The sequence below is a fragment of the Gossypium hirsutum genome, chromosome A11 (assembly GCF_007990345.1).
Source record: "Gossypium hirsutum isolate 1008001.06 chromosome A11, Gossypium_hirsutum_v2.1, whole genome shotgun sequence".
NCBI classification, from domain to species: domain Eukaryota; kingdom Viridiplantae; phylum Streptophyta; class Magnoliopsida; order Malvales; family Malvaceae; genus Gossypium; species Gossypium hirsutum.
The window spans coordinates 121,612,360-121,684,448 of NC_053434.1; the positions used below are offsets into that span (position 1 = coordinate 121,612,360).

The window sequence follows — 72,089 nt, forward strand, 5'->3', positions numbered from 1 at the left end:
ACCTAAAATCAACCTAGCCCAACATCCAAGCCCAATCCCAAAACCCTAGACTCCCACTTGCCTCTTCCCATTCTCTCATGTTGTCTGCCACCAGCACCACTCCCACTCTCCCATGCTGTCTGCCACCACCATGTCTTTTGCCGCACCTGCAAACAAGCAAAGGAAAAGGACAAAAAATGGAGCAATAAACATTAACAGAATATTGTATTTTTGGCTATAAAAGCCACAAGCAAAATCGGATCAGGGAGGGGGGAAAAAAAGAGAAACAAAAAAAAGAGGGAGACTTTTGTAACAAAAAAAGAGAAGATTCGGCTTTTGAAAAAATTGAAAGAAATAAAAAAGGAGGCTTTAGAAGGTGATTCACCTTGTTTTTTTTTCGTTTTCTTTATTTTCGTTCTATTTCGGTTTTTCTATAGTATTTCTTTCTCTTTTTTATTATCATTCAATCAACACACATATATATAAGATAAAAAAATAAAAGTAAAAAGGAGTTTACCTGTTTCCGGCGGCGGTGGAAAGAGGAAGAACCGAAAGGTCTCTTTCGATTTTGGCCCTTTTCGCCGGGATTTCGGCTTTTCTAACCCCAGATCTGGACCCTATTCGCAAAAAGGAGAAAAAGGGAGCTTTTTTTGGTTTTTCGGCCACCGCGAACGGCGGCGTCGTCGCCAGCGTCCGGCGACCGGTGCGGTGGTCGATGGCCGGCAAAGGGGGCTATTCCTCTCTTTTTACGGACACAAGAACAATAAAAACATAAACTTTGAATCGGAGAAGTAATTTTCGTTTCTTTATTTTTGTGTGTTTTTACATCTAGTTTGATTTCTTTTTATTTCTTTCTACTTACGAAAATAAAAACAAAAGAAATAAGGAGAGGAGAAACTCACCGGAGTTGGCCGTGACCGTGCCGCCGGGGTTTTTCTTCCAAAAATCGGCCGTCGGTCTTGGTGGCGTGGTGGCACTCAAGGTGTTAAGAAACCCAAGTGTTGGGTGTTTGAAAAAATGGTGGTTTGAAAGAAGGCAGAGCCTTTTTCCTCTAGCAAATTCAAAAAGTGAAAGAATAAAAATATAAAACATTTTTGTCTTTTTTTCAATCATGAACGGCGCATTAGTGGGGAATCTTGCACATGCTTGTCCTTAATGGGTAATTTATGCATTTAGTCCCTCCATCTTGCGTTGAAATGCAATCAAACCTTTTATTTTTTTTTGATTTGGGCCGCGAGTTTTGTTTCTGTTTCAATCAGGTCCTTTGACCATGTATGGTCCTTTGCGCTGAAACGTTGCACTCTAGGACTAGGGAATATTTCCCTTTTCAGTCCTTCCCTTTTCGCGCGCCTCACATTTTAATCCTTTACTCTATTTCATTTTTGATTTCAACCCTGAGATTTCGTTTCCGTTTTGATTTAGTCCTATTATTATTATTATTATTATTATTACCTATTTGTTTATATTTATTTTATTTAAATTTTCGGCACATATATACATATACATGCATATATTTTTGTGATATACATACATTGTTTTTATAACATATATACTTATATAGTTTATATATTTTACAACTTATGTACATATCTATATATCTATATATATATTTTCATTTTCCTAAATATATACATATTTATATATAATCTTTATAGTTTAAAATATACTTTTTTTTATAAATCCGTATATACACATATTACTATTAATTTATATACATACATATCCTTTTATTTTATAAGTATATATATTTTTATATGCACGTACATACATATTTTTGTATATCTTAATTTACATAAATATATATATACATTTTCAATATATTTTTTTAACATGTATCAAAATTAACGTATTTATTCTTATACATACGTATATTTTCATTATTTTTAAACTTTAATTTGTACATACATACTTTCTTTTATTTTTCAACATATATATGTACTTACTTTTATATGTATTTTATTATTTTCATATTCCATAGTTTTATACACCCATATATATGTACATATTTTTATATATACACATTTATCGTTTCTTTTATATATTAAAACATACTTTATACATTTTGTTAATTTATATATATACATATTTTAGTTTATGTCTATATATATCTTTTTATATTTAATTGTATTTGTTACTTATTTATTTCATTTTCGTCATTATGAATGTTTTAATTTATTTGTTTATATATATTGTTATTTTATATGATTGTAGGTATGACTTCTATTTATTTTATATTGTTGCTATTGCTCGTTTTATTTTTTATTTTTATGTGCATTATGATTTTACCACATATAACAACAATGTAATTTGCTTTCACATTTTTTACTACGATTTTCGTGTTTTATTTTACTCGATATAACAAAATTTGTTTTAAAAATATTTCGTGTTTAGATTCGAAAGGATCGTACTCTAACTTACTGGGTTTCGATTTTCATAATAAATCTAAATACACGAATCTTTTCAAACTCAAGTTTTTAAACGATCTCGGGAATTAAGAAAAGATCGTGCCCTAACTTACTGGGCCTGATTTATTTCTAAAACCAAGATAATAAAATATCTTTTAAATAAGCATTTTTCATCCGCGTATCGGGAATTTGAGACATTGTGTCCTAACTTACTGGATATGATTCTCTTTCTCGAATAACGTGAAATATCCCCTTTTTCCTGAAAATTTTCAACGTTTTAATACAAGGGTCGTATTTTTAAAATTCTTCAAGGTTCTCAATTTTTGACATTAAGACATTAAGTAATCAACTAGGTACCAATTTTGGGCGTATCGAGGGTGCTAATCCTTCCTCGTACGTAACCGACTCCCGAACCCGTTTTTCTGAATTTCGTGGACCAAACTTGTTGTTTTAATAAAATCAAACCGTTTATTAAAAACAACCCCTCTTCGAGGTGATCCAATCGCACCTCATAAAAAAAAGAGGATTGGTGGCGACTCCCGTTTCTTTTTTTCAAAACCCAAGTCAACCCCATTTTTCATCCTAAAAAATGGTGTCAACACATATAATGAGGAAAATAGATTTTGGCATGGAAAATGTCCACTTCTTTAACAAATTTGATGCATTGATGATTAAATTCAATAATATTTTATCATTATTAAGGTGCTAAAAGTGGCCATCGACATAGCTGAGAAAGCTAGAACAAAGGTGCTAAGATAATCCTATAGGACAAGGACTTTATAATAAAAAGGGAAACATACAAAAGATCAATGGTAAAGTAACCTTTTTTATTTTATTTGAAAGACCAATGTTTGTATTTCTAGGCTGCAGTTGGAGTGTCCAAATAAAATGTTCCATTAAATGCATTTGGTTGAGAGGAAGTATTAGATTATTCAAGTAAAAACACATGAACTATCTTTAAATAAAGGGTGAAGAAGGGTCATATACCTTTCCAATGAAGAATAGAGGTAGTAGATGAGGCATTATCAGATTAGTTTAATGGCTGATGCTTTTGGAGGGAGCATGTTTTCCATGAAGTTGTGATATCCTTTGAGCGCATTGTTCCATATGTTCACCGGGTCCTCATCACGGCCTTCGAGCATCCACTCATTGCGCGCCTTCCAAATACCCCAACACGTCCAAGCAATCCAACTCATTGCTGTATTCGCTCCCGAGTTCTGAAGAAGTTGCTTGATTTTCAGCCACCAATCGGATAAGGATTGGAAATCATTAGGGGAAGGAGTGTAGTTGAACATCGAGGCTCTCCAAGTTGCTTGAGCTGGTGGGCAAAAAAGGAGGATGTGTTCGATGGTTTGCTTTCCTTCTTCACACATTGGACAATTCGAATTCTCTACGATATGTCTCCTGGCTAAATTCTCTGTGGAAGCTATGGCATTACAGCATGCGTCCCGAATAAAAATTTTGATCTTGGGGGTAGCTTTAAGATTCCAAAGATCCTCCCAATCACAATTTTTTCCACAGCTGAGATCCGCAGCAACCTGCATTAATAGAATGGGTTATGGAGGCCGGGAGGATTTTGTAAAGATCTTTCATAGGCCACGTTGTGCTGTGCATTTCTAGGTAGAAACATAAGAGTTTTGGTAGATTCCAAAGAATAAGGTAGGAAAACTGATTAAATTTAAACCAAATTTTGTGTTCTACTCCTTCCACATTCTTTGGAACACTCTCCTGCACTCCAGAGCTATCAACATTTAAGCTCTCAAGATGCTGAAGATCTTTGGCTATTTGAAAACGAAAAAAAGTTTTCAGACATTCAACGTTATGTAATTACAAGGTGTCACATATCACAAAATGAGGCTTCCATTTATACTTTTGCATATAAATTCAACATTAGATGTATTTATAAGGCTACAATTAAAATAAAATTTAGCAAGAGAACATTAAAAATATATAATTCTCTGTACCTTCTGTGTTTAACTGTTCAATGGTGGCATTAAGGTCACCGGCCCAACGTCCTTCAAAATCCGTTTGTGTTAACAGCACTTTATGAAGTTTTGGTGTGCTTAGTGCTCCTTGATAGAAGTTCTTTATTCTGGGACACTGGCTTAAAATAACTTGTTCCAAGGATGGAAACCTTAAAGTGTAATTGCCTGAACAAAAGCTTGTAAGGCTTTGTAAACAATGAAGCTCCAAATGTTTCAGCGCTTTGAAAACAATCTCATATGATGTTTCATCCTCGTTGCTTGAAATTATTTCTCTCATCATTTCACATTCTCTTATCCTCATTGTCACAAGGCACATCGAACTTTGGGCTTTCAAGATGTAATCAACTCTGTCATCTTTTCGCATTTCCAAATATCTAAAGTTGTGAGATTTTCGAAAAATGAATGATCCAATCCTAAACTAATCAAATTGCCACACTGCCAAACTTCAAGACATTCAAGACTTGCACAAATATGGTCAAGCGGGGAGTCTTGCTTCCATAGATGTCTTATGTTGTTAAGCGCATCTAATCTCAACTCCTTGATTTTTGGGATCGTGATGATCATGTCTTTATCTTCAGATGCACCGCTTTCGAAAGAAACTAGCTCTTTGAATTTGCAAGAAACCACATGAAGGATTTCAAGATTGTAAAATCTTTTGAGGAAAGAAATCGGGAAAACAGCTGATTCATGAGAGTAGCAAGAAATCCGAAGAAATTTTATATCGCAAAATAAGTCAGCCTCATACTGGCCATCACTTATCATCGGAATATCATCGTGGCTAAATGAAACCTCCTCCAATTGGGGGACAACCTAAGAAGCAACAAACAAGAGCAATGAGTTTCCTAGAGCATTTGAATTAGAATTTCATTTAAACAGAAAGGCCTAACACAAAAGAATAGCCATAATGCATAATATAAGCCCATAAATGAACTATGAAATCAAATGTTTGAAGTGACGAGTATTTTTAGTTTTAATTTCCATATTAAGAATATGCATGTTCGATTTTTTCTTCAAGGGAAGGCAATAGAATTTATTACCAGGTAAAGAGTTACAAAGAATTCGTTACTAAAATAAAATTCAGAATTGTTAGTGATTATCAGTTAGATAGAGAAAAATATGAATTCGGGAATCATTTTAATTATTTTACATTTCTAGATGAATATTTGGATGTATTAGTTGAGATATACAAAATGATTTAAGTACAATTCATAACCTTTACTAAAAAAAAAGGTGTAGCAGTTCATACCTTGTCTACGAGGGAAAGTGAATCTCGGATTTGGGATTCTTCATGCCCAAATATCTTAATCCTCCCACACCCATCTATCCGCAATTTATTTAATGCAGGCCATGTTGTTCTATTCCTTCCGGGATAGAAACATGATAAGTATGGTAAATTCCAAAATTCAAGCAAGGACAACTGATTAAATACAAACCAAATTTCCTGTTGGTCTGATCCTTCAACATTCTTTGAGACAATCTCCTCCAACCCACAACTTTCAAAAATAAGACTTTCAAGTTGCTGAAGATCTTTGGCAATTGAAAATGGAAACAGAGTTTTCAAGCTCCAACATTCTTGAATCCTTACTTGTCGTAGACTTTTAAAAGAAATATTTCTTTTGCGATACTTAGTCCAGACATGCTTCAACTTTGGTAGGCGAAAGAGATTCACTTCTCTTAATTGACTGTCTACCACATACGTTTCTTCAATATTTAACGATTGCGCTTGGAGTTGGAACACTTCTTCTAGTGAAGCACAATCAGTCGGTATTAATTTCTCCAATTTTCGGAAAACCCCCAAAAGAAAAGGTGGAAAGCTGTTCAACAACACATCACATTCCTTAACAGTCAACTCTTTTAGCATAGAAAATGAATTCGTATGAAGTTTGCTGTGCCATATCTTCTTTGCCTTCATCAAATGGGAGATTGTGATTTTCTCCACATTGGGAAAAGCAACCTACATAATGATAGAAAGAGCTAATTACAATTAGAAAGAAATTATATAAAATGTTAGCTCATTGATATTTAGATAAAGGTATCAGTAAATCATATAATTAAGACAATTAGAATCATTGGTCATCTAATAAGAATCTAAATGAGTTTAATATAAAATTGTCTTCGGTTGACTTTTCTACATATACATACACTAATTTCTAATGTTACATGTATTGCACTTAATTTTACATGTTTAATTTTTAATTGATTGTATATAAAGCATTTTGAATTGATTTATCTTACCGTTTTCACATAAACCTTTTCTTCCTAATAACAGGTGGAAACCACCATTCGAAATACAAGAATGGCACCTAGTGTATCACTCATAGACTCCCTCTAATAAAGATAACTTTCATAATGAAATTTGATATAAATGGGATACGTATATATATATAGGTTTAAAGTTACCAATCAAAGTGATAGGTCAAATATATTAAAGCATATATGCAAATATGTTAGCTAGCTTGTTGTCCCAATTTGTTGGTTTAGAAAAAGAAAAATAAATGGAAATGGGGTTGACTTACATTTGGAAAAGAAAAGAGATTAATTTATCAATCTACTCTAACTTAATATTAAACTTCAACTGCACTATACTATTTAAGTTTGTATAATTTGAATTTTATTTATTTAATTGATACTTTCAAAAAAAAAGTTAATCTTTTATTAAATTTTACTATTCAACATCGTTTTTAAACGATTCTAAGACAAAAATAATAATCTTTCAAATATATTATTTTAAAAATAGCAGTTAATCACTACACAAAACCTTTTAGTTAAGAAAATAGATAATAGCAGATGACATTAACGAGGGATAAAGATATACTCATGAGTCTTGACTAGTCATATGACTTAAATGTATAAATGCGGATTCATTATAAGAAAAACTAACATTATCGGAGAAAAATGCAGCAAGTTTATCAACTTCGTCACCAATTATTGCTTCTTTATCTTCATCTCTTGAAAATGTGGAAGCAAAAGTAGTCATGTTTGAACAGTCAGCTACCTTAATTTTAATCAATGATAGACATTCAAGACTTTTACTTCCCATGTAAAAGCTTGTTATACTTGGACAAGACTCCACTGTAATGGATTGTAGACGAGGGAATATGCTAATGATCTTGCTACTATCTGTTATTGCTTCCTCAACCGTTGTAATTGAACCCTCTTCTTTGATGACTTGTTCCAAATTACTGCATCTCTTGATTTCTATTTTTCGAAGTTTCCCTAGGGTGAAGGCCGTTGAGAGGTTAAAAATGGATCTCAAATTGTTGGAATCACAAACCTCCAGAAATTCTAGGGTTGTAAAATCCAACATTTCTTGAGGATTTCTACTCCATATGTTTACCAGCTCCGGAAACTCTGACAACTTCAAATGCTTTAGACCACGGTATCCAACCTAAGAAGCAACATATAAAAAGACGAACTTTCATACCAACATATTTAACATGAGCCTTACAAGGTTAACATGAAAATAAATTATGCAAAACGTAATTAAAAGGTTCATATTTTTCAATGATTTTTCCATTTAGTACCTGCTCTTTGTATAACTTCTCCACGGTGGCATTAAGGTCACCGGCCCAACGTTCCTTAGAATCTGTTTCTGTTGACTGCAACTTATGCAGTTTTGGTGTGCTTAGTGGTCCTTGATAGAACTACTTCATTCTAGGACACTGGCTCAAAATAACTTGTTCCAAGGACGGAAACCTTAAAGTGTAATTGCCTGAACAAAAACTTGTGAGGCTTTGTAAACAATGAAGCTCCAAATGTTTCAGTGCTTTGAAAACAATCTCATATGATGTTTCATCCCCGTTGCTTGAAATTATTTCTCTCATCATTTCACATTCTCTTATCCTTATTGTCTGTTAGGATCGTCCCGATTAAGCAACGAACAAGTAAAAATAGTAGAAGAAATTGAGAAGATGAACACACAAATTTAACGTGGAAAAACCCATCAAAAGAGGATAAAAAACCACGGGCAAAGATAATTTTACTATAATGGCAAAAGAATTAAGAGTACAAAAGATGGAGATAAAAACTAAACCCCGAAAACCCGAAAAACAAAGAACCCTCAAACGTAAACACAAAATTCTCTGAATGTGTTATGAGTTCTAATCTAATAGGTGTCTCTTAATTCTAAGATTGTAAAGGAGCCTATTTATAGGCTAAATTAGTAAGTCAAATAAACTATACTAATAAATGCTAAATATATTATACTAATAAATACTAAATCTTCTAGAAAGAAAATATATTTTTGTTTAACTTGACTTGCAAGCAATCTCTTAGAATTTGGGTCACACAATTCTAACAATCTCCACCTTGACACGAATTCTTTCAATGCCATCTTTGCCAAAACCCGCCACGGGCCTATCTTGAACTATGCAGGGAATTAACTGAGTCGAATCTATGCTTAGAAGCTGAAAGACTTCTAGCCTTCGACTTGTGCACTGCCAAATCAAAACTAACCCGGGTCTGATTTTCACGAATACAGTGCCCTAACTTTTCAAAACCTGCATCCAAAAGAGAACCTCTCTTCAACGAAACGGTCATACCTTTTTCCCTCCTATGACCAAGTTGCCTCCGCTTCAAATGAGTAGACTTTGACTCCGTAACGGACGAGGGACGTCCGATTTCACCGGTCACTGTAGAACCTTCCAGAATATAAAGACTGCCGGTTCTTTTACCTTTTAACAAAATGAGAGCTCCACGAGATACTTTAATGTCGCTCGACTCGATGTTGATTCTGCATCCTTTCAAGTCTAAAATACTCAAGGAGATGAGATTCTTTCGTAAATCAGGTACATACCTGACATCTGAGAGTGTCCTAATCGTCCCATCGTGTATCCTAATTTTAACAGTACCAATACCGATTATTTTACTATATGAATCGTTTCCCATGTGCACAACTCCACCTTCAACTGAACTGTATGTGGAGAACCATTCTCTATTAGGACACATGTGGAAAGAACATCCTGAATCTAGGATCCACTCAGACGTAAGCTTGGAATTATCGCTCGTTGACACTAACAAGAAATCATCATCGCCTTCATCGACCAAATTAGCACCAGCTACATCTTCCTCGTTACTCTCAGCAGCTTTTTTTATTTCGCAGTTTATAACAATCTGCTTTGACGTGACCTAACTTTTTACAATAGCGACACCTTTTGTCTCGTTTCTTTGATGCTACCAAAATGGAAGCTTGCCTATCTGCTTTGCTATTCAAACCAAACTCATTGTCGAGTTTGTCTCTACTCAACAAATGACCCTTCACATCTTCGAACAAGAGTTTGTCTCTGCCATAAATCAGGGTTTCCCTGAAAGACTTGTATGAAGAGGGTAAAGAGCATAATAACAGCATAGCTTGATCTTCATCGTCAATATGAACCTCAACGTTCTTTAAATCATTTAAAAGAGTGATGAATTGACTGATGTGATCTTTAAGAAGCTCACCTTCGTTCATGCGAAACGTAAATAGACGTTGTTTCAACACTAAACGGTTAGCCAGAGACTTAGTCGCATAAAGAGTTTCTAACCTTTTCCACAAGGCGAATGAGGTCTTCTCCATCAATACCTCCTGCAATACTGTATTCGCGAGGCACAACTGGATTGCAGACAAGGCCTTTTCATCAAGCTCTTCCCATTCTGTTTGATTTAGATTCTCAGGCTTTTTCCCTGTAACAACATTTTTCAAGCCATTTTGAACTAGAATTGCCATCATCCGAACTTGCCACAGATTGAAATTTGTCTCACCATCGAACTTCTCAATTTCAAACCTTGTTGCTGCCATCTCTGAACGGGCTGATCTATGAAAGTTAAACTAGCTCTGATACCACTTGTTAGGATCGTCCCGATTAAGCAACGAACAAGTAAAAATAGTAGAAAAAAGTGAGAAGATGAACACACAAATTTAACGTGGAAAAACCCCTCAAAAGAGGATAAAAAACCACGGGCAAAGATAATTTTACTATAATGGCAAAAGAATGAAGAGTACAAAAGATGGAGATAAAAACTAAACCCCGAAAACCCGAAAAACAAAGAACCCTCAAACGTAAACACAAAATTCTCTGAATGTGTTATGAGTTCTAATCTAATGGGTGTCTCTTAATTCTAAGATTGTAAAGGAGCCTATTTATAGGCTAAATTAGTAAGTCAAATAAACTATACTAATAAATGCTAAATATATTATACTAATAAATACTAAATCTTCTAGAAAGAAAATATATTTTTGTTTAACTTGACTTGCAAGCAATCTCTTAGAATTTGGGTCACACAATTCTAACATTGTCACAAGGTACATCGAACTTTGGGCTTTCAAGGATTTAATCAACTCTGTCATTTTTTTGCATTTCCAAATATCTAAAGTTGTAAGATTTTCAAAAAATGAATGATCAAATCCTAAACTAATCAAATTGTCACACTCCCAAACTTCAAGGCATTTAAGACTTGCACAAACATGGTCAAGCGGGGAGTCTTGCTTCCATAGATGTCTTATGTTGTTAAGCATATTTAATCTCAACTCCTTGATTTTTGGGATCGTGATGATCATGTCTTTATCTTCAGATGCTTTGCTTTCGAAAGAAGCTAGCTCTTTGAAATTGCAAAAAACCACATGAAGGATTTCAAGATTGTAAAACCTTTTGAGGAAAGAAATCGGGAAAACAGCTGATTCATCGGAATACCAAGAAATCTCAAGAAATTTTATATTGCAAAATAAGTCAGCCTCATACTGGCCATCACTTATCATCGCAATATCATCCTGGCTAAATGAAACCCTCTCCAATTGGGGGATAACCTAAGAAGCATCAAATAAAAACAATGAGTTCCGTACAGTATTTGAATTAGAATTTCATTTAAGCAGAAAGGCCTAACACAAAAGAATAGCCATAAGGCATAATCTAAGCCGATAAATGAACTATGAAATAAAATATTTGAAGTGATGTGTATTCGTACTTTTAATTTCTATACTAAGAATATGCACGTTAGATTTTCTCTAAAAAAATGCAATAGAATTTATAAATAGGTATAGTATTACAAGGAATTCGTTACTAAAATAAAATATAGAACCGTTAGAGATTATCGGTTAGATAAGGAAAAATATGAATTTCTTGATTATTTTCGTTAATTTACATTTTCAAATGAATAATTGGATGTATTAGTTGAGAGGTATTAAATCATTTAAATACAATTTAAAAATTTTGCTAAAAAAAAGTGAGGCAATCCATACCTTTTCTATGAGGAAAAGTGAATGTTGGATTTGGGATTCTTCATGCCCAAATATCTTAACCCTCTCACAGCGATATATATCCAATTTACTTAATGCAGGCCATGTTGTTCTATGCCTTCCAGGATAGAAACATGATAAGTTTGGTAAATTCCAAAACTCAAGCAAGGACAACTGATTAAATTTAAACCAAATTTCCTGTTGGTCTGATCCTTCAACATTCTTTGAAACAATCTCCTCCAACCCACTTTTATGAATAGTAAGACTTTCAAGTTGCTGAAGATCTTTGGCAATTGAAAATGGAAACAGAGTTGTCAAGCTCGAACATTCCTCAATGCTTACTTGTCGTAGACTTTTAAAAGAAATATTTCCTTTGTGATACTTGGTTCAGACATGCTTCAACTTTGGTAGGCGTAAGAGTTCCACTTCTCTTAATTGACTGTCTACCACATACGTTTCTTCAATATTTAACCCTTGCGCTTGGAGTTGGAACACTTCTTCTAGTGAAGCACAATCAGTCACTAGTAATTTCTCCAACTTTTGGAAAACCCCTAAAACTAAAGGTGGAAAGATGTTCAACAACACATCACATTCCTTAACAGTCAACTCTTTTAACATAGAAAAGGAATTTGCATGAAGTTGGCCGTGCCATATCCTCTTTACGTTCCTCAAATGAGAAATTGTAATTTTCTCTAAATTAGGAAAAGCAACCTACAATGAATTATTAATGGCAATGGAAGCGATGATTAAAAGAGCTAAATATAACAATATATAGAAAAGAAAAAAGAAAAATTCATTGCGTTGAAAATAGTACCTTATTGTTGAAAAAAACTGCATCGGTGGGGATTTCTTTACTCTTGGAATTATGGATGAATCCCTTCAATTTTGGACAGCTTTCTATCTCAAGAGTTTTCAAACTTGGAAATTTAACAGTATAATCTTCATGGCAAAATCCGATTAGTTTCTTAAGTCCTTTCAATTTGATGGTTTTTAATCGAGGGAAGCAGATTAAATATCTATTTCTGAATGCTTCTTCGATTATACTTTCCGTTGATATTATCTCCTGTATGCACTTGCATTCACTTATTTTCAAGCGCTCAAGCTGTTGGAGATATTCAACCATGGAGTCAGATAAGACGTGCTTTAAGTTGGAGCAGCCCTTGATAATCATCTTTTTCAATTTTTGAGTTGAACAAAACGCTTGGGGAAACCATATTCTTTCAATGCTAGTTAAAGAATATAGTTTCAACTCACTAGATTAGGAAACAGTGCCTGCACAAATTTACTTATATATTTACCAAATCTGATCTGATTTAAGTTTGATTTTTTTTTCAAATGTTGCGAAAGGGTGACAAAATCTGTTAAGTTTTTCTGACAATTAACATTATTCAGCATCAACATTGAGAAAATAGTATAATAAATACATTAAATAAAGAGAGCAGAGCTCAAACTTTTAGTTGAAAAAGAGTTGCTGATATAAAAATTAAATTTAAAAAAGAGTAGAAAAAAATATCACATACCTTTGGGTTAAAAAGGGTTGTTCCCTGTGGAGATATGGAAGTGGAACTTTCATTTTCAGAGCAAAAGCTAATGAGCTTTGGTAGGCCCTGGAGCATCAAAGTCTCTAGTTGAAATTTAATTTTGTGAGCATCATCATCATCATCTTTAAAGATATACTGGATCATTGCACCCTTCTGGTGTTGAAAAGACAAATTAAAAGGGGTGTTGAAAAGTCAAAAAAATGGGAGGTGCAAGTGGCACCGAAAGAAAAAAATGGTAGGCAATTGTTTAAAGTTGAATGGGATAATTGCAATTTTGGTTCCTAATTTTTTAGGCCATTTGCAAGTTAGTCCCTGAACCTCAACTATAAATAGGCCTAACCATTTCTCATTTACACCATCCCAACCAATCTTTCTCTCTTAGTTTTCTCTCTTCTCCCATTTGAGAATTCTTAAGGAATTCTATTTGTTTGTAATATTTTGGAGATAGTAAAGTTATCATCTGGTGTTAGTGCCCGAGGACGTAGGTATAATTTACCGAACCTCGTTAAAACTCTTATGTTCTTTTTGTCTATTTTTCTTTCAATATTTGAGGGTATAATAGTAGTATTTAATTGTGCTATTAAATTACGTTAGAAGAAATATTCTGACTAAGGAAAGACTTGGTATTTAAGAGATCCTTGTGATCCACCTCTCTTCCCTGGGAATTAAACTTTGTGTGATTTTTTAGTACAATAATTTACACGCTTCCGACCCTATTGGAACAACAAGTGGTATCAGAGCCGAAGGTTAATCGTAGTATGCTCTGTGGTTGCAGTTTAAACTGATCTTCCACATCAGAAAAGATTTCCTTAGGTATATTGAAAGATTATGGAGAAAACGGTCGGTGTAGGAGCTTCAACATCGTCCATGTGGACAAGACCGACAATTGCAAATGCAAGATTGGCCGTGGAGATCTTTCATGGCACGGGCCATTTTGGTATGTGGCAAAGTGAGGTTCTAGATGCCCTTTTTCAGCAGGGTCTAGACATTGCCATTGATGAAGAGAAACCAGATGATGTACAGGAGAAAGATTGGAAGGCGATCAATCGGTTGGCATGTGGCACAATTCGATCATGCCTTTTTCGAAAGCAGAGGTATGCTTTTTCAAAGGAGACTTCTGCAAATAAGTTGTGGGTGGCACTTGAAGAAAAATTTTTGAAGAAAAACAGTCAAAATAAGCTCCACTTGAAGAAAAGACTGTTTCGCTTCACATACGTCCCAAGTACCACAATGAATGATCACATCACCAAATTTAATCAGTTAGTCACTGATTTGCTGAATATGGATGAGACATTCAAAGATAAAGATTTGGCTTTGATGCTGTTGGGGTCACTTCCTGAGGAGTTTGAGTTCCTAGAAACTACTCTACTTCATGGCAGGAGTGATATATCTCTGAGCGAAGTCTGTGCGGCCTTATACAGTTATGAACAGAGAAAGAAGGACAAACAGAAAAACTCAATCAGAGATACAGAAGCTTTAGTAGTCCGAGGTCGTTCATACACTCAGAAGAAAACTCAAAAGGGGAGATCAAAGTCAAAGTCCAGACTCGGGAAAGATGAATGTGCTTTTTGTCATGAGAAAGGCCACTGGAAGAAAAATTGTCCAAAGCTGAAGAATAAGGGAAAAGCTGCTGTAGATGCTTGTGTTGCTAAGCATGATACTAGTGACTCTGAACTATCACTGGTTGCATCATTATCGCCGTTCCATTCAGATGAATGGATATTGGATTCGGGTTGTACCTATCATATGTCCCCTAACCGGGAGTGGTTCTCTGATTTAGTAGAACTAAATGGAGGAGTTGTTTATATGGGCAATGACAATGCCTGTAAAACTGTTGGGATAGGTTCAATCCAATTAAAGAATCAAGATGGATCAACCAGAGTTCTGACTGATGTTCGGTACATGCCCAGTTTGAAGAAAAATTTCATCTCATTGGGAGCCTTGGAATCCAATGGTTCAATTGTTACTATGAGAGATGGGATTTTGAAAGTGACATCTGGCGCACTTGTGATATTGAAGGGCATCAGGAAAAATAACTTGTATTACTACCAAGGTAGTACAGTTATTGGAGCAGTCGCTACAGCTTCCGGTAATAAAGAATTGGACTCAATGCAGTTGTGGCATATGAAGTTGGGACATGCCAGCGAAAAATCCTTGCAAATTCTGGCAAAGCAAGGATTGTTGAAAGGTGCAAAGGCTTACAAATTAAAATTTTGCGAGCATTGTGTTCTGGGAAAGCAAAAGAGAGTGAAATTCGGTACTGCTATCCATAATACAAAAGGTATTTTGGAATATGTTCACTCAGATGTGTGGGGGCCTTCCAAGACACCTTCATTGGGAGGAAAACACTACTTTGTTACTTTTTTGATGACTTTTCCAGAAGAGTTTGGGTGTATACCATGAGAACTAAGGATGAAGTGCTTAGAGTTTTTCTTAAATGGAAAACTATGATCGAAAACCAGACTGGCAAGAAAATCAAGCGGCTTAGGACGGACAATGGAGGGGAATATAAAAGTGATCCGTTCTTCGATGTGTGCCAAGAGTATGGTATTGTTCGACACTTCACAGTTAGGGATACACCACAGCAGAATGGATTGGCAGCGCGTATGAATCGAACATTGCTGGAGAAAGTTCGATGTATGTTGTCCAATGCTGGGTTGGGCAAGCAATTTTGGGCTGAGGCTGTGACATACGCTGGCCATCTTGTTAATCGTTTGCCATCATCTGCATTAGGAAGAAAAACTCCTATGGAGGTATGGTCTGGAAAACCGGCTACAGATTATGATTCCTTACATGTGTTTGGATCCACTGCATATTACCATGTGAATGAGTCAAAGTTAGATCCGAGGGCAAAGAAAGCTCTCTTTATGGGAATCACTTCTGGAGTGAAGGGATTTCGACTTTGGTGCTTAAGCACAAAGAAAATGATCTGTAGCAGAGATGTTACCTTTGATGAATCTGCCACATTGAAAAAGGTAGCAGATAAAGATATTCAGACGAGCAATACTCCACAGCAGGTGGAGTGTACTCCAAAACAGGTGGAGTTTGAGCAGATGGGGATTTGCCCAGTTAATAAGTCTAATTCTCCAGCCACAATGGAGGAATTAGAGGTTGAAGAGGTTCTGACCCAAGAACCACTAAGTACACCAGAACCAGTTGCAGTTGCAAGGCCACGGAGAGAAATTCGTAAACCTGCTCGATTTACTGATATGGTGGCCTACGCCCTTCCCGTTGTTGATGATATTCCTATCACTTATCAAGAAGCAATGCAAAGCTTAGAAAGTGATAAATGGAAAAGCGCCATGGATGAAGAAATGCAGTCTCTCCTGAAGAACAATACTTGGGAATTGGCGCAATTACCGAAAGGTAAAAGGGCAATCGGATGCAAGTGGGTATTCGCAAAGAAAGATGGATCTCCTAGCAAGAAGGATATTCGCTACAAGGCAAGATTGGTAGCTAAAGGCTACTCTCAGAAGGAGGGAATTGACTACAATGATGTATTTTCCCCTGTTGTGAAGCATTCCTCCATTAGAATTTTGTTGGCCTTGGTAGCACAGTTGAATTTGGAACTAGCTCAACTTGATGTTAAGACGGCTTTCTTGCATGGTGAGTTAGAAGAGGAGATCTATATGACTCATCCCGAAGGATACACAGATGCTGGTGGTAGAAATTGGGTTTGTAAGCTAAACAAATCGCTATATGGATTGAAGCAATCCCCGAGGCAGTGGTACAAGCGATTTGATAGCTTTATGATAAGGCAGAAGTACACAAGAAGCAAATATGACAATTGTGTGTATTTGCAGAAGCTGCATGACGGATCTTTCATTTATCTACTCTTGTATGTTGATGATATGTTAATCGCTTCGAAGAGCCAAAAAGAGATAGATAAGCTGAAGGCTCAGTTGAATCAAGAGTTCGAGATGAAAGATCTAGGTGAGGCCAAGAAGATTCTCGGCATGGAGATAAGTAGAGATAGACAGAGAGGCAAGCTTTGTTTGAATCAGAAGCAATATCTGAAAAAGGTATTACAATGTTTTGGTGTAAATGAAAACACAAAACATGTAAGTACCCCACTTGCTTCTCATTTGAAACTTAGTGCTCAATTATCTCCGAAAATTGAAGAAGAAAGAGAATATATGGCAAAAGTCCCATATGCTAATGCAGTTGGGAGTTTGATGTATGCGATGGTGTGTACGAGGCCTGACATTTCACAAGCTGTTGGAGTTGTGAGCAGGTATATGCATGATCCTAGAAAAGGACATTGGCAAGCTGTGAAATGGATTCTACGGTATCTTTGAAAAACCGTAGATGATGGTTTAATTTTTGAACAGGATGAAGCACTTGGTCAGTTTATAGTTGGATATGTTGATTCTGACTTTGCTGGTGATTTAGATAAACGTCGTTCAACTACGGGGTATCTGTTTACTCTTGCGAAAGCCCCAGTGAGTTGGAAGTCTACCTTACAGTCTACAGTAGCTGTGTCTACTACAGATGCAGAATATATGGCAGTTACAGAAGCTGTTAAGGAGGCTATTTGGCTTAATGGATTGTTGAAAGACTTAGGAGTTGTTCAAAGTCACATAAGTTTATATTGTGACAGTCAGAGCGCTATTCATTTAGCGAAAAATCAAGTCTATCATTCAAGAACCAAGCATATCGACGTAAGATATCACTTTGTGCAGGAAGTCTTTGAAAAAGGAAAAATTCTACTTCAGAAGATTCCGATAGCAGATAATCCCGCAGATATGATGACCAAGGTGGTAACAACAATCAAGTTTAATCATTGTTTGAACTTGATTAACATCCTGAGAATTTGAGCACCATTAGGTGTATGGCGCTCGAGAGCGCATTTGGAGGCACTACAAAAGATAGCTTTATCGAATTTGGGAAGTTGAAGGAAGTATGTGAAGATGTGATTATCCTAATCAAATCTTCAAGGTGGAGATTGTTGAAAAGACAAATTAAAAGGGGTGTTGAAAAGTCAAAAAAATGGGAGGTGCAAGTGGCACCGAAAGAAAAAAATGGTAGGCAAGTTGTTTAAAGTTGAATGGGATAATTGCAATTTTGGTCCCTAATTTTTTGGGCCATTTGCAAGTTAGTCCCTGAACCTCAACTATAAATAGGCCTAACCATTTCTCATTTACACCATCCTAACCAATCTTTCCCTCTTAGTTTTCTCTCTTCTCCCATTTGAGAATTCTTAAGGAATTCTATTTGTTTGTAATATTTTGGAGATAGTAAAGTTATCATCTGGTGTTAGTGCCCGAGGACGTAGGTATAATTTACCGAACCTCGTTAAAACTTTTATGTTCTTTTTGTCCTATTTTTCTTTCAATATTTGAGGGTATAATAGTAGTATTTAATTGTGCTATTAAATTACGTTAGAAGGAATATTCTGACTAAGGAAAGACTTGGTATTTAAGAGATCCTTGTGATCCACCTCTCTTCCCTGGGAATTGAACTTTGTGTGATTTTTTAGTACAATAATTTACACGCTTCCGACCCTATTGGAACAACATCTGGATATGCAGATTCTTCAACTGTTGAAAATAATCCCCAACTTCTGATTCATGTAGCAAAAACTCCACACCTTTCGCTTCATCTATATATAAATTTTCAGCTTTCTTCAATAAAACTTTGACTCCATTATTAAGAGACCTAATTCTTGTCTGTAGGCTAAGCTTTAGGGTTTTGGAGTATCCACGAACCCAAACCCAATCCCAATCCCAGTCTGATGATTCGCTGATGAAAATAATGTATCTTTGCAACTTTTCAAAGGAGAAGCCTTTGGGAATAACCTTGGCATTAGGCAAATGAATTTCTAAAGTAGTTAAACATGACAAAGCATTTAACTCAGCAACACTACAGTTGCTTTCCTGACTGGAGTTTCCCTCTGCTCCCCATCCAACAAAACAGTGAGCCACATACAGTTCTTCTAATCTAGACAATTTGCAAAAAACACCAGGTGGGATTCTTTTGAGGTTGGAACAACTAGTTAAATCTAACCACTTTAGCTTAGTCAGTTGTCCTATTTCCTCCGGTAGCATTTCAATATCAGAACTATCAAAGCTAAGAATTTCCAGATTCTTGAGCTCTCCGATAAGGGTAATGTCTCCCAACACACAACCATAGAAGCATAATGTTCGAAGGTTTGGTAGCAAGGAAATTGATGAAGGCAAGGACAGTAAATTCATGTCAAACAAAGATAGCGCTTTGAGATTTTTCATTTCCTTAAAAAAGTTTGCTGGTATATTCATCAAAGGATCCTTGCTATACATATTGAAAAGTGTAAGTTTGGGGCATTTTAACTGATCAGGAAGCTTGTTGATACTAGGAAACAACAAAGATATTTTGTCACACTCTTTCATCGTTTCATCATCTGGCCAATAATTCAAAACATCTTCACATCTTAAGACAAACACGTGGTTGGCAGCAATTGACATGGCTACATCGCAAATAAGATCGTGCATATCAACGCGTAGATTGTTATAACTGTCAAGTAACAAACAAGAAGCTTTGAGATGACTCACCACTGTCAACAGTCTGTTTCGTGTTTCTTCAATTGTGCTGATACCAGGAAATAACCCTAACCCCATTGCACACATAAGCAAAGCCTCAAGATGAAGATTATGACCCAAAAGACTGCAAAGTAACAAAGTCTGTTTATGGTCCTCGCTTTGTAAACGATCGTAACTCCATTGTATAGTTGAATATACAGTTCCTGGTACTCCTTTGAAGTTGCTCGACGATGGCTTGCTTAGTTGTCGCAAAGCATCCTCCCATACATATGGAGGTTCATTTCTCAAAGACGTTGCAAGTGTTCTTATGGCGATTGGTAGACCACCACATTTTTTAGCTACCTCAGTTGCTATAGGTAACAAGTCAGAACTTTCAACACCGTCCCCTGCAATCTTCTTGAAGAACTCCCAAGCTTCTTCATGTTCTAAAACTCCGATTAGAAAAACCTGTTTAGCATCCATGTCCTTCTTCAAAACATTATGATCTCTGGATGTCAGCAGTATGGTGCATCTCTGATTCTCGTCTCCCAAAGAAATCCCTACTTCCATCAGGTCTAATTTTGCCCAAATGTCATCTAAAACAACAAGAATCTTCTTCTCTTTCTTCAACCTTTGGCACAACCGATTTGCTCTTCCACTCGTACTTTGCTCCTCAAATTTCAACCCCGACATATCTGCAATTTGATCTTGAATTTTCCGGACGTCAGGAGTTTGAGTCACAGCAGCCATAACCACCGAGTCGAATAACTTATCTGCTTTGACTTGTCTAATAACTTCTTCGACAAGCGTGGTCTTGCCGACACCGGGCATTCCATAGACCCCTATAATGTTGAGATTAGGATCTTTCACCGCCTCCATGATATCGTTAAACACCACTTTTCTTGAATTGAAGTCATCAAAATCTTTGGGAGGCACATCCACTACGGGCTGCGGGACATCCCGATATGATACTTTGACAAACCTGCCTTGCTGGAGGAGTTCATCAACGGCACCGGCACCTTCTTCTGCTTTTTTGCTAAGCTGATAGCGAGCATTGAAATCAGGGCACAAGCCGATGAAGCACTTGTTCTTTGCTTCGTCTTCAAGACCCTTCACTTCCTTCAACTCTGAACCGATCATTGTGTAGGCTTTCGCCAACCAAGTGTTGACTTCGGAGTATATATTCTCGTCGTTCTTTCGAGCAGCATCAACATCTAGCAGCACTCTGTCTCTTTCGTCTTTCAACATCTCGACTTTCTTCTCGAAATCCGAAAACAGTCTTCTATAGCTGAAATTACGTCTAATTTTTCGGAATACGTATCTCACAACTCCGGTAACAATGTTGCCAGCAGCGCCCGTAATAATTTCCCTTTTTTTTGAGAAAGGGGGGTCTTCTAAAGCAAAAAGCGAAAGGGAAGGAATAACAGAGGGGGAGCAGATTCAGGTAATAAGGAAACAACGAAACTGTTGTTAGAAACTCCAAGCTAATGCGGGGTAGAAGATGATGATGTTGTTCCAATAGGGTCAGAAGCGTGTAAATTATTGTACTAAAAAATCACACAAAATTCAATTCTCAGGGAAGAGAGGTGGATCACAAGGATCTTTTAAATACCAAATCTTTACTTAGTCAGAATATCTCTTTTATAGTAATTTAATAGTTTGCAAATGACCTAAAAAATTAGGGACCAAAATTGTAATTATCCCATTTAACTTTAAACAAATTGCCTACCACGTTTTTTTTTCTTTCGGTGCCACTTGCATCTCCCATTTTTAACTTTTCAACGCCCTTTTTAATTTGACTTTTCAACAGATGAGATATTGTATCACAAGAAATCAACTAAGTTACACATGAGAACAAGTGAAGTATTGGGAAAAAGAGGTAGCTAAGAAAGGAAGAGAGAGGAGAAAACAGATGTGGGCTCTGGATAGGCAGTGGAGGGATATGTAAATAACTGAGGTTTATATAACGACGATGAGAAAACTGCAAATATTTGACCACAGATCGATCGATGAATTTGGCTCGGGACAAGTGAACAAGTTACACATGACACTAATTAATAACTTAATATTTATGTTTATAAACAATTTCTTTTCGTATGTTTGTTCTAAATTTAAGTGCTGCTGTCACCTTCTTTCTGTCTTTTACTTTTTTGTTTTTCAAAAGAAATTAAAAGGAGTCGTCGATTGATTGGGGGCTTTGGCTTTTAAAAAGATTGAAGAACAGAGCATGAAATTAGGAGGAGAAAGAAAGAAGCAAAAGATGTAACAATCAATTTATCCAAAACCTACTTTGATACATTTAACAACATTGTTGAAGTGATCATAAATTTTCAAATCTTAGATATATCATTTTCCTAGTGTCTTCTCTAACATGCATAGAGAAGAAAAATAACATGCAATATAAGAATCCACGTCTATAAATGTAGGTAAAAGGTTTTCAGTGAGTTTCACAACTAATTTATATTTGTCCGAGTGACTTTTTCGAAGCTTTAAAATACCATTATAAGTTGCATTCAAGCAATTAATTATCAACGTAAAATTACAATAATTATTTTTTTAATACGTGAATGATTCCAACTTAATATAATTTTAAGAAAAATAAGTGTCTAATCAATAAATTCTTAAACTTGGTGTTCCCGTAGTTGTTGATATTATTGTTTGTCCTTCCTAGCAACTAAGCAACTATTATTGGTGCTCAAAAATATGTGGCACCAAATTATGAGCCTATATTTGCTCCATATTTTTGAATTATTTAAGTATAGTTAGGAAAATAAAATTATATTTACATAATAATTTATTTGATTTTTTTAATTTTATAAAATAAAATTGTTGAGTCATTTATCTATTTTATTTATTTATTTTAACTTTTAAACTAGCATTTTTTTATAATACTTGCGTCAACAATTAATTAAAATTTTTCAAAATTTTAAAAATTATAGAATATTATTATAATTTTTAATATTAAATAAATTTTATAAATTTTTCACTTTTTAAAAAAATTGATAATTTTTAAATTTTCAAAAAAAAATATTTTTTTAAAAATTTATTAATTTTTTTCATGATATATATGTAGATGCTATGTCAATAAAATTAATAAATATTACATACTCTATTTATTTTAAAAATATTTGATAAAAACATAAATTTAAATATTAAAATATATATAATATAAATAAAAAACTTAAATAATTTTTTTTAAATTAAAGGGCTAAATAAATTTAAAATCACAAAAAAGATCATGATGTATGACTATGAATTTGTGTGATACTTTAAAAGGGGAATAAAATAGTCATTTTAACTACCACAATTCACTCATTCAATTTTATAAAAATTATCATTTTAACTCTTTATTTAATTTTTCACCTCTTTTAACATTTGAATTTGTATTTTTTGTCAAATCATCCCAAAATAGATGAGGTGATCAAAATGAAAATGATCTAAAAATTAGGTAACCATAAATAAAAATATAAACATGATTTGACATATACAATCAATCGCCGTTAAAGATTTAATACTTGAATGAACTATTAAAATCTAATAGTTATAAGATTTTAAAAAATTCACTTCTATTATTTTATCGAGTTGGTATTGTTATTTTTTAATAAAAATTTTATAACTTATTTATGATTCTTTAAATAATTTTAAAATTTTAAAAGGGTTTAATTGGTTCTGTTTAATTTGTTAGTAAGTCCCTTTTTTATTATTAGTTTCAAAAAATTTTAATTTACTTCTAATAAAAAAATAAGAATAAAATTGAATCGTGATCCGCTGTCGAACTTATTCCAATTCAATGAGCATTCTCAATATTATGCCTTGAAGAGGACTCGAACCTCCACGCTCTTTATCACGAGATTTTGAGTCTCGTGTGTCTACCATTTCACGACCAATGTATCTTGAAAGTGAATCGTATTCCATGAATATGATATCTATCTAGTGTGATGTATGGAATATTTGACAAAGGTGGAGTGTTGGAGTATTTCTATTGACCGGTCATGTCATATAGGCCCGAGTCGGACATCCAATTGCTTCGATTTGAAGTATCCGGAGGATGTCTATATTAAGATTATATTAAATATATATAGATTATATTAAAAAGATGGACAATCAAACCTATTTATTTCTCGATTCAATAGAAGAAAAAAGAAAAGAGGTGAATAGGGTCCCAAATAACGAGAGATATGTAAAAAGAAGGCCCGATTACGCCCATTCCTAATCTTAAATGGAATGTAACGACGTAGGGATCCATATGTAAACATAGTATCTATTTAGATACGCTCGAATGACCCCTTCTCATAATGAGAATGTATATAGCCCTATTCCGGTCTGGTCCGGTATGGAATGAACTTATAATTATGGAATCGACTCGATCATCAGATTATAGATTATAAGTTCATAACCCCAGCCCATTCCCATTTTGGGCGGAACAGATCTACTAATTCTTTGATTCCAGTTAATAAAGAGGGACCTTGAACTAAGAAATAGATTCTAGAAGCTAATTAGAAGCTAAACTAAAAAAGGGTATCCTGAGCAATTGCAATAATCGGGTTCACTACATATATTATTATACTGTTTTGCTCAAGAAATAAATTACTCAGGACTAAAATGTAATACAAGGTATACAGCTGTTATCAACTAAGATTAAGATTAATGTGATAATTTGAATTGCCTTAAATTTGAGTCCCACAAATAATTGTACCACGAAACACCAGAACAACAAATAATTGAATTGCCTTCAATTTGAATCCCTCTAATAATTGTACCACAAAACACCATACCATAAATTTTATTTTTTTCCTTTTTTGTATAAACCAACTCTTACAATCAAAACTCGTGACATTGACTGAACACGTCTTGTCATGTGTCAATAATGAAGTTCTAAAGAGTTCTAATATTCTAAAAAAAAAATTAAAAATTAAGAAAAAATTTACTTACACCGATATAAAATAAAAGTGATTTTACACTTATTTGTAATTTTTTATATTGATAATATTTTAACAACTCAACCATTGAATTTATCAAGATATTTATACTTATCATGAATGTAGATTTTTGAATTGATTCAATATCTCTATTATGTCAATCTAAAATATAATGTATATTAATATATTTTTAACAGTTAAAAGTTTTTACATAAATAAATAGTTAAATATTTTTAATTTACGTTAAACTTGACATGCATGATAATAAAGCATGAAATAAGATGTTGAATTCTTAAAATATTAATCGTATAAAATATTACAGAAATGTGTAAAATCACTTTAGTTTTATACTAATGTAAGTGAATCCTTCACTAAAAATTAACTTCATCTTTTAAATAACTTTTTTATTTGACATATTCCTATTAAAAAAAATCTTGTGTTTGGCCCTTGGGATTGAAAAAAATTAGCAAAGTATGATGACGTCACGAACTAACTAAAATACGACAAAGGCAAGCACACCTATCGAATGATAGTATAGCTATGGTAAGTCGAGAATATCGTATCCACGAGGACTAAAAGTACTAGTAGTTACTATCTTTTTATTATCTAGCCGAATAAATCGAATGGATTTATTTTAATACAATCTTAACTAACCTAATTATTAAGACGAGACAGAGAATAAAGTAGGAAAATATTTGAAGAAAACCGATGAGAAAGACAATACCCAAGAAAAAATCCACCTAGACTTTACTTATTATTCTAAATCTGAATTAAACGATTTATTCACTTGTCTTGATCCGTAGAAATCCTTAACTTATGTTAATATTTCTTTAGGTTAGATTAATTGAAATCTCTTTCTAATTAAAACCCTATTGTCGCATTAACTCGATCTATGGATTCCCCTATTAGATTTGAGTCTAATTCGGTAGATTTATGTCGTCCTATTTCTAGGATTGAATGCAACTCCACTCAATTATGCCAGATCTACTCTTAAACAGGAACTTTTGCTCCATTGAATAAGCACATCAATCATGAATTAATATCCTAAAAACATTAAAACATGAAAAAGAACACATAATTGAGATCAATAACAAATATTTATCAAGTAATTCAGAAAAATCAAATAATAAGATCCGTCTGAGGTTTCATCCTCCCTAGGTATCTAGGGAATTTAATTCATGCTTTTTGGGGAAAACATCTCAAAATTAGGAAAACAACAAAATATAAAGAAACCCAAAAACTTCGAGAGAAATTGAATGGAGATCTTCAGTTTCGAAAGGAGATCATGCTTCTGAGTTGAATCCGTTAGCGTTCTTCGAGTCTTTTCTTCGTTCAGCTCTGTCTCCCCCTTTTAAGTCTTCTTCTAGTGTGCATTTATAGACTTTAGAATGCTCAGAACCCTAAAAATTGGCTTTTTTCGCGTATTTGGGAAATAGGGAGCAATATCGGCACAGGCTGCCACATGGGCCTGTGGTTAGCCCGTGTGGCTCACACGGGCGTGTGCTCAGCCCGTGCGGTAATGGTCTTGGCCGTGTGGATCCTTAAATCAACCCGTTTTGTCCCTTTTTGGCCTATTTTCCACTCATTTTGTTCCCTTATGCTCACCTAAATATAGAAACATGAAATTAAAGGATTAGGAGCATCAAATTCACTAAATTAAATAAAAAAATCATCCAAAAATACATCAAGAATGGGATTAAAACATGTTACTTTTATGGTTTATCAGAGTACACTGGTAGATAAAATGTTTTTAGGGTAAACTACAAGAAGTCATCCAATTATTCAGTTCATTTTATTTTAGTCATTCAATTCTTTTTATCACTAAACTTTTCGACATTAAATATTTTAGTTACTCTTCCATTAACATGACAAAAGTAAAAAATAATGAGTATACAATAAATTGGACAGTGAATAACCAAATGAAAATAATTCATAACCATAGTACCTAAAATATATTTTTTAAAAAATTTTGATAACTAAAATGGAAACTTATTAAAATTCACTACTCAAAATTTATTAAAAGCAATGTGGGACACAAAAAAATTTATTAAAAGCAATGTGGGACACAAAAAATTAAGGGGCTGTTTAGAAGTAAATGTGCCAGACAGGGGCCCCAATATAAACAATTGGATTGCCTTGTATTTTTGCAGCGAACAAGAGAAATTTTATAAAGCATAGTTTCTTGAGATGGATTAATTTTTTAATTCAAATAAAATAGGAAAAACCTAGGTTATCACATGTTTTTCACAATAATAAATAGGAAAATAAAATTGATTTTAAAATGAAATAAAATTAATTAAATTGAAAAGATAAATTGGTTTTTCATGTAAAGACCTAAGTTTTTATAGGTATTTTCCTATTTTCTGATTTTACTAAAAAAAACTAGAAGAGAGTTAGAAAGATAAAATGGGTGATTAAAATAAAAAATATTAAAGTTGGGTGATGAAAATGAGTGTAGAGTAACATTGAATTAATGACGGATGATCAAAATGAAAACAGTTCATAATGACAATGCCTAAATTTTCTTTTTTTAAAAATTTTAATGACTAAAACGAATACTTAATAAATTTGGGTGACTAATTATGAATTTATCCAAAATTTGATAAAAGCATTGTAAGCCACAAACAATTAACGCGGTGTTTAGAAATCATTGTGCCATAGGCGAGCGTAACTTCCCTTTTGGAAGTTCTAAACATTGAAAAACAGAGGCCTTGTAAATAACTTCTTGTTTCCGTTTATGTTTTAGGCTTTCATGAATTTTTCGTCCATGGAAGAAACGTTTTTCCACTAAAAAAATTTAATACGGTTTTGTCTGTTTTTTTGGCATGATTATGTTTACTTTGGGTTTTTGATTAGTTTTTTTTTTGGTTTTCCAAGTGACTAAGAGAAAAAAAGTTAAAAGTCGTGGTTCGGTGACTTGTTGAGTGGTTATGATGGCGGTTCTCGTGACACTATCTATAGAGGGTGGGGAAGTTGACGAGTGGCATATTAGTTCGAGCGAGGGGGAGGAAATTGGGTGAGGGAAAGTTGATGATCTTGCTGGAGTCAAGTCCCTCATTATTCATTTGACATGGGAGATGTGGGGTACCAAGAGAGTTCTATATGTATCAATGTGAAAATGTCGGTTTGCACGAGGGGCAACTCAAACAGCGGCGGGATGTACATGGATCTTTTCTTTAACAATATGATTGTCAACAAAGTGGGCTTGAGCGTTATATTCTTGTAGAAGACGAACGACGAAAAGTGTCCACAGAGATAACGTGGTGGATGGATTAGGCCTAAGGGCAATGGTGGTGGGAGATGGAGGATTGGAATGGATCTCACCGATCAGAGTGTTTACCATTGGCTTGCTTTCTGTTGATTGCTTCTGCCACTGTCTACAACTAGCAACGAATGTGGGCAGAGGTGAATTTAAGAGTTGTTCAGTTTCTTGGTATTCTAGTTTTTAGGCGCGAAAAGCTCGAGTGCGACTAAAATCTATATTTTTCTTTTGATGTTTTCTTTTTAAAATCTAGATATTATATTTTTTAATTAATTTTTTATTCCCATTTATAAAACGTTGCTGTCTTGATAAAGATGTCCCTTCTTTGTTTAAAAAAAAAATTATTGCACCACAATGCCCCTGCTCACAATTGGATTGCCTTATATTTTTGCAGCGAACAAGAGCAAGGGAAATTTTTTAAAGATTTGTTTCATAATAAGGATTATACCTTTTAATTCAAATGATTGATATGGCACTCACTGACTAAACCCTAGATTGGACTCTATTTTTAAAATGTATAAATAATTTAAATGTCAATTCTAAAAAACGAAGGAAAAACTCAGATTTTTACAAGTTTTTTCCAATAATAATGCAAAAATAATATTAGTTTAACTTCTAACGGGAAAAAATAAAAAATAAAAAATGGAAAGGTAAAATGCTTTTTCCATTTATAAAAATAAAAATTTTACTGGTTTTTCCATTTTACTAAAAAAATTAAAATTAATTTTTAAAAAATAAATGAAATTGAAAAGATGAACAAGTGATTAAAATGAAAAATTACTAAAATTAGATGACTAAAATAAGTTTAAAATAATATTGAATTATTGACATATGACTAAAATAAAAATAAATCTAAAGACGGTGCTTAAAATACAATTTTTTTTAAATATCTTATATTAACTTGATGATCGGATTATTTATCGTCTCAAATGTGACATAAATTTAAATCGTATTAATTGCGTTATTATTAAAAAAAATTTACCATTCTTTTATAATCCACCAAATTTTTATTTTCGAAAATAGAAAGCTTAAAAAAATAAATCACTGTAACACCCCCACGCCCGAAACCGTCACCGGAGTCAAGCTTGAGGTGTTACTAAACTTATCTTACCTTTTAAACAACTCTAAACCACTTATTTTAATTTTTGGAATAAACTATTTTTCTGCGTCATGGTTGCTTAAAAATTCATTTCTCGAGTTTCAAAACTCAAAATTAAGATCCGTAAATTTTTCCTGAAACTAGACTCATATATCTATCTACTAATTTTTTTTCTAGAATTTTTGACTTGGCCAATTAGTACAGTTTATTAGTTAAAGTTTCCCCTGTTTCAAAACTCAACTACACTGACCTCTTCTTACTACGAGCCATGTTTCTTCCTGTAAAAAAATTCATATGATTAAGCCGTTTGTTTCTCTCAAAACTAGATTCAACAAGGATTCTAACCATATAAATTACACCTTCTAATTAGTTTTGTACAATTTATGGTGAATTTCCAAATTTGAAACAGGGGATCCAGAAATCGCTCTGACCCTGTTTCACTAAAACTCAGATATCTCATAAAATATAATACCTTTACCTGTTTTGCTTATTCCATAAGAAAATATACATAATAAGCTTTAATTTCATATATTATTCATCTTCAAACTATGTTTCTGCAATTTTTAGTGATTTTTGAAAGTTACGTCATTTCTGTTACTTGAATCTGTTTTTAGGTTACTTTCACATTTTTCATAATTTTCATGTGATAATCATCAATCAATCATACATATTAATAAATATGTATATCATCGGCTATTTTATTAGCTAATCACTAGCAAGTATTTACACATCATTCATTGTTCATATTATACCAAAAGTAGCTAAGTTTCTATACATGCCATACCCAAAACAAAACGTCTAGTTATACCGAGTTATTTCTTTGATAGTGTGATCGGCCTCCGACGTTTCCTTCGATCCCCGAGTGACTAGATAAGTACTATAAGAAGAAGAAAATAAAGAGATTAAGCACTAGGCTTAGTAAGCTTACAAGCAAATAAATCACAACATTCAACATAATGGATAATTATGCATAATATCATCTAACATCATAAATTTCTTTACTTCTCAATTTGTATCTTCTTCTTTATTCCCTTACCTTCTTTCTTACCTGACCTTTCCTTTTTCATAATTATAATCTACTTTTCCTTTGCTGTTAATTCACTGTAATTTAACTCGTATCCTGACCCGTTGAACCACTCGGAATACTAAGGATACTAGGGTCGTTCCTGTCTATCAATATCCTGCCAATGCCATGTCTTTGACATGGACTTACATGAATTATTCCTGTCTCCAATGCCATATATAATATGGACTTACATGGCTCAATCCTGTCTCCAAAGCCATATTTCTAATATGGACTTACATGGCTCATTTCTGTTCTGTCCTGTCAACTCTAATATCCTAACATTCCTAGGGTTCAACCGGGGCTTTCTAACACTTTTCCTCTGTCACTCCACCTTAAATTCAACTTTACATATTTTCATAACATAAGTATATAAATGCTGGAAATTGACAATAATAATGTAAAATAAAAGAATATTGCATTTATTTACTGTAACTTACCTTGATACAAAATGTGACTAAACTTTACAATTTAGTCCTTTACTTTTTCTTTTCCCCGATCTACTCCCGACTTTCGTTCTTCTTGATCTATAATAGCAAATTTAACTTATTTAATATTCACATTTATTAAAACAGTCCTTGACCCAAACTTTTGCAAAATTATATTTTTACCCCTAAACTTTCACATATTTGCACTTTTGCCCCAAGGCTCGTAAATTAAACTTCATCCTATTTTCTTATGTTTTATGACATGCTGATCATTTTTCCCTTCTATGGCAATATCAAAATCACACTCTAACATATACTTATGACTATTGGTATTTTTTTCCAATTTAAGCCCTTTTACTCGTTTTCACTTAAAACCGAGTAGCATAAGTTGTTTAACATAATTTAAAACCTCATATTCTATCATAAGACACCAAAATACACAAATTTCAGCCATGGGTATTTTTCCAAATATGAACCCTAGGCTGAATTATTGCTAGAATAAGCTTAATCAAGTTACCGGGACTCCAAAAACGTAAAGATCATTAAAAACGGGGCTTGGAATCACTTACTATGAAGCTTGAAAGTTGAAGAAACCCCAGCTATGGAGGAGAGCAAAAATCGGCAGAAACTAATTGAGAAGATGACCATTTTTGTGTTATTTTTCCCTATTTAATTCATTTAATATCCAAATGACCAAATTACCCCTCCTTACTAAACTTTCAAAAATTCTTTCCATGTCCTAATTTTTGTCCATGAACTTAAAATTGGTCAAATTGTTATTTAAACCCTCCTAATTAATATTCCAAAGTAATTTCATACTAAAAACTTCTAGAATGCAAGTTTTGCAAATTATTCAATTTAGTCCCTAACCTCAACTTAAGCACTTTATGCATGGAATTTCATCACGAAATTTTCACACAATCATGCAGTCATACCATGAACCTTAAAATAATAATAAAATAAATTTTTCTACCTCGGATTTTTGGTTTCGCAACCACTATTCCGTTTAGGCCCTATTTTGGGATGTTACAATCACCAACTATATAATTTACTCAAAATTTAATAAAAGCAACGTGAGGTCACAATCATTGAGTTAATGCGGTATTCAGAAATCATTGTACCCGACATTGCCTCCCCAAACAATTGAACGTCTTATATTTTTACGACCAAGAAACTTTTTTATTTTCAAGTTTCGTTTCATGGGATAGGTTAATTTCTTTTTAAATTCAAATAAAATTAATATGTCAATCATATAGTAAAACCATTCATCGGATTCTCTTTTTTTTAAAAAAATTGTTCTTATAATTAATTAAAAGTTAATTCTAAAAAATAAAAGGAAAACCCAAGTTTTTACATGTTTTCCTATAAAAATGAAAAATAATATGAATTTTGAAAATGAAAAAAATTGAAAAGATAAAAGGGTAAACTACAAAAATAGTCATTTTTTACACTCTTTTCTGCTTTTGAGATTTTCCATCAACGCTTCTGGCCGTGTGTGGTAAGGTTATGGTTTTAAGTTTCGAATTTAGTTATAGAGATTGTCATGTTTTGGGTTATGATTTTTGTTCATTGTGTGACTAAAGTTTTGACCATGTGAAACTCTTTAGGTGAAGATTTGGTAGTGATTAACCTTCCGACAAACTGAGAAATTCATTTTGGTTGCTGTTTCATTCAATGGTAAGTGATTGATGTGTTGTTAGGCTGAATCTTGGTTTAGGAATATTTAGTTTGTGTTTACGACCGAGTTAGAGACTTGAAATTTTAGAATATTGCTATCAAATCCTATGTTCTAAGGTGTTGGTTTAGGCACTGGGATTCTTACCGTTGGATTTACATCGAAAACTGACCAAGTGTGTAACGAAAAACTCAAAAAACAGCGAACGACGCATTGCCAAAAAAAAATTGTCGACATCACACGGTCGTGTGCCAGACCATATGGAGCACACAATCTGGGCTATTTGGGCCATGTGGGCCACATGGAAGTGTGTTAGGCGGTGTGGGCCCATTTTTTAAACCATTTTTTGAAATTTTACCTAGGGTTTGTATTGTATAAATAAGACTGTAAAACATGGGATATGATATTCTGCTTTTGTTAAATGCGATTTCTGGAAGCATGATATGTATAGCACGTATGTCATATGTAATAGCATGATGTGATTTCTGCCAAAGCAATTTAAAATCTTATGTGAATAGCATGTATTCCATACACACATTCGATATCTGATTAGTATTGCATGTGCATTGGGGTGGGAATATGAATTGACGGAGGAAGTGTTTGCAATTTAATAATCTACCTTATTTGATGGTTTAAACCACATATATCTATTCTGGTGGCTTGACCATATATTTGTTCTGCCAGCTTGATTACATTTTTTTGAGAAGTGTCATACGCTCACTTAATGGTGTATGGGGTTAGATGGGTACTTGATACCCTATATGGTGTGTATGGATAGACGGAGATGATGTGTAGCGGATGAGGGTAGGATCTGAATATGCATCTGAATATGTATCTGATTATGAAAATACATCTAATTCTATGTCTGATCATACATCTAAAAACGTACTAAGGCATACGATTTTTCTGATGTGTTGAATACACTTCAAGGGTTGTACATAAATGATGACCAGCATGAGTCGGGGGAGGAGGAAATAGACCTTAACCAACAACCACACCGCTGACGAAGGTTGCCACAACGGTACACTCCCCGAGACAATAAAACTCCCGATTCCCACCAGTTTTGATAATTATAAATTTTATATGTAATATCATATTTGTACCACTACAATTTTTTATTTGTTGAATAAGTTTATACTTCCACATTCGTTTAGCTTATTATTAGAAAATTTAATTTTTATCATTAAAAAAATGTCATGCTATATGTGAAGATTTTTATCATTTTTGAAGGTGGAAGTACAAATTTTTTCTTTTATTATAAACAGACAAATTAATAAAATATGATAAATATATTTTGTATAAAATTTACTTATTTTATTGAAATAATATATTAACTACAATTTATTTTTTATTTCACTTAAATATAAATTAAATTTACGAAATTTTGAAACAAGAGGATGTTATAAGGAACTTATTTAGTAAAAAGTTTATTTCATAATTTATGGTTGTTATTATAGATAAAAAGTTATTATAGAGGATAAAAATACAATATATAAAAATCGATTGCACAACAAAATTAATTTTTATAATGAAATGTTGCTAGTGGGAGAAAATTAACTGAATAAATAGACTTCATAGCTCATAAGTCATGACTAGCATACCATATATACATCTATATTGATGTGAGAGAGACAAGAAGAACCATAGCCACTTAAATAGAAAAATGAATGTATAAATGATGATTCATTATAAAAAGAAAATTAACTTTGTCGCGGAAAAATGTAACAATTATTGCTTCTTTATTTGAAAAAGTTGAAATAAAGGTAATTATGTTTGAGCAATCAACTACCTTGATTTCTACCAATGATGGACATTCAAAAGCTCTACTTCTCAAATAAAAACTTGTCATAGATGAATAAGATTTCATTGTAATGGATAATAGATGAGGGAATATGATAAGTATTTTATTATCATATGTTATTGCTTCCTCGGCTATTGTAATTGAAGTTTCTTTTTTGATGACTTCTTCTATATTATTATATCTCTTGATTTCCATTTATCGAGATTGTCCTAGACGGAAGGCCATAGAGAGATTAAAAACGTATCTCAAATTGTTGGAATCACAAACTTCCAAAATTCAACCATTCTTGAGGATTTCTCCTCTATATGTCCGTTAGCTTCGAAAACTTTGAGAACTTCTAATGCTTTAAGCAACAATGTCCAATGTAACATATGTAACAAGAGCCCTACAAAGCTGTAGTGAAAATAAACTATGCAAATAATAATTCAACAATATAATTTTCACGGCAAACTTTAATGAATTTATGAAGATCCTTCAAATGGAGTTCAATCGAGGGAAGTATATTATAGCTTTGTTTTTGAATGCTTCTTTGATCGTCTTCTCCATTGATAATATCTCTTGCATGCATTCACATTCACTTATTTCTAAGCATTTGAACTGCTGTAGATATTCAGCCATGGAGTCGGACAGAACGTGCTTTATGTTGGCACAACCCTCAATGATCAAGCTCGTTAAATTTTGAGTTGAACAAAATGCTTGGGGAAGCCATATTCTTTGAATGCTAACTGAGGATTGTTTCAACTTCTCCAACTTAGGAAACAATGTCTGCAAACATGTCCTGGTTTACTCATCAATTACAATCTTATTAATACGGTGAAAGGGCAGCCTTACTGTATAAACATATATATTGAAAATTATCTATATATGTGTGTGAGTATTAATTGTCATTCTAAATAGACAAAAGCTATTGAATAAGAATTTTTGTAAAAAAAAAAAAAAAAGGCAAGCATAGCATAATACTCCTTCTGTACTATTCATCTTAGATTTTTCTGCCTGATTATAATATTTTCTTATATGTTATATCAAAATCTCATATTTTATTAATATTTTTTAAAATTTAAAATTATTCAACATCAATATTAAAAAATACATTAAAAACCCTTTTCTTGAAAAGGGTCGTTTGTGTGTAGATATGGAAATCGAGCCTTTGTTTTCAGAGTTTGACAGACCATGGAGCGTCAAAGACTCTAGTTGAAGAAATTCAATTTTCTGAAGAACATCATTATCATTAATAATGTATTGGACTATTGCACCATTTTGGATATGCAAATTCTTCAACCGTTGAAAATAGTCCCCAGCTTCTGATTCATGTAACAGAATCTCCACACCTTTCACTTCATCTATATATAAAATTTCAGCTTTCTTCAATAAAACTTTGACTCCATTTTGGATATGCTTGTTTGCAGATTGAGCTTTAGTGTTGTGGAGTATTCACGAACCCAAGGCCAACCCCACTCCCAATTCGAAGCTTCTCCTATGAAAATAATGTATCTTCGCAACTTTTCAAAGGAGAAGTCTTTGGGAATAATATTGGCATTAGGGGTATGAATATCTAAAGAAGTTAAACATGACAAAGCTTTCAATTCAGCAAGACTAGAATTGCTTTGCTCACTGGAGTGTCCATCTGCTCCCCATTCACTGGAGTTAACATTACGTGAGTTTGGAACAATCACGTAAATCTAACCACTTTAGCTTAGTCGGTTGTCCTATTTCCTTGGGTAGCATTTCAATATCAGAACTCTCAAGGCTGAGAATTTCCAGATTCCTGAGCTCTCCAATAAGGGCTTTATCTCCCAATACACATTTAACCAAGCATAATGTTCGAAGGTTTGCTAACAAGGAAATTGATGAAGGTAAAGACGGAAAATCTTTTAAAAAGTTTGTTGGTATTTTCATCAAAGGATCCTTGCTACCCATACCAAAAAAGGTAAGTTTGGGGCATTTCAATTGATCAGGAAGCTTGTTGATACTGGTATTCAACAAATTTTTTTTGTAACACTCTTTCATCATTTCATCATCTGGCCAATCACTCAAAACATCATTGTGTCTTAAAACAAACACATGGCTGCCTTTAGAAGCAATCCACATGGCCACATCGAAAATAAGATCATGCATATCAAGGCGTTGATTGGTATAACTATAAAGAAACGAACAAGAAGCTTTGAGATGACTCAACACTGTCAATAGTCTATTCTGTGTTTCTTCAACAGTGTTGACACCATGAAATAACCCCAACCCCATTGCATACAGAAGCAACTCTTCAAATAAAGCATTATGACCCATCGTAAACGATCATAACTCACCTTTATAGCTGAATATGCATTTGCTGCTACTCCTCCGAAGTTGCGTGACAATGGCCTGTTTAGTTGCCCAAAGCATCCTCCCATACAAATGGAGGTTCATTTCTCAAAGAGGTTGCAAGTGTCCTAATGGCAATTGGTAGACCACCAAATCTTTTAGCTACCTCAGCTGCTATAGGTGACAAGGCAGAGCTTTCAACACCGTCCCCTACCATCTTCTTAAAGAAATCTCATGCTTCTTCATGTCCTAAGCACCGATTGGAAATTTCTTTTGAGCATCCATAAACTCCCATATACAATGCTTACTTCTATTTATAATTTATTCCAATCCTTAAATCCAAAGGAAAATACCTTTAACTATCCCAATCCTTAAATCCAAAAAAAAATAATCTTTAAGTAAACTTAATTTCATATATATTTTTTAATTGTTATGATAACAACAATGCGAATTAAACTATAAAATATAATTGAAAAAAAAATCTTTCTGCTGTTGTAGCTTGGCAAAACTAGTCTCACCTATCATTTTTTTTTTCTCATCCTAAAATATTATTTTAAAAGTTTCCATTTATTCGGTGTTATTTAAATTTTACTAGATGATTAAATCGAGAATCGGTTGAGAAATAGATCCGAAAAGTAAGAAAAAAGAAAAAGGAAAATATGAAATAAAGGGTGCCTTTCGATTCCTCCTCCCCCATTTCCTTGGAATCTCTTGTACTTTTAATTAAAAAATGTATATTTTGTTGGATGGGTAATGAGATTGAGGGTGCTTAAACATGATTTTCTAAACCGATTTTCCAATAAAGCTAACCTATTTACATGCATTATTGAGCATTGTTATTCCAGCAAAAAGTAGTCACAATTTATTTTTAGAATAAATCTTATTTTCTAATAAAAACTCATAGTTTTCAGTTATATAAAGAGAAGTAATTTTTCTATTGAAAGTTAAAGAAATTTTTTTTATTTTTGTGCATTTAATTCATTTTGATTGAGCTCACTTTTAAAGTAATTTGAGTTTCGAGAATAACAAAAAAATCGATTGATTGAAAATCAAAAAATAATTTATACTATATCGTATAAAGTACAAATATAAGTTCAACTAAAAGTTTATTACTATAAATAAAACAAACATCAATTTTAAGGAAAAAAAATTTTAATTTACACTATGCTTAAAAACATAATTTTCTAAACCAAATTTTTCAATAGATTTTATATATCATTATCGTTGATCAGTTATACACTTGTACTTGCTATTTATATCATATTTCGTATTAGTGGAACTTTCAAATATATATATATATATAATAAAAATATAATATCTAATATTATTTAATTTTTTTTTATTTTGTGATTCAAATATTGTAACTTTGGTAATTTGCATATTCACGTGGTATATTTCCTTACGAATTCAAAAACCTAAATATTCATACTCAATTTATTCTGATTTTGATTCAAATGGCGTCAAATATTTAAATTTCTTTGAATATATTTTATTTTTTATTAAAATTAAAAAATTTATTAGATGCATACCATGAAAATGTTTTCGTATTCATTTTTAAAATTTTAAATTAGTAAAGATAAAATTACATTTTAGTTTCTTTAAAAATATAAAAATTTGATTTAATTCTTTAAAAAGATATAGTTTATTAAAATAGTGAAATTACATTTTTCCTATTCTAAAAATTACAATTTAATTTTGACCCCCTAAAATATTTGTTTAATTTCACCCTTGAAGCATACGCGTGTGAAAGCTATGCAATTAAAACATAAATGCATTTTTTAAAATAATATATAATAAATAGTGAAATGTAAAACTTGAAACTAATAGTAATAACAACAAATACATAATATATAAAAAAATTAAAATTAAAAATAATTAAAATTATGAATAAAATAAAATAAAATTTAAATTAATAAATACCTCAAATTAATAATATTAGATGCAGTCTATTTATTTATCTTGATATCATCATTTTGCTATCCAGGTAACTTACTATACCCACTTTATCAATATATACAGATAATGTGAGGGAAAACAAATTCAAATATCAAACATTTACAAATTTTTTATTAGTTTCTTTTAAATAAGAAAAACAAAAGGTTCTAAAAATCTAAAAGGTTGAATAAATTTAAATATTTAAATCAGATTGAAAATTAAATTGTAAAATATTCAGATCATAAGAGGGAAAAGAAGAGGGTTTTTTTTTTCCCTTTTGAAAATTAGGGTTTTAGAAAATATAAATTGAAGAGTAAAATTCTTGAACTTTCCCTCGCATCAGTGATTCACATGAGAGCTATGGCGAGTGAGCAAGGCATGAGTAGTTGGACCGATCTTCTCCACTCATCCACCAAGCTTCTTGAGCAAGCTGCTCCTTCTGCTCAGTTTCCTCCTCTTCAGGTCCCGTTACTCTCTCTCTCTCTCTCTCTCTCAATATCAATTTACACAATGATTGAGTTTGTAATGAATCGAGACAAACGTTGTTAAAGAAAAGGGGAAAGTGATTAGGTTTTTGTGAATTTTTTTTGCTTTTGCTTCTGGTTATGCTATGTTTGGATGCCTAGAAAATGAGGGAACGGAGGTAGATTAGGAGATATTGAAATGCGGAAACCCTTCTATGGTTCATACATTTCGTGAGGTAGAAAATTTCTGGAAATTTCTCATGCCTCGTTCAAAGTTGTGTCTTTTAAAGTGAGATTGTTCAAGGGAGCAGAGAACAGAAGGCTCTGCTGAACTGTAGTCCAGTAGTAATATCTGGTTTATCTCTCCGCTTTAATGTAACGATTGAGGAAGTTTTAGTAATAGGCAAAGGAACCACTGCATTTTCATGTATTTCCAAGCTCCAATTGTATTAATGTTTGCTTCTGAAGGTTAATTCAGCTAATGCTTTGTTATAGTGCTGCTGAATTAAATTATAGTATGAAAAATCAAGAATTTTTAACTTACAATGTCTAATTAATGTTTTAGATGAGAGAAATTTAGCTAAATGGAGGCCATGTTTTTGTCAAGTTCTGTTAATTCCTTTAACTAGGAAACTGATTGGATGAGAAATGACTTAATATTGTTTTCCACTAAATAATCAGTCATTAATGGGGATTCATTTTCTTCAGCTTCAGCAGAAAATTGGTTTTTAGAGATCTATTATGGAGGGTAAGAAATGGCTTTTGTAGACAATTTAGCCAATAATAAATTAGGAACATGACACAATGAAACGATGTTGTGGTTTTATGAAATTTAACTATGAACTTTTCTTCATCCATTATGTTGTATTATAACGAGAATAACTAATTAACACTTTTCCTTAGGTCATCTTCTTTTGAATGTTTCTGTTGGAGACATGGACTATGATACCCATAATGTTCATCATATTTATCTATATTTCCATTGTTCGAGGATCTGGATATATTGTGTTAATATTTATTATCAATTCATATTATGGATATTAGTTATTACTACAATGATATTAAGTGAATGTGCCATCTCCTTGATAACGTCAATAAATTATAGTAACATTCATCAATATATTGGTAATTCAAGTTAATGTTTGATGTTGGTAGCTTAGAGTTAAAAACCTTGGTTGAAGGGTTATCTATTTGTTGATCCAAACAAATTGAAAAATGTTTAAAAATTTTGTTCATTTGTTTTCAGTGATTAAATCTTCAGTTGGTACGTATCTCAGCTGAGATTGTTGTTTAAAAAAAGGAAATTTCAGTGATATGGATCCCATACATGAGGTTTTCACTGACAATCTGCTTACAATAATTTTACAGAGAAACTTAGATCAGTTAGAAGCACTATCAAAGAAGCTCAAGGCAAAAACCTTAAGAACTGAGGCTCCTTCTCAATCCATTGCTGCCACAAGGTAACTTTATACTTTATAATTTTAATTCATTACTCTTGTGATTCTTGTATTCTTGGTCTGTTAAAATAGACAGAATGTTAGCTGAGAAAGTAAGAGGAAGTTGTTAGGAACATTGTTTAGGTTGCAAACTTGGCTTTAAGCAACAATTTGAAGGGTTATCTTTTGTTTATTTCTCCCAGATTATTTATTTACCATGCGGAATATATAAAAATGGTCTTTGTTGTGTTTTAAGGCTACTTGCACGGGAGGGAATTAACGCTGAACAGCTTACACGCGATCTGAAGTCTTTTGAATTGAAGGTAAGTATTATTTTCCACATTTTCATTTATGTTAATTCAGCTTTTGTGGCTTCTAACTCAGGAACCCCCTAACCATAAAATTTATTACTTGTTTTTCTTTGGCATATAAAGCTATTTAATAGATATTTTGAGGGGAATGGATATTGATAACGATATGTCAAGATAAGGACATTTTCCCCCTTCCCCCAAACTTTATCTGCTATGTTTAAATGATATTTGATTTCAGCTTTTGTATTTTTACCGTTTAAATGCTACTTTGGTCCTAACATGCATGCGTATGGTCAACTTTAGAGAGCTTTGCTATTGATTGCTTCACAATCTTGCTTCAAGGTCCCCCTCTCCCTTTTCATAGTTTTCTCTTTACTGCAATCTCACAAACTGTGTTTTCCTCTCCTTGATCATCTTTCTGCAAGACAACATTTGAGGATGTTTTCCCTGCTGAAGCAACAAGCGTTGAGGAGTATCTGCAGCAGGTACTGTTTGCTCTATCGATTGCATACTTTTAATATAAGTTCAATGGATAATGACCAATGGCTCATTTCCGCTGGCTAATCACATTCTTTTGGGTTAGAGCATATATTCAGATCCAATTGCTATTTACTAACCCGTTGTTGCATAATGTGTGAATTATATCAATTTGGCTGTTCAACAACTGTGAAATAAAATAAAGGGCATTTGTAGTTAAACTACTTGCACATTTGAATGTTCTTTTGCGTACCAAATTGATTCTTCTTCAAACCTATGCCACAAGGAGTTGTGCTTCATGACTAAGGTTTTAACCCAGTTACTGATTCACTCTCCTTTAATCCACTAACCAGATAAAAAGGAGACTTCTTACTTACAAGCTATGTCATAAGCCCCATTCTATTTCTTGTTTATATGTGTGTATTTGTTTAGTTTCTGATATTATCTGAGATGGCTTGTAGTCTCTATTATACATTTTGTTCCTCTTAAATTTTGGTGCATTTCAAATAACTTAGAATCACTTTTACAGTTGATATAATAAGAGCATGGTGGCATAACTATAGATTCTCATTCATTCATTGGTGCTTGGTGAAAGGAAGCTTGGTTTTCTAAAAGATTGAACTATATGTATTGGCTAAACTATTATGAATGAGGTTATAAAGATACTTGAGTTTTTGATGGGTGAAATTACAGAGGATAAATTGTGCATATGTGGGGTGGTTTCATGTCTTTTTTCCCTGTTATAATCATTAGGATATTCAGTATGATTTCTAGGGATGATACCCAAATAAACTCTCAAACTTTATTCTACCCTAAAAATAAGTCCTTGGTCTTTTATTGAATGGCTTTGATTATGGACTTCTATTTAATTGTATTTAGGACATTAACACTGTAAATATTCAAAGGAATGTTCTTGAATCCTTTTAGTTGGATAGTGTGATTTATTTGGACGGGTAGGATCACAGATATTTGGTGAAATGCTATCTTAAAAATTTGACAATTTAACTTTATCCATCCATTTTCAAGATTTTATGGGGATAATGATGGTGAAATAAGAGTTCATAGCCTTATTTTCATACGATAAAAAATCAAGGGATTATTTCAGTGTTTTTCCTTATCTATATGGTCATCATAAAAAAACTAAGGTGGCGTTTGAGTGTTAGCTAATGTTGTTTGAGAAATTTTCTTCTCCTTTTCTTTTTTTTTATCTTTTTCCACATTTGTTTGTACTATTGTCATGGCCCTGGCTATCTTTTAGTTAATTCAGCCATTCAACACAGACTTCTGCTTCTCAATTTTGAAGATTATTGAAATATGATTGATTGTACAATGTTTTGATCTCAGGTTCATGAAATGGCAATGGTTTCAGCCATCCAAGAAGCTCAGAAGGATAACCTCAGAAGTTTTAATGATTATATGATGAAAGTGTTGGAGGTTAGTATCACCTACTTTTGAGGGTAAAAAAATAGTACTTTGATGCAGTGTTCAACATCATCAAAATTGATGATGAACTTTTTCGATACATTGAACCTAAAATTTAACAAATTGATGATGACTAAGTTTGTAGGCTTTCTGCTTTTACATGTTTGATTGGTGGTGTCTAATGCCTTGCAGGAAGATTGGCAAAAGGAAAAACGGGACTTCTTACAGAGTTTGAGCAGAATTTCAACATTACCTAAGACAAACATGATTGATAAAAGCAGTGGTGGTATTCGTTCAGGTCAAATGGTTCCCATGGCTTCTAGTTCTCAGGTTTCATCTGGTACTTCTGCCATTGGGCTTCTACCTTTAGCTGACAAGCCAGTTGTTGAGAAAAAAGTGTCGGTATATGCTGAAGTTGTTAGAAATCTGAACAATGCAAGACAACAAGGCTTGCCATTTAAAGTAAGGATGATTTTTCCCTTTCAAGTTATAAAAATTGGTTGAGCAATTTTCCAAAATCATGAGCACTGAAATATCCTCTTGCAATTTGTTTAATAGTTTCTTGAATGATAATATGCTTTCTTTGTATGTGCATACTTGTCTTATTGTCTTATATGGCTATTCTACATTCCGGTTAAGTATTTGCTTAAACCTTCTGCCCAGTGAATTTGTTTGGTCTCTAGCATATTATTATTTACTCAACCTTTGGTTTTTTATATAAAATTTTATATTATTATTTACTCGTGATTGTTGATTGTACACATTTGTGTAGCCTGCCACAGCTTTTAAAGTTGCTTATGAGAGTTTGGGTACTGAAGCATCTGGTGGCAAATCAGTTAACATGCAGAAAATGTGGCATCTTATTCTGGTATGATACATACTAGTGTTATCATGCTTCATGCTACCAGATAAATGTTTGTTGATAAGTGAAATATTTTGGCAGAAATTAATGGGTGAGGATTCGATGATGCGGCAAAGTGTTTCTAGAAAGATGTCATTAGTAATTGGTGCTAGACGTCACCTAGAATGGGGACATGAGAAATACATTATGGATATAATACAAAGCCATCCTGCACAAGTAAGAAAGTTCTCTAGCATCTTTTTGTTATTCTTCTGTTAACAAAATGCAGAAATAAATATTTAGGCTAGCAACTTTCCTTTTGAATGCCTCTAATTTTGTTCCCTGTGTTCCTTGTTCATTGTAGCTTCTCCGAATGACTTTCTAACAAGGATGAATTTAGTAGTGTTTTACGTTGTTTCATATTCTTCCAGCATTGATATTTCATTCTTTGATCTCAATGTAGGCTGCTCTTGGTGGAGCTGTTGGAAATTTGCATAGAGTTCATGCCTTTCTTCGGGTCTGCTTGTTTCTATTTAGCTTCATTTTGCTTGTTCAACTTTATTGCAGTAATCATTTTTGTAAAGTTTGTTTCTTTGTCTGTGCAGATTCGTTTGAGGGATTATGGACTTCTGGATTTTGATGCAGGTGATGCTCGAAGGCAGCCTCCCATTGATACCACTTGGCAGCAGGTTTTATTTAACTTTACTCACTTTATTACTTTCAAATTATCGATGAACATCTGTGATAGACGTAAGTCGTCTCGTTTTAACATGTCACTTACTTTTTCAAAGTGCGTTAGTCTAATGTTGAACTACTCTTTCACTTCAGTTTGCTTGTCTTTGTTAAAATGACTTGTATGCTCTTTTTGTCGAAGCCATCTTTTACAGAGTTGGGAGACAAGATGGGGATGCTTTTGGTTTTACCATGCTGAAGTGTTAATTCAGTATGTAGTTTTAAGAAACAATGCACCATTCTAAGGAACAAATGAGTCTTAACAGATGATGAAAGTGTTTTTTTTCTCTGATTTCTTTCCCCAACTAAATTTGATTAATTTGTTCTGTATCCTTGTTTCTCTTCCTAAATGACTAAGTTTCTCTAAGAATCCCATCTTTTTGTGTTAACAGATTTATTTTTGCTTGAGGACCGGTTATTATGATGAAGCAAGACAAGTTGCCCTATCATCCCGTGCTTCTCACCAATTTGCACCACTGGTACTGATTGTTTACTGTTTAATCCATCGTGTTTGACCATGCGCCATACTCAATACTTCTTTTTGACAGCTTGCAGAGTGGATTAATGGTGGAGGCATGGTGCCAGCACACACTGCAGCTGCTGCTGCAGAAGAGTGTGAAAAAATGTTCAGAATGGGTGATCGGGTTGGTCGAGCTTCATATGACAAGAAAAAACTGTTGCTCTATGCTATCATATCGGGGTCTCGTAGGCAAATTGACTGTCTTCTCAGAGATATACCATCACTTTTCAGTACCATAGAGGATTTCCTGTGGTTCATATTGTCAGCAGTACAGGACTTTCCTGGTGGAACCTCATCTAATGAGGGCTTAGTACCATACAGTCTTGACGATTTGCAAGCTTACCTAAACAAATTTGAGCCGTCATATTACACAAAAAATGGAAAGGATCCTCTAGTATATCCGTACATCTTGCTTTTAAGTATCCAGTTGCTACCAGCTATTTCATACCTGTCTAAAGAAGCAGGAGAGGAAGAATACCATATTGATGCTGCTCACATAGCAATTGTGCTAGCAGACAATAGGGTCCTTTCTGAAGTTTCTGGAGCCGGACAAAAGCTGGGAGTTATGGATGCGTACGCAGAAGCTTCTAGCATTATTAGGCAGTATGGCTCTATGTATCTACGGCTTGGTAACCTTCAAATGGCTCTAGAATATTACGCACAAGCTGCTGCTGCAGTAGGTGGTGGACATGTATCGTGGACTGGGAGAGGTAGTGTGGATCAGCAAAGGCAGATGAACTTGATGCTGAAGCAGCTTCTCACTGAGATATTGTTTCGAGATGGTGGGGTTTATCTTTTACTTGGTTCGAGAGGTGCTGGAGAGGAAGGTGAACTGAGACGATTTTGACTGATCATAAAGCAAGACAACAGTTTCTGCTAGAAGCTGCCCGCCAATGCCAAGATTCTGGGCTGTACGACAAGGTAATTCTCTCTATCTCTTTGCTTCACCAATCTTCATGTTTTTTGTTATAATATTTAAAAGTATGAACTTCATTTTAATTGAAGCTGAAATTTTTATAAATATCGGCAATTCCAAACTTCCATTGCCCTTGATACTTGCAGAGCTGCACTAGTCATACAACTTCCTCTCGTACTACTTTTTTCTGGGTGTTGTTTAATATTTATATCTTCATGTTCTTTTCTATAATTCCTTTGTCCAAATTCAGTCTATAGAGATTCAGAAGAGAATTGGAGCATTTTCGATGGCATTGGATACGATAAATAAGTGCCTCTCTGAAGCAATTTGTGCCTTATCACGCGGTAGATTGGATGGTGAGAGTCAAACTGCTGGCCTCATTCACTCCGGCAACGAGATCTTGGAGACTTTCAAATATTATCCTGAAGTCAGGTTGTTCTAATTCTATTCATTCCCTTGTTCTTTATCAAAATTTAGCTATTTAAAATTCTAGCATATACTTGATATCACAATTTTGCCGGTGTCTCACTTTTAATATTGCCCTATTTTCTGATAAATGCTTGTAGAAATGATTTTAAACTAGATGCGGCAACATTAGACACTATACAAAAAATAACTAAAACACGACATCAAACAAAAGAATAACATGAACGTGTATGAATACATCTGTCTTGAGATCTATAATAGGTTAAAATATGCTATAAGTCTCTGTATTCTTTGTAAATTTGGAATTTAGTTCATGTACTTCTATTGCTAGGAATTTAGCCTTTCTACTTTTCAGATTTCAAAATTCAGGTCCAACTGTTAATGCTATTAAATTTTTTTGTTAAATTCAGGTTCATTACAATATAATTTTTTTAGTTGCATTGTTGCTAAGTGAGTATTATTTTTCTTTCAAAATTTTACACCAAATTTAACAAAAAAAAAATTTAATAGTGTTAATAATTGGATTTGAATTTTGAAATCTAAAAAGTAGAGGGAGTAAACTCTTGGACAAAAAAGTACAAGGATTAAATTTCAAACTTGTAAAGAGTACGGAGACTTATGTCATATTTTAACCTCTAATATACTATTAACTATTAATCTATCACAATTTTATATAAAGTACATTTTACTCAATTATGGCTTGAAAAAATATAAGATTGAGACTTATAATTATGGCTTCAATTGTTAGTGTTTGATCTATTCAGCGTGAACTTGCCTTATAAATTATCTGTTTTCGGTCCTAAATATCTTCTGTTAATACTATTCTATCTTTCTGCTTTCTCCCGACGTGGTTTATTTTGCAGTTTCCAAGAGAGGGAACATGTTTCAGAGCAACAAACCATATTAAGACAGCTCGAGACTATATTATCAATCCATAAATTGACAAGACTAGGCCAGTATCTTGATGCTTTACGAGAAGTTGCCAAGATCCCATTCCTTCCATTCGATCCACGAGCACCTGATACATCTGCCGATGTGCTCCAAAATTTATCTCCTCATGTCCAAGCTTGTTTGCCTGATTTGCTAAAGGTTGCTATAACTTGTTTGGATAATGTATCCGATACAGATGGATCCCTTCGAGCCATGAGATCAAAGGTATGCCGACATTTTCAACTCGCTTGCTATCATAAATTATTGGAAGAACCGGGTGCTTAATTCTACCCGTATTTTAATTGAAGAAATAAATTACTTACATGACCGAGGAAAAAAAACTGGGGTTGGGCGAACGGTGCGGTTCGTGATAGGCATATAATTTGTGTATGTTGCCCTTTGCAGATTGCAACCTTCCTTGCAAATAATATGCGTCAGAATTGGCCTCGTGATTTATACGAGAAGGTCGCCAAAAGCTTGTGAAGCAAATATCCAACGATGGTGTGAAATGCCCGGAAAATTTGACGGAATCCGAGGCATGGTGGTGGGAAAAGAAGAGGTTACTGATGAGAACTCATCTCCCTTTGTAGCCATAACCTTATATAATTTGACCAGTTTTTGTTAGCAGAGTTTTAAAAATGTAATAGTTAATCGGTTATACTCAATGGTGGTAATTTTTTTTTTTGATTTCTTGAGAATATTGTTTTTAAGAATATTTTAACAAATTTATCGGTAGATTTAATATTATAATTGGAATTTGCACGCACGTAAATATTTACATATGGCATTTTTTCAAGAATATTATTATTTTTATTATATCTTTTAAAAATGTGCTACCAACTAGAGTTATTTAAATCTTTCAAACTAGAGATTATATTTTCAAACAATTTTAGAGGCTGAACTTATTTTCTAGTTTTAAAATATCTAATTTTACTTTTATATACAATGTAATACATAATTAGAATATATTTGAATTATTAATGTTTAAAATAAGTGAATATAAAATATAAAATAATATAAATAAACTTAAGTGAACACAATTTGAACCAATACTGGAAGTGAGAAAGAAGATAACAAATACGACTTATATGACTTTAACTCAGATCACATTTAGAGCGGTAAACGTCTATCACATGGATTTCATTTGAAACTTAATGCATTTATGTATGATAGTGACTCATCTCTACTTTCACTATTGTATAAAATACTTTTGCCAATAAGTAAACTTGAATAAAACTTCGAAGCTTGTGTTTTGGACCAAACCAAACTTGAAAACAATTATATATTTATCTACGATATTGATCACATGCATTAATCCGATTGAAACCCAATCCATCGGCCCTTTGGATTTTTTTATCCTTAACTAGTATTTAAAAAATAAATAACCTTGTGGAATTAAAACCACCCAATGTACCAAATAATAATCTTTAAAATCTTCGATCAAGAAGGACTCTATTTAATGCCATGGCAATACCACAACATGCAAAATGAACAATGAAACCACCCGAAGGCAACCATGAGCATGAATTTGAAAGGTAAAAAGTCTACATATTTATCTAAAATATATTTTATATCCTTAAAACCAAAATTCAAATATCTAAAAGAAAAACAAAAAAAAGTGCATCAACAACATACTGATCATATTTAACCTAATAGGATTAGGAGATTATATTTTGAGAGCAGAGACACACATAGGAAGAAGATTAACCCATTAAATATGGGTTGACATGCATTTCTTCAGGCTAGAATGACAAACATACAAACCAAAGACTACATATCAAAAACCCAGATAACAGGACCTCTTCACTGCCTCGATCTTGATTCAGCTCGTCGAGCTTCGTCTGGTGTTGAAGGAAACAACTCCACATATCGAGACCCTATCATCATCTTATCCTTGCACATTGCTCTTTTAGCTTCCTCGACGGAAGCAAACTCCACGTATGCCTCTCCAGTGGCTTTCCCATCGGGGCGGCATGCAATGTGTATCCTGTCTTCAACGATTTTGAAATCTGCAAAGAATTCAACGATTTCAGGCTTCTTCACCGAGAAAGGAAGACCACGCAACTTGAGTATTTCAGTGTATTCCATTTGATCCTTATCGTTGAATCTCTTTGCTCGAGAGGGTGGGGGGCTTCCGTGGAAATCATTATCGTAGATTCCTTCGTAATTCACCTCTGCAGCTACGGCATGGTAATAGTCTTGCCTCTTGCACCGGAAAACTTCTACATAGCGGCGTCCCATGTTTTGTCGATCCCTTTGCAAAGCAAACTCAACCTGCATTGACCCGGCAAAGAGAACAAAGGCTTCTCCAGAGAACCTTCCATTCTTGTTGACTAGTAAAACATCGACAATGTCCAATCCAGCAAAGAACTTGAAAATGTCGATATCAGTGCAGTTGAAAGGAAGACCCCTAAGTCGTACTACCGGAAACGAAGGAGGTTGGTAGCCACCACCATACCCGTAAGGTTGATAGCCGCCCATACCGCTGTTCACTGCGAAGTAGGGAGTTGATTCCATCATTCTTTGTCTCTTTGAGCCGACCTCGTACCCGTCCGAAACCCCCCCGCTTCCCAACATTGCCCTTCAATTATCCATACCCAAAAAGAACAAGAAAGTCCCCCACTAAACCTGTTAATAAAACCAAACCCAACCCACACTCCCCAAATACCTAATTTCTTATATTCCTAAATTTATATATATATATTCTAAAAACATTTTCCATATTCATATACCCTCCTTCAAACAATAAATATAAAGAAATAAATCATACAAATAGGTCGAAACCAAATTCTATTTTTTTAATGTTACCCAAATAATTCCATTACCGGCATAAAGATTCAGATCATGCTATAAACTAATTTAAGAATTTACCATTTATTCTGTTTAATTTCATAAAAAAATAAAATAAAACTCATCATACAAAAACGAGAGTATCATCAAATTCACCCTTGAAATTAGCTTTCAGTATAAAATTTTGGAAGAAAAAAATGGGATTCAATCCGAAATATAATTTGGGGTATGCATTCTCCAGTTCCATCTTCATTTTATTTTGTCAAATCCCAATATAAAATCAACGCAGAGAAAACCCTAATCCCATTCGAAAAAGCAAACAAAAATCAAATCCACCCATTGGGGGAAAAATGGAATCAAATCCTAAATTTTATTCGGGGCATGTATTCTCCCGTTTTATTTCCAATTTATTTACTTATTTCGCCAAAGCCCAATACAAAAACAGAACAGGGAAAACCCTAAATTGATTCAAAAACGAGAGCCAAAATCAAATTCATACTTGAAATTAGCTTTTAGCATAAACTTCGAAGAGAAACTTAGAATCCTAACCGAAACTTAGTTTGGGGTGATGTATTATCCCATTTTATCTTCAATTATATTATCAAATCCCAATACAAAATCACCACACAGAAAACCCTAATTCCATTCAAGAACACGAACCAAAAATAAAAAATAAATATAAAAAAATTCAGAGATTTGACGAACTTACCCTCTGGATCCGTGCATGGCGTCGTATAGGGTGTTTTAGATCTTCGATTGTCAGAAGGAAACTACAGAAAATTTCACAGATAATTTTTTGAAGAACGCTTCCTAAAGAAAACAAGAACCCTAAAAAAGGCCAAGGTTTTTTTCGAAATAAATACCGAAAATTTAAATATGTCAAAAAAATATGGTTATTTCTGTGCAGTTACGAAGATACCCTTGGGTACACTTCGGCTTTAATGGGTAGGCCCAAGCTCAAATCTGAAATTACAAATTTAGGCTTTGTAATAAGAATATTTAGTAATTTCTGCCATCAATTAAAATTAGGATTTAATTATAAATTTCATCCCTTTACTTTTTTGAAATTAAAAAATAGGCATTCTATTTGAAGTTGACAAAATTTGATCCTTATACATTACAAAATTTGGGAAGTTTATCTAGTTGTTGGTAAACATATGAATTTAAATCGTCGATTTTTGATAATTTATTGCATCACTAATTTCTTTATATAAATTGTTGATTTGTTGATTTTCATGTTAGCAATTTGATGCCAATGTTTAAAATGTTATCTGATTCAGCTAATTTCACAGTTTTTATAAAGTACAATGAATAAAATTTGACAATGTAAAATAGATGGCCTCATTTCTCAATTTTATAAAAATAAAGGAGTGAAGTTTATAATAAAACCATAAAAATTTTATAGTGAAAACGAACTAATAAATAATATTAACTAGGCCACGCTGCGGAGTCGATTTTTTAATTTTCTAATAAATAATAATTATGGGATTATTTTGTAACTTTTTATAATTAAGTAACTATTAGTATAGTTTACCCTGATATTTATATAATGCCTAAAGCTACTCAAGTTTTAGTGCGCTTGATCCAACGTTTTCTTACATTGATAACAATGTTAATGCCACCCAAGTAAAAACTTAATCGACGTTATAATATATTTTTACTCATTATATATATGCTAAATAAAAAATATTATATAAAATAATTTGAGAAGATAAATTTACAATTTATTATTTAAAACTAATTTATTTATCAAAAAATTATTTCATAATCATAATCATATATTTACATTAAAATATTTACTTGTGAAATTATTACAACTTTATTATATATGGAAAGAATAATTCATTTTACATTAAAAATATTTAGTAATTATGAAAATGTTTGGGGTTCAAAATTATTTTGTCTTTTTGATAATTAAAAAAAAAACCCTAATTGTGCCTTGCCCTTAGTCCATCTACATGCATTACATTTGTGCTTTATTTAAGGGTTAATATACTATTTTCTATTTTAGTTTAATTTTAATATTAAATTTGATACATGAGTTTTTTTTCTTCCAATTTAGTATCTTAGTTTGATTTCAATATTCGGTTTGATATATGAGATTTTTTCAATTTGATACTTGAGTTTTTTCTCAATTAAGTGCCTAAGTTTGCCTTTACTGTTCATTTTACTATAGTTTTTTTTATTATCTCAATTAAGCACCTACGTTTTTTACCGAAGCATACGTGTTAAATATTCATTGGGTTTTGTTCTGGGTACCAAATTGAGCATTAAACCAAATTCAAGTACCTATTGATATATTAACCCTTTATATTTAATAAAGACTTTCAAGCTTGAAGTGGCAATTGAAGATTTAAGATACCTGCTATTTCATGATAAAATCAAATTAGAACGTATTTTAATTTAAGTAAATTAGAAATTTATTTTCGAATTTGTCTCAAAACTTACAAATCTAGATATACCAAATAATATAAAAATTTTGAATTTTTTTTATTTAAAAAATTGGGATGAATATGTTTTCATTCCCCAAAACAAAGACATGTGATTGCTATATTGCCCGTTAATTAATCAAGATATTTAATGGGCGATACTCAATTGAGCCAAAACTGCAATGTGTTACTTTGTTCATAAAGTTATGGGAAATAATATTTGTTTTTATCTTTAATTAGATTACAAATGTGGGCATTGGATGCCATTGGCATGGAGCTCAACCTTCATTTACTTGGAAATTGGGGTTTTTTTTTATCAAAATAACCCACTTTTTTATTAAACACGAAAATGACCTTAAGTCTACAGTAAATGTAGCACCCCAAACCCAGCCCAGACGTTAGGACCGGATCCGACGTGCCACATCAAAAACATAAAAAAAAAATTTCCATTCTAAGTCCAAAAAATCGTACTTGATGTTCAAAAGATTAATTCATTAAGGGTTAAAGTGAATAGAAGCTGTGCACCAGGTAGGAAACCGGAAAAGAGGTGGTGAGTCCATCGGACTGCTTAAGTACCAAGCTCCCTTCGGATCCAATCCTAGACATGCATACCGCCATTGCCACACCTTAACGTCATGGATATTTCTAGGAAACCGATTCGATTAAGTCATTTTTAGGAAAAGTGATTAATCTTGGAAAATACTTTCATTGCGGAAGCTTTGCTTGTTGTCGTGTTATTTTGAAATCAACTGTTGTTTTTGAAAACGCGCCCTAAAGCTATCCAATTTCAACAGTTAAAATAAGTATTACCTATCTTAGTAATACATATTAAAAACCATCAAAAATAAATAAGCGGCCTTATTACATTTAAAAGCCCAAAACCTCAAACGTAATTAAAAGGATGTCCAGTTCACCAGAAGAAAATCAAACTTTCAGAACAGGTGGCCACTCCGAATTCCCTCACAGCTCCAAGCCCACTATGGTTGGGAATTTCCTGCGTGGATGAAAATAAAAGGGGTGAGTTTGGGGAAACTCAGTGTGTAAATTAACCCAACCATAGCCTATATCAGCTCAAACTACAGAAATAGAATAAGTTGGCCTTAGCCCAGAACAGAAATTCAGAATAAAGCCCATAGGCCCATAGCAGAACAGAACAGATATTACATGTTTATGCAGAAACCCAACCATATCCAACCGTATACACCCCCATACCAACCTTACACCGTGTGGGGAGACAACTCGACCCACCCAATCGCTACACACCACAGAATTTGCAGCATGGCTGCCAGAACAGATAATGTGATAGAGTCACCAGATACAGATAATCGTGGCAGAGCCACCAGAACAGATATATGTGGCAGAGCCACCAGATCAGATAATCGTGGCATAGCCACCAGAACAGATATATGTGGCAGAGCCACCAGATCAGATAATTGTGGCATAGCCACCAGGACGCTTCCTCCATAATATAACCCATGTCCCCATGCAACAGATATATAATCATGGCATACATCATACAAAATCAGATCGTCATGCTTTTCAGTCAAAATTAACCCTAGGGGTATAACGGTAATTTTGCACCTAGGGGTATAACAGTAATTTTCCATACATAGGGGTATTATAGTAATTTAGCTACTTTTAGGGTTTTCATGCATATCCTAACTATTTACGTACTATCAGAACACTTACCGCGCATACTTACCGAATTGGGCCCGTTGGCCCATGAACCCGATCTTTGGCCCATTAAGCCCAAATTATCAAAATGTACGAAATCGCGCGTACTGCAGTTTATTACTTTAGATTACCAAATATACAAACCCAACTATCTTACGAGCATCGCACACTCGCAAATTCCCAAAATACCGACTTTTCGGCATTTCGGCTTTTCGGCTTTTGCCAATCTAGTCTATGAGAGGGTGTCAGTTACACACCTGTTTGCGACGATATGCTGACGAGATCCACACACAAACCGCCTACAATTGGATTACTAACACGTTAATCTAACTATTCAAATACAAACTACGTATTAACCCCTTACAATATTCGGCCAACCACACCTACAGATCATAGTAAGCTTATATGAAATCAATAAGCAACTCATTAACAAATTTTTGTCAATGTTTACCACATAATCATAATTTCACTGCAAGTTGTCTTCCTGAACAACAGTCACTAAATCATTTATAACTGGAGCTACGAAACTCCAATTCAAGTTCTGTTAATTTTCCTTGAAAATAGACTCATATATCTTCTATCCATAAAATTTTCAGAATTTTTGGTTTGGCCAATCAATACCAGATTTTTCTCAAAGTTTCACATGTTTCACTGTTTGACTAATCTGACCACTCTTCATTACGAATCAAATTTCTCATTGTACAGAATTCAAAATATGTTCTCGTTTATTTCATTTGAAATTAGACTCAACAAGCTTTAATTACATAATTTATTCAGCTTCTAATTCATCTCTCACAATTTATGGTGATTTTCCAAATTCACGTTACTGCTGCTGCCCCAAGCAGATTTATTACCAAACCACTCTTTCACACATACCTTGCATGCATGTTATTTAAACATGTATATCACCAATCAATCATCACATATCTATGATTTTACTTAAGTATAATCTCCATTTCATCATTTTAAAGCACAACATGTTAGCTGATTTTTCCCTTTAACATCTAAGGCACATGCATGCTTATTTGTTTGGCTCAACTTCACCTATCTTCCATTTTTCATCAAAAGAACATGAAACAACAACCATTTCCTTTATTTTAATTCATGACTAAATGCTCACAACACAACTAAAAATCAAAATATACTTCAAGAGTTAAGGTAGAATCAAGAAGAACTCATGAACCTCAAAATAGAAGCAAGGTACCAAGAACTTACCTTCAATTTTCCTCCTCCTAATGACCGAATACTCAAGAGCTTTCTCCTCTCCTTTCTCTTCTCTAACTTCAGCTATGATGAACAAAGATGGACAAAACTTTGTTCTTTTCACCTCTTTTTCTTTTAATAAAACTTCATATTTCATCCATTTAATTCTTTAACACAAAAGACATGAAATTCTTATCATGAAACATTTACCTAACCCATTATCATGAAACATTTACTTAACCCATTATCATGGAACATTTACCTAACCTATTATCATGGAACATTTACCTAACCTATTATCAATTTGTATCAATTTGTACCATAAATTATGGATATCAAGTGTACATTTTGTCTACAACAACATGATGGCTGGCCACTTCATGTAAAATGGGAGGTTTGTCATGCAAATCCTCCTATTTTGCACTCCTATTTATTTGGCCACTTCAATTTAGCCTATAGCATTTTCAAATATTTTCACATAGGTCCTATTTCATAATTTCACCCCCTTTTTCTTATGGAACAAAAATTAACTAAAATTACCGGGTTCTATCTTAAGCTTGGGCTTTCTAGAGGCCCACTAACATAATTAAACCTATGCCAACATTCATAGGATTCCCGAAAATTGGGGCGTTACAGTAAAAAAGTTAGTGGAGCCAAATTATATGGCGCCACCAACTTGCCACGTCAGTAGAGAGTATAAAAAAATTAATTTTTTAGTAAAGCCATGTAGAATGGTGACACCTGTATAAATATAAGGGAAATACTACAATTTTTAGAAAAATAGGGGACTTCAAAACAATTTTTCATTTTTTGTTGGAGCCAATTTAAATGGCGCGACCAGACTTGACAGGTTGCTTCTTATTTTTTTTTACTTTTTTTTAACTTTTGTCTTTTTCTTTATTTTTTTTTCTTTTTTTAAGTTTTATATTTTTTCTTATTTTATTTTGTTTATTTATTTTTTGTTATTAATTTTAAAAAATTTGAAATGTATATTTGAAATATTTTATAATATATATTTTAAAATTTTAAATACTATTTTAAAAATATTTTTAATTTTAAATATATATTTAAAATTATTCCTTATAAATTTTAAAAATATATTTTTGAATTTTTTTTGAAATTTTAAATATTATTTTTTAAATATAAGTATATTTTTTAATAATATTTAAACATTAAAAATTTTAAATAAATTATTATAAAAAATTTTAAAAAGGTTTAAATATATTTAAAAATATCAATTTTTACATAGAATTTTTTAAATTATTATTTTTAAATTATTTTTAAAGATATTTAACTATTTTTAAATTTTTATTAAAAATTTTATTTAAACATTTTAAATGTTTAAATGTTTTATATTATAAAAATTAAAAACAAATAATAAAGATAATATCTTTTAAATGTTTAAATGTTTCATATTATTAAAAATATATATTTAATTTTAAAAAAATAATATTTAAAATTTAAAAAAATTAATTAAAAAATATATATTTAAAATTTAGAAAATTAATTTAAATAATATTTAAATTTTTAAAAAAATATATATTATAAAACATTTCAAATATACATTTTAAATTTTTTAAAAAAATAATAATAAACAAATAAAATAAATAAAATAAGAAAATAAGAAAAAATATAAAACTTAAAAAAATTAAAGAAAAATAAAAAAGTAAAAAAAGTAAAAAAAAAAAAAATTAAAAAAAATCAGAAGCAGAGTGTCAGGATGGATTTCTGGTGGCGCCATTTAAATTGGCTCCACCAGAAATTGAAAAATTGTTTATAAAATTCTTCATTTTTTTAGAATTTTTTAAATTGTGGTTTTTTAATTATTTTTAAAGATATTTAAAACTTTTTAAAAAAATTATAAAAAATTTATTTAAAATTTTTAAATGTTTAAATATTATTAAAAATATATTAATATTTAAAAATAATATTTAAAATTTTAAAAAATAATTTCAAAAATATATTTTTAAAATTTATAAGAAATAATTTCAAATATATATATTTAAAATTTTAAAAAATAATTTAAAAATATATATTTGAAATTTTAAAGATATTTAAACCTTTTTAAATTTTTTATAAAAATTTATTTAAAAATTTTAATGTTTAAATATTATTAAAAATATATTTAATATTTAAAAAAATAATATTTAAAATCTAGAAAAATTAATTTCAAAAATATATTTTTAAAATTTATAAGAAATAATTTCAAAAATATATATTTAAAATTTTAAAAAATAATTTAAAAATAATATTTAAAATTTTAAAAAATATATATTATAAAACATTTCAAATATATATTTCAAAATTTTTAAAATTAATAACAAAAAATAAAATAAATAAATAAACAAAATAAAATAAGAAAAATATAAAACTTAAGAAAAGAAAAAAAATTAAAGAATAAGACAAAACTTAAAAAAAAGTAAATAAAATCAGAAGCAACATGTGTCTCGTGGTGCATTTAAATTGACTCCACCAGAAAATAAAAAATTATTTTGAAGTCTCTTATTATTTTTAGAAATTGTAGTACTTTCTTTATATTTATACATGTGACGCCATTCTAAATGGCTCCATTAAAAAAATAATTTTTTTATGATCTTTACTGATTTGGCAAGTTGGTGACTCTATATAATTTAGCTCCATTAACTTTTTCTGTAAATTTAGGATTGTTTTTGTATTTAATTTAAAAAATAAATTATTTTAATATTTAATTAAATTATTTGGGTTATTTTGATAAAAAAGTTTGGAAATCGGGATAATGGAGAAGAGAAGAGCATCCAAATACATAAACAATATGGGTGGGTGGCTGAGCTTTTGTCTTTATTCGTTTCACAATAAAAGCAGCTTCCCAACAACCACTTGGCCTCTATTTTCTTTATTAGACTTCCACCTCACTGCCTCCTTATCTGAATTAGTCAACATTCACTGTTATACACAATCTCCGTCTCCGTTCCTTTCATTTTTGTTCACTGAATTTCAATTTTTGGCTTCTTCATTTCTCTCTTCTGCTTCCTTCTCATAATTTTACCATGTCTGCCATTGGAGAGGCTGCTCTGTCTGCGTTTTTCGAGCTGTTGGGGGGCAAGTTGCTCGACTCTGCGCTCAACTTTGTTGCTGATCATAAGCAACTCCACCCTCTCAAGCAGTGGCAGTCCATATTGCCCGATATCCAAGCAGTGTTGGGCGATGTAGAGGAGAAGCAGATCAAGAACGACGGGGTGAAGAAATGGTTGGAGGATCTCCAGGACTTGGCTTACGATGTGGATGACATCTTGGATGAGTTCGCTTATGAAGAGTTACGTCTCAAGCTCAAGAAATCGCAAGCTCAAGCCAACACTAGCAAGGTACGGAAACTCATTCCTACCTGCTTTACTGGTACTAGTTTGACTCCCACTTCTTTCCTGTTTAAGAATTCCATGATTCCCAAGGTCAAAGAGATCACTGATAGACTGAATAGTTTGACAACTCGAAGAAGTAGTTTGGGGTTGAGTGAGATCTTGTCTCAAGCTCCAACCTCCAAGGGAAAGCAACCCACGCTGCAACCAACTTCCGTACTGGATGGAGTTGTGGAGTATGTTGGTAGACACAAGGAGAAGACAGAAATGATTGAGTTGCTCAAAGGTGATAACTCCAGAGGAGTTTCAGTCCTTTCCATCGTCGGCATGGGAGGGATGGGTAAAACAACTCTTGCTCAGCTTGTTTACAATGATGCCACCATCAACAAGTCTTTTGACCACAAGGCCAGGGTATGCGTTTCTGATAATTTTGATGCAGTTAATATAACTAGGACAATTTTAAAATCCATCGATCCTAACTCTGGTGATGAGAATGACTTGAATTTACTTCAAGTTAAGTTGAAGGAGAAGTTGTCTGGGAAAAGATTCTTGCTTGTTTTAGATGACATTTGGAACGAGAATTACGATGATTGGACCATCTTAAGGTCTCCGTTTGGAGCAAGGACCAAAATCATTGTAACCACTCGTCTTCAAATTGTTTCATCTATTGTGGATTCACTCAAAGTTTTTCATTTGGATAAACTATCGGATGATGATTGTTTATCCGTATTTACACAACATGCATTAAAAGCAAGAAATTTCGGTGGACATCTCCCATTTAAAGAAATTGGGGAGAAAATTGTTAGAAGGTGCAATGGCTTACCTTTGGCCGCAAAAGCCATTGGAAGCTTGCTACGCACAGTTAAGTATCATCAAGAATGGGAAAGAATATATGAGAGTGAGATATGGAACTTACCAGAAGAGCAGTGTGGCATAATTCCAGCTTTGCGATTAAGCTACCATCATCTTCCGTCATACTTGAAACGATGTTTTGCATATTGCTCCATACTTCCTAAAGATTATGAATTTGAGGAAGGAGAAATAATCTTGTTATAGAAAGCAGAAGGTCTCCTGCAACAAAAAGCTATACCTCAAATTAAAGATCTTGGAAATCAATATTTTCAAGATTTAGTGTCGAGGTCATTTTTTCAGATACCCAGTAAAGGTGAGTTTCGATTCGTAATGCATCACCTTATCAATGATTTAGCTCAAGTAGTTGCGGGAGAAATATTCTCAAAATTGGAGGGTGATAGGCAACAGAAGTTCTCAAATCGCACTCGACATTCTTCTTATATTGTCAGCAAATATGACACAATGAAGAAGTTTGAAGCATTTAATCAAGTGAAATCATTACGTACTTTTCTACCTTTACGGTTGTCGCGTTATCAGAGGGCTTATTTGACTAATGTTGTTTTGGTTGATTTGTTGCCAAGACTTGGCTACTTAAGGGTGCTTTCTTTGTGTGGGTATGAGATCTTTGAGCTGCCTGATGTTTTTGAAAATTTAAAACATCTTCGCCATTTAAATTTTTCTGACACCAATATCAAATGCCTACCTGATTCTTTGTGCACTCTTTACCATTTGGAAATTTTATTATTAAAAGGGTGTTTCAAACTTCAAAAGTTACCTTCAAAGATGGGAAATCTTGTCAACTTACATTATCTTGATATCAGAGGTGTGGAGTCAATAGAAGGGATGCCTTTTGGAATTGATAAACTAACCAATCTTCAAAGGTTATCTGATTTTATCATAGGGGAAGGGGGTGGTTGTCATGTTAGAGATTTGAAATATTTATCAAACCTCAAAGGTGATATTCGTCTTTCTGGGTTGGAGAATATTAACGGTCAAGATGCAAGGGAAGCCAGGTTATATGAGAAGGAGATGATTGATCGATTGGTATTGCATTGGAGTAAAAAGTTTGAGAAGGATTCAAGGAATAAAGAAGATGAAGAATGGGTGTTGGACTCTCTTTGTCCTCCAAAAAAGCTTGAGCAACTCGTCATTGAGAATTATGGTGGTGCAAAATTCTCTACTTGGATTTCAGATTCTTCCTTCAAGAATATGTTGTCATTGGAACTTCGCAACTGTAAAAATTGCAAATCTCTACCATCAATTGAAGGTTACCATTGTTAAAAGACCTTTCAATTGGTGGTTTGGATGAGGTACATAAGATTGGTGTTGAGTTGTTCGGAGCAAATCAATCGAATGCATTTGCATCATTAGAGACTACATTTTGAGAGTATGCCAAATTGGGAGGAATGGGACTCATGTGAAGGTGATGAACAAGCTTCGAAATTCCCTAGCCTTCTTGAGCTTTCAATCAGAGAATGCCCTCAATTGTTGGGAAGGTTGCCAACCTTTCTTCAATCATTGCAGAAACTTGAAATCTACGAGTGTAGGAGGCTAGTAGTTTCAATTTCTAGTTTTTTGTCTCTATGTGAATTAAGCATTGAAGGGTGTGAACAATTGGTGTATGAAGGCTCTTCTTCTACAGAGGAGGTTACCGCTTTGAAAAATGTGTCTCTTAAAAATATTTCAAAGTTTGATATTTCAGCAGAGAAGGCAATGTTGAGATTTGCAAACTCGGAAGTTTTTGACATCTCTGGTTGGAAAGAATTGGAGTCTTTATCGCAAAATGGGTTAAGCTTAGTTGGGCATCGTTTTATTACGATAGAGGATTGTCCACAATTGGTCTCTTTGGAAACAGAGGAGGAGAGATTGCCACTTGACAAGATTCCGGGTGTTGAATCTCTGGAAATATGGTATTGTGAAAGGCTAAATAGACTACCAGAAGTCTTACATGCTTTCACGTTCCTTACTGGAATGAGACTTAATGGGTGTCCAGGCTTGGTTTGTTTGGAAATGAGTAACTTTCCCCCTGCTTTAAAAAACCTGGAGGTTTCAAAATGTGAGAATTTACAATATTTGGTTGATGAAAATGTAAATAATAAGAGTACGAGTAGCAATTCTTGTCTACTCGAGCACTTAGAAATAATGGATTGCCCATCTCTAATATGGTTATCATCAATGGGCGATATATGCAATCGGCTTCAACATCTCGAAATCGGAAGTTGTTCAAAGCTAAGTAGCTTATTTTTGAACTCCAAGTTACCCGCAATGCTTAAACAACTAGTTATTTGGGATTGTCCGGTGTTGGAATGTATAGCCCAAGATTTCCATGAAACTCTTGATCTCAAAAGTATTAAAAATTTTTGTGCTGAAAATATTAAATCATTACCAAGAGGATTGGACAAGCTCAGCTATCTTCAAGAGATTGAAGTTCATGGGTGCCCAAGTTTGGTTTCATTTAAAGAAAGTGCGTTGCCCACCACAAATCTTAGATTTTTCTCAATTCATCATTGTGAAAATTTTAGTGCCCTTCCCAAGTGCATCAACAACTTCACCTCCCTTCGAGAATTAAAGGTGGTTTATTGTTCGGATGACATATCCTTTCCAGAAGAGGGTTTTCCTACCAACCTCACATCACTTGAAATCTCAAACGCACCTAGAATTTATACATCACTTGTTGAATGGTGATTTAACAGACTCACATTTCTTCAAGAACTCAAAATCAGCGGTGAAGGATGCTCAAATGTGGTGTTGTTTCCAGAAGAAAGTATAGGAAGGATGCTGCCTCCTTCTCTCACCTATATCAGCATTCATAAATTTGAAAATTTGGAATACATCTGCTCCAAGGGCTTTCAACATCTCACTTCTCTTCAAAAATTGTTCATTGTCAATTGTCCTAAGCTTACATCTCTTCCAGAAAAAGATATGCTTCTCTCGCTAGAGTGGCTATATATTTCCAACTGCCCGTTGCTAGAAGAAGGGTGCAGTAGGGGTAAAGGACGAGAGTGGTCCAAGATTGCCCACATACCTTTTGTTCAAATTGAGGCGGATCCTGACAAAAGGATTGGAGTGAAAAAAGCTTCAACAGTGATGTTATCAAATGTTTATGATATGGAGTGACAAAAGCTTCAACAGCCCTCGTTTTTCTTAATGCTCTTAGTGATCTTCTAATGCTTCCAAATAGCATGCTAATGGACCATTCAATGTTATTTCGTTGTCATTCTCGTCTTCTATATTCTCTTTTTGTCTGAATGTCTTGTCATTTTGTGCTTCTAAATATATCTTCTTATTTTTTAATTCCTAAAAAACATCTCCAATCACTATCAAATCTGAAATTGCATTTTTTTCTTCTTTCATGGATCTTCAATTTTTTGAATTTTCGATGTAATCAATCGTCCTCGTACAACTACTGCATGGGGATGATAAACAAAATTAGGTTCATGTTCATACCATCCATGCCTTAATCACTATAATTAAGAGTTTAATTTATCATATATTATAAAAACATAATGTAAAAATATAATTATAAGAGAGAAAAAAAAGGGTAATCTACAAAAATAGTCACTTTTGTTTGCCTCAGGTTACATTTTAGTTACTTATGTTTGAAATGTTACGTTTTAGTCACTTATGTTATTATTTTGTTACGATGTGATCACTCTACCGTTAGGTTTCGTTATCTCTCTAACGGTAATCCTACGTGGCAGTTCAACTAGATTTTAGGTGCCAACTTGGATTTCTAAATAGGATGAAAATAGATTTTTAATTAAAAATTTTAATTAATTAAAATTTTTAAACCTAAACCTTAACTAAAAAAACTGTTCATATCCTCTTTTCTACTTTTCTTCCTTCTCTTCTTTTTTTTCAATGGTTTTTTTTTTCATTTGATTGGAAAAACTATTATTAAGATCAAAATAGTTGAAATCAAATTGACTGCTTCATAAAGATGGATTCAATGGAGGATTTAGGTATTTCCTCTTTGCATTACTCTATCTTTTTTTATTCAATACTGAAAAATAAAAGATTAAATTTTTTATTGTTTAGTGAAAACCCTAAATTAAAATTTGGGTATTTTTGTTCATCAAACAACAAAAATCAAAAGATAAAAAAGAGAGAAAGAAAGAGAGAAGCTGTTCACTTTAGCACAATTTCTGTCTCTTCATCAATGGTGGTTTCGGTGGAGCTTTACACAAACCCAATACTCACCCAACCAAATATTCTCTCTTTTATTTTTATTTTTCTTTTGATAGAGAAATGAAAGGAAAGACCAAGTAAAATTTTTTTCTCTTCTAAACTCCTTTCGATTCCAAATAAGTTTTTTTCTCTTTTCATTTTCTTGGTTTTTAAGGGAAAAATGGAAAACCAAAAAACCATTGAAAAAAAAAGAGATGGAAGAAAAATAAAAAAGGGGAGATGAACAGTTTTTTTAGTTAAGATTTAGGTTTAAAAATTTTAATTAATTAAATTTTTAATTAAAAATCTATTTTCATTCTATTTAAAAATCCAAGTTGGCACCTAAAATCTAGTTGGACTGCCACATAGGATTACCGTTAGAGAGATAACGGAACTTAACGGTAGACAGGGGCGAAACCAGGGGGCAGGCATGGGCCCCGACCCCCCTTAAAATGGAAAATTTTCATTTAGGCCCTTTAGATTTTTTTAAAATTTTAAATTAGTAAAGGTAAAATTACACTTTGGCCCCCTTAAAATTATAAAAATTCAATTTAATCTTTTAAAAATTATAAATATATAGACTATAAAAAATTAAAATTTCATTCGGCCCCCCCAAAAAAAATTTTCTGGCTTTGCCCCTGACGGTAGAGTGATCACTTCGTAACAAAATAATAACATAAGTGACTAAAACGTAACATTTCAAACATAAGTGACTAAAATGTAACCTAAGGCAAACAAAAGTGACTATTTTTGTAGATTACCCAAAAAAAACATGGGGACGAGTGATGAATTTAAAAATTAAGGCAAGCTATAAAAATACTCACTTGTGTTTGTCTCATATTACATTTTAGTCACTTACATTTGGGTTTTGTTATGAAGTGGTCACTCGATTGTTAAGCTCCGTGAACTCCCTAACAACAATCCTACACGGTAGTCTAAATGAATTTTAAATGCCAACTTGGATATATTATATTAGAGTTTTTCATTTCCAGTTTAAGGTGTAATTAATTTAAAATTTTAAATTAATTAAAAGCTTATTCTCATCCCAACTGGATACCCAAGTTAGCATTTAAAAACCATTTGGATTGCCACGTAGGACTGTCGTTAGGGAGGTAATGGAGATTAACAGTAGAGTGACCACTTCGTAATAAAATCCTAGTGTAAGTGACTAAAACATAACATTTCAAACATAAGTGACTAAAATGTAATTTGAAGCAAACAAAAGTAACTATTTTTATAGTTTACTCTAAAAATTAAATTAGTTCGTATATATATAATCACACAAAAAAAATTTATATACTATAATAAAATGTCTAATTAAGTTTGGTATATTAAGTGACACCAGCTCAATTGGTAAAAACACGAAAGAAATTTGTAGTTATTATTTTGTTAAATATAGAAATAATTATATCATTTAAACATTTTATGAAGGGATAAATCTCAAAATTATATATGAACTTTGATTTAATGTGCAATTGTACACATGAATTTTAATTTGATGCAATTACATACGTAAAACTCTAATTGTGGTTCAAATGTATACTACAAATTTTAATTTTGATTTGAACAGACACATCTAAGGAAGTAAATACATCAATTTATTTTTATATTGAATAAATAAATTATTTATTTACGTAATTTATAAACATAAACCATAGTTCATGTATAATTTTGAAATTTATCCCTTAAATAAATTAAATTAAAAATTTCAATACTTTTAAACCAACTAAAAAAATCATTTTCTCAATTAAAACTATTTGTTTGTTTTTTCTCAAAAACTAATCTATCTATTATTATTATTCATTAACTTCTAATTATTAGAAGAAAATCTATCCATTTTTTTAAAATATTATTATTTCTCAAAATATAAACTTTATATATGAAATATTATTTTTAAAATTTAAATTTATACATAATATATTATACTTTCACATGTGCGATAAATTCTAGTCACTAATTATGTACTTTTTCATTTTTTTTTGTATAGACCTATTCAAGGGCAGGCTACTCGTCCAAGTTTAAAGGTGCGTTTAAAATATGAGAGTATTTGGATAAAAGAACGAGACTTAAACAAAAAAATCAAACTTTTTAAAAATGAGTAGGACTTAAGCTTCCGCTTCAACATTAAAAGGCTCATGTCCCACCCGTTTTCTACTTATTATTATATATATTTCAATAATCTATGAATTAATAATTAATCATTTAAATTTTGTTTTATTATGTTTTTTTATATTTTCAAATTTGCATCCGAACTAACAAATTTAGATATACCAAATTATTTGATGAAAATTTGGAATTTTTTTTAAAAATTTAGGATGAATTTGTTTTCATTTACAAAAACAAACACTAAAATGTGCTTGCTATATTTAAATGGAAATAATATTATTAATGTTAAATTAAATTACAAATATGGGCATTAGATGCCATTGGCATGGAGCTCAACGGTCATTTACTTGGAAAACGGGATAATGGAGAAAACCAAGAGAAAAGAAGACCATCAAAATTTATAAACAATATGGGTAGGTGGCTCAGCAATCACTTGGGCTCTATTTTATTTATCAGAATTCTAGCTCACTGCCTCGTACTCTGAATTATTCAACTTTCCCTGATTATACACGATCTCCATCTCCGTTCCTTTCATTTTTGTTCCCTGAATTTCCATTTTGGCTTCTTCATTTCTCTCTTCTGCTTCCTTCTCACAATCTCACCATGTCTGTCATTGGGGAGGCTGCTCTGTCTGCGTTTTTCGAGCTGTTGGGGGGCAAGTTGCTCGACTCTGCGCTCAACTTTGTTGCTGATCATAAGCAACTTCACCCGCAACTCAAGCAGTGGCAGTCCATATTGCCCGATATCCAAGCAGTGTTGGATGATGCAGAGGAGAAGCAGATCAAGAGCGAGGGTGTGAAGAAATGGTTGAATGATCTCCAGGACTTGGCTTACGATGTGGATGACATCCTGGACGAGTTCGCTTATGAACAGTTACGTCTCAAGCTCCAAAAATCTCATACTCGAGCCAGCACTAGCAAGGTACGAAAACTCATTCCTTCCTGCTTTACTAGTAGAAATTTCACTTCCACTTCTTTCCAGTTTAAGAATTCCATGATTCCAAAGGTGAAAGAGATCACTGATAGACTGACTAGTTTGGCTACTCGAAGAAGTAGTTTGGGGTTGAGTGAGATCTTGTCTCCAGCTCCAACCTCCAAGGAAAAGCAGCCCAGGCTGCAACCAACTTCCGTAATGGATGAAACTGTAGAGTATGTTGGTAGACTCAAGGAGAAGCAAGAAATGATTGAGTTGCTCAAAGGTGATAACTCCAATGGAGTTTCAGTCCTTTCCATTGTCGGTATGGGAGGGATGGGTAAAACAACTCTTGCTCAGCTTGTTTACAATGATGCCACCATCAACGAGTCTTTTGACCTCAAGGCCTGGGTATGCGTTTCTGATCATTTTGATGCAGTTAATATAACCAGGACAATTTTAAAATCTATCGATCCTGACTCTCGTGAAGAGAACGACTTGAATTTACTTCAAGTTAAATTGAAGGAGAAGTTGTCTGGGAAAAGATTCTTGCTTGTTTTAGATGACATTTGGAACGAGAATTATAATGATTGGACTATCTTACGGTCTCCGTTTGGAGCAGGGACCAACATCATTGTAACCACTCGTCTTCAAATGGTTTCATCTATTGTGAATCCGCTCAAAGCTTTTTATTTGGATAAACTGTCAGACGATGATTGTTTATCCATAATTATACAGCATGCATTAAAAGCAAAAAAATTCGATGGACATATCCAGATTAAAGAAATTGGAGAGAAAATTGTTAGAAGGTGCAATGGCTTACCTTTGGCTGCAAAAGCCATTGGAAGCTTGCTACGCACAGTTAAAGACTATGCGGAATGGGAAAGAATATATGAGAGTGAGATATGGAACTTACCAGAAGAGCAGTGTGGCATAATTCCAGCTTTGCGATTAAGCTACCATCATCTTCCGTCATACTTGAAACAATGTTTTGCATATTGCTCCATACTTCCTAAAGATTATGAATTTGAGGAAGAAGAAGTTGTCTTGCTATGGAGAGCAGAAGGTCTCTTGCAACAAAAAGCTATGCCTCAGATTAAAGATATTGGAAATCAATATTTTCAAGATCTAGTGTCGAGGTCATTTTTTCAGATATCCAGTAAAGATAAATCCCGATTTGTAATGCATGACCTTATCAATGATTTAGCTCAAGTAATTGCAGGAGATATATGCTCCAGACTGGAGGGTGATAAGCAACAACAGCTCTCAAATCGCACTCGACATTCTTCTTATATTGTCGGCACATTTGGCACGTTTGAAGCGTTTAATCAAGTGAAATCATTACGTACTTTTCTACCTTTACAGTTGTCACGTTATTGGAGGCCTTCTTTAACCAATGTTGTTTTGGTTGATTTATTGCCGAGACTTGGCTACTTAAGGGTGCTTTCTTTGAATGCGTATAGTATCACTGAGTTGCCTGATGTTTTTGAAAATTTAAAACTACTTCGTTACTTAAATTTTTCTCACACTGATATCAAATGCTTACCTGATTCTTTATGTACTCTTTACCATTTAGAAACATTATTGTTAAAAGGTTGTTCCATGCTTCAAAAGTTACCTTCGAAGATTGGAAATCTTATCAACTTGCAAAATCTTGATATCAGAAGTGCAAACTTGATAGAAAGTATGCCTTTTGGAATTGGTAAGCTAACCAATCTTCAAAGGTTATCTGATTTTATCACAAGGGAAGGTGATGGTTGTCACATGAGAGATTTGAAATATTTGTCAAACCTCAAAGGTGATTTCCGTCTTTCTGGTTTGGAGAATGTTAATTGTCGAGATGCAAGGGAAGCCAAGTTAAATGAGAAGCAGGGGATTGATAGACTAGTATTGCATTGGAGTAAAAAGTTTGAGAAGGATTCAAGGAATGAAGAAGATGAAGAACGGGTGTTGGACTCTCTTTGTCCTCCAGTAAAGCTTCAGCAACTCATCATTGAGAATTATGGAGGTGTAAAATTCTCTACTTGGATTGCAGATTCGTCCTTCAAGAATATGTTGTCATTGGAGCTTCGCAATTGTAAAAATTGCAAATCTTTGCCATCGATTGCACGGTTATCATTGTTAAAAGACCTTTCAATTTGTGGTTTGGATGAGGTACATAAGATTGGTGTTGAGTTGTTTGGAGCAAATCAATCGAATGCATTTGCATCATTAGAGACTCTGTATTTCTGCGGTCTGCCAAATTGGGAGGAGTGGGACCCATGTGAATGGGATGAGCGAACTTCGAAATTCCCCAGCCTTCGTGAGCTTTCAATCCTAGAATGTCCTCAATTGTTGGGAAGGCTGCCAACCCTTCTTCAATCCTTGCAGAAACTTGTAATCTGTGACTGTAGAAGGCTGGTAGTTTCAATTTCAAGTTTTTCGTCGTTACGTGAATTAAGAATTAATGGGTGTGAGGAATTGGTGGATGAAGGCTCATCTTCTGTACAAGAGGTTACCTCTTTGAAAAGAGTGACTCTTAAAAATATTTCGAAGTTCGATATTTCAGCAGAGAAGGCAATGTTGAGATTTGTAAACGCGGAAGCTTTTGACACCTCTGGTTGGAAGGAGTTGGGATCTTTATCGCAAAATGGGTTAAGCTTAGTTGGGCATCGTTTTATTACGATTGTGGATTGTCCCCAGTTGGTGTCTTTGGAAACAGAGGAGGAGAGATTGCAACTTGACAAGATTCCAGGTGTTGAATCTCTGGAAATAAGGGATTGTGAAAGGCTCAATAGACTACCAGAAATCTTACATGCTTTCCCATTCATTACAAGAATAAAACTTGAAAAGTGTCCAGGCTTGGTTTGTTTTGCAAAGAGGAACTTTCCCCCTGCTTTAAAAGAGCTGGAGATTTGCGAATGTGAGAATTTGCAATATTTGGTTGATGAAAACGTAAATAATAAGAGAATGAGTAGCAACACTTGTCTACTCGAGCATTTGGAAATACGAGACTGTCCATCTCTAATATGGTTATCATCAAGGGGCGATATATGCAATCGGCTTCAACATCTCAAAATTGAAAGTGGATCAAAGCTAAGAAGCTTATTTTTAAATTCCAAGTTACCAGTAATGCTTAAACATCTAGTTATTTTGGATTGTCCGTTGTTGGAAAGCATAGCCCAAAATTTCCATGAAACTGTTGATCTCGAAAGTATTAGAATTTCTAATGCTGAAAATATTAAATCATTACTATTGAAGCAATGGTTAGCATGTAGCAATCACATGTTTTATTATTATTATTATTATTATTATTATTTGGATGTAATGATGTAACTTAGTTGTATTCCAACTAAGTTTGTTAGTGGTAGTAGGTGGTGATTTATTTTAAGTGGATGTAATGATGAAACTTAGTTGTATTCCAACTAAGTTTGTTAGTGGTAGTAGGTGGTGATTTATTTTGAGTGGATGTAATGATGAAACTTAGTTGTATTCCAACTAAGTTTGTTAGTGGTAGTAGGTGGTGATTTATTTTAAGTGGATGTAATGATGAAACTTAGTTGTATTCCAACTAAGTTGTCAAGTTGTAAGCTTGTATAAATAGGCTTTATGCCATTTTAAAAAAATGAATGAATTCAATCAAGATTTCATCCATATACTCTCTATTTTAGCTTTGCTTAAAATTTATTTCATTTTTCTTCTTTGTTTCTGCCGCAAGTCTCGATTCTTGCTCGGCAAGCTTTTTGTTGAACCTTGCTATTTGTTGCACTTAGCTCCAACAATTGGTATCAAGAGCCTATTTCTTAAGGGATCTGTTATACAAATTCATGGCTTCATCAAGCTTTTCACCAGCTGCACCTCAAGTCTTCAATGGAGAAGGCTACCACATATGGGTGGTTAAAATGAAGACCTACCTACAAGCTTTCGATCTGTGGGAGGTAGTCAACTCAGATGTTGAACCAGAGCCACTTAGAGGCAATCCAACAGTGGCTCAAATCAGGCAGCATGCTGATGAGAGGACCAAGAGGCACAAAGCCATGTCTTGCATCCAGAACTCAGTGTCAGATGTGATTTTCACAAGGATTATGGCCTGTGAATCACCAAAACAAGCCTGGGACAAGTTGCAAGAGGAGTTTCAAGGGACAGAGAGGACAAGGCAGCAACAGTTGCTGAACTTAATGAGAGATTTCGAGAATTTGAAGATGAAGGAAGAAGAAACTATCAAGCAGTACTCTGACAGGATTATGGCTGTGGTTAACAGCATAAGGCTCCTTGGAGAGCAGCTCAAGGAAGCTAGGATAGTGGAGAAGGTTATTGCAACTCTGCCCGAGAGGTATGAGGCAAAAATCTCATCTCTCGAGGACTCAAGGGACCTATACACCATCTCCCTGACAGAGTTGATCAATGCTTTATATGCTCAAGAGCAAAGAAGAGCAAGCAGACTGGAGGAGCATCAAGAAGGTGCCTTTCAGGCAAGAACAAACACTGCCTACAAAGGCAAGAAGGCCTGGAGAGACAAGCCAAGGACCGATGTTGCAAGAAAAGAGGGTCAGACTTGCAAGCACTGCAGAAGGGCTGGTCATCCAAAAGAAAAATGCTGGTTCAATCCAGATGCTGTATGTCAGCATTGTAAAAAGAAGGGTCATGTTGAGAGAGTCTGCAAGAGCAAGGCCAAATCAAGGCAGAGTCAGTTTCAACAGAAGAAAGTTGAGGCTCGAGTAGCTAAGGAGGACAGTGACCAAGAGGAACAAGTCTTTGCTGTGTTATGCTCAGCTGCTCAAGAAAGGTTCTCATCTGGTTGGCTTCTAGACAGTGGATGCACCAACCACATGACACCTGATGCTGCAATCTTCAAATCTTTAGACAGAAGCTGCAGAACTAAAGTCAAGATAGGAAATGGACATTTTATTCAAGCTGAAGGAAAGGGTGATGTGCTGATATGCACCCCCACAGGTGCCAAAATGATTTCAAATGTGCTTTTGGTGCCTGAAATTGACAGAAACTTGCTCAGCATAGCTCAGTTGCTGGAGAAAGGTTATTCTGTTGTGTTCAAAGACAACCAATGCCAAATCAATGATCCAAGTGGATCCAAGCTGATGGCAGTTCCTATGGCTAATAAGAGCTTTGTAGTTGACTGGACCAGGGAGTCAGACATTGCCTACACAGTCACATCAGATGAATCCAAGCTTTGGCATCAAAGACTGGGACATGCCAACTTCAGATCGATGGCTCGAATGGTCAGAGAGGACTTGGCTGAAAACTTCATCAACTCAGTGGATCATGATGATGTGTGTGAAGTGTGTCAGCTAGGAAAGCAGGCCAGACTCCCATTTCCCTCGAATCAAGCCTGGAGAGCCTCTGAAAAACTCCAACTGGTGCACACTGATGTGTGTGGCCCTATGAGGACTGAGTCATTAAGTGGAAACAGGTACTTCATACTGTTCATTGATGATTTTTCAAGATATTGCTGGCTTTACTTCCTAAAACAGAAATCAGAGGCGGCCTCAGTGTTTTGGAAGTTCAAGACTGCTGCTGAGACTGAAACAGGTTGCAAGCTGAAGTCCATAAGGTCTGATAATGGGACTGAGTACACCTCAGCTCAGTTCCAAGCCTTCTGTGATAAGGCAGGCATCAAACATCAACTTACCAACACATATACACCTCAGCAAAATGGTGTAAGTGAAATGAAGAATAGGAGTTTGATGGATATGGCCAGGTGCTTGATGATTCAGAAGAATCTGCCTAAAGCACTATGGACAGAGGCAGTTAACACTGCAAACTACATTCAAAATAGGCTTCCAACCAAGGCCTTGGATCAGAAGACTCCATTCGAAGCCTGGTTTGGATTCAAGCCATCACTGGCTCATCTGAAGGTCTTTGGATGCATCTGTTATGCTCATGTACCTGCTGTCAAAAGGGACAAATTGTCTGAAAGGGCTCGACCTGGTATTTTGGTGGGCTACAGCACTGTTGACTGGCCTTTCAACTAATTCCCAGGTCTGGTTCTTCTCAATCATGCTAATCTCCTCAGCCATTGCCAGCTTCCACTCTTGCTGAGCTTCAGCTTCTTCAA

At 33.4% G+C, this 72,089-nt stretch overlaps 8 protein-coding genes across 9 annotated transcripts in view; 4 read left to right on the forward strand and 4 right to left on the reverse strand.

The window, feature by feature from the left end:
• Positions 1–3,254: 3,254 nt before the first annotated feature.
• LOC107940517 (uncharacterized) lies at positions 3,255–6,343 on the reverse strand. Its single transcript, XM_016873950.2, has 3 exons — positions 5,616–6,343; positions 4,349–5,179; positions 3,255–3,922 (listed from the first exon to the last, which is right to left on the reverse strand). The coding sequence occupies exons 1-2, from the start codon at positions 6,279–6,281 to the stop codon at positions 4,700–4,702; spliced, it is 1,146 nt and encodes a 381-aa protein (XP_016729439.1). The 5' UTR covers positions 6,282–6,343; the 3' UTR covers positions 3,255–3,922; positions 4,349–4,699.
• Positions 6,344–7,184: 841 nt separating this feature from the next.
• Positions 7,185–12,750, reverse strand: LOC107940507 (uncharacterized). Its single transcript, XM_041082215.1, has 6 exons — positions 12,394–12,750; positions 12,034–12,290; positions 11,583–11,931; positions 10,812–11,150; positions 7,894–8,013; positions 7,185–7,757 (listed from the first exon to the last, which is right to left on the reverse strand). Exons 1-6 carry the CDS (start codon positions 12,748–12,750, stop codon positions 7,185–7,187), a joined length of 1,995 nt encoding a protein of 664 aa, XP_040938149.1.
• A 5,874-nt stretch (positions 12,751–18,624) lies between these two features.
• LOC107940508 (probable disease resistance protein At4g27220) lies at positions 18,625–20,865 on the reverse strand. Its single transcript, XM_016873941.2, has one exon. It carries the CDS (start codon positions 20,863–20,865, stop codon positions 18,625–18,627), a length of 2,241 nt encoding a protein of 746 aa, XP_016729430.2.
• Positions 20,866–38,144: 17,279 nt separating this feature from the next.
• Positions 38,145–47,338, forward strand: LOC107940523 (nuclear pore complex protein NUP93A). Its single transcript, XM_016873956.2, is given in 16 exon segments — positions 38,145–38,559; positions 39,930–40,021; positions 40,254–40,320; positions 40,734–40,793; positions 42,130–42,219; positions 42,400–42,669; positions 42,980–43,075; positions 43,151–43,285; positions 43,512–43,565; positions 43,654–43,737; positions 44,173–44,259; positions 44,329–45,142; positions 45,145–45,221; positions 45,467–45,648; positions 46,506–46,797; positions 46,978–47,338. Coding segments are annotated over 16 exon segments (2,589 nt in total). The 5' UTR covers positions 38,145–38,448; the 3' UTR covers positions 47,056–47,338.
• Positions 47,339–48,123: 785 nt separating this feature from the next.
• Positions 48,124–50,273, reverse strand: LOC107940528 (heterogeneous nuclear ribonucleoprotein F). Of its 2 annotated transcripts, none has more exons than XM_016873969.2 (2): positions 50,072–50,273; positions 48,124–49,153 (listed from the first exon to the last, which is right to left on the reverse strand). In XM_016873969.2, the coding sequence occupies exons 1-2, from the start codon at positions 50,086–50,088 to the stop codon at positions 48,376–48,378; spliced, it is 795 nt and encodes a 264-aa protein (XP_016729458.1). In that variant the 5' UTR covers positions 50,089–50,273; the 3' UTR covers positions 48,124–48,375. The 2 variants fall into 2 exon arrangements, with proteins under 2 accessions (XP_016729458.1, XP_016729459.1); XM_016873970.2 differs by having other exon boundaries at positions 48,124–49,064; positions 50,072–50,210.
• Positions 50,274–57,530: 7,257 nt separating this feature from the next.
• LOC107940510 (putative disease resistance RPP13-like protein 1) lies at positions 57,531–59,634 on the forward strand. The gene has a single exon (XM_016873942.2). The coding sequence runs from the start codon at positions 57,695–57,697 to the stop codon at positions 59,054–59,056; it is 1,362 nt and encodes a 453-aa protein (XP_016729431.1). The 5' UTR covers positions 57,531–57,694; the 3' UTR covers positions 59,057–59,634.
• A 607-nt stretch (positions 59,635–60,241) lies between these two features.
• Positions 60,242–61,969, forward strand: LOC107940511 (putative disease resistance protein RGA4). Its single transcript, XM_016873943.1, has 2 exons — positions 60,242–61,463; positions 61,563–61,969. Exons 1-2 carry the CDS (start codon positions 60,242–60,244, stop codon positions 61,967–61,969), a joined length of 1,629 nt encoding a protein of 542 aa, XP_016729432.1.
• A 3,465-nt stretch (positions 61,970–65,434) lies between these two features.
• LOC107940512 (putative disease resistance RPP13-like protein 1) overlaps positions 65,435–72,089 on the forward strand; it is a 6,797-nt gene continuing 142 nt past the window's right edge. Inside the window, exon 1 of the mRNA XM_041082216.1 lies at positions 65,435–69,282. Within this exon, the coding sequence (XP_040938150.1) occupies positions 65,729–69,282 (3,554 nt within the window). The 5' untranslated portion in view covers positions 65,435–65,728. The remainder of the gene's footprint in view (positions 69,283–72,089) is intronic.

Coding starts and splice junctions, on each gene's coding strand:
- LOC107940510 (XM_016873942.2), top strand. CDS start 57,695: ATGTCTGCCATTGGAGAGGCTGCTCTGTCTGCGTTTTTCGAGCTGTTG.
- LOC107940508 (XM_016873941.2), bottom strand. CDS start 20,865: ATGTTGAAAGACGAAAGAGACAGAGTGCTGCTAGATGTTGATGCTGCT.
- LOC107940517 (XM_016873950.2), bottom strand. CDS start 6,281: ATGAAGGCAAAGAAGATATGGCACAGCAAACTTCATACGAATTCATTT. Junction 5,180..5,615: donor CACTTTCCCTCGTAGACAAG/GTATGAACTGCT, acceptor GTTGCTTCTTAG/GTTGTCCCCCAATTGGAGGA.
- LOC107940511 (XM_016873943.1), top strand. CDS start 60,242: ATGCCAAATTGGGAGGAATGGGACTCATGTGAAGGTGATGAACAAGCT. Junction 61,464..61,562: donor CATATCCTTTCCAGAAGAGG/GTTTTCCTACCA, acceptor CATTTCTTCAAG/AACTCAAAATCAGCGGTGAA.
- LOC107940507 (XM_041082215.1), bottom strand. CDS start 12,750: ATGATTATCAAGGGCTGCTCCAACTTAAAGCACGTCTTATCTGACTCC. Junction 11,151..11,582: donor CACTTTTCCTCATAGAAAAG/GTATGGATTGCC, acceptor GATGCTTCTTAG/GTTATCCCCCAATTGGAGAG. Junction 7,758..7,893: donor AGAAGTTATACAAAGAGCAG/GTACTAAATGGA, acceptor GTTGCTTCTTAG/GTTGGATACCGTGGTCTAAA.